General features: G+C 32.6%; 1 protein-coding gene across 2 annotated transcripts; it reads right to left on the bottom strand.

The window, feature by feature from the left end:
* Nucleotides 1–20,586: 20,586 nt before the first annotated feature.
* On the bottom strand, nt 20,587–56,616 carry LOC725393 (protein TIS11). 2 transcript variants are annotated; one of them, XM_001121248.5, is made up of 3 exons: nt 55,947–56,616; nt 23,641–24,830; nt 20,587–22,695 (listed from the first exon to the last, which is right to left on the bottom strand). In XM_001121248.5, exons 1-2 carry the CDS (start codon nt 56,004–56,006, stop codon nt 23,685–23,687), a joined length of 1,206 nt encoding a protein of 401 aa, XP_001121248.1. In that variant the 5' UTR covers nt 56,007–56,616; the 3' UTR covers nt 20,587–22,695; nt 23,641–23,684. The 2 variants fall into 2 exon arrangements, with proteins under 2 accessions (XP_001121248.1, XP_016771349.1); XM_016915860.2 differs by having other exon boundaries at nt 20,587–24,830.
* Between the last annotated feature and the right edge of the window lie 10,987 nt (nt 56,617–67,603).

The raw sequence follows: 67,603 nt of genomic DNA on the forward strand, positions 1-67,603 counted from the left end.
ACTTGGACCTCATCTCATCGGTGGAAACATGTTTCCCCTATGAATAGGCTATGCCATGCGTCCAAGTTTCAGCCACTTGTCCCAACGTCTCGGCCAGTTCATAAATTTATCCCTCGACTTTCCTCCATTACGATCGAACCTTCGCAACATCATTCGATTTAATGTTAAAAACCGCGTCCACGCACAACTCTCAATTGCAACTCATTGCAATCGAGATGCTCTTCATCTGCGCTCACACACACACACACATATTCTTCCACTTTTCATTCTTGAACTCTCAACTCACTCGTCACTCGTTGAACCCCAGAGAAGAGGCGATAATTATCCATCGTTGAGGAACGATGTCATAGCCTGTCGAATGATTTTTCTTTTCCTTTTCTTTTTGTCAATATTATCGGATTGATTATTTGAAATATTGAATGAGATCATGCAAACAAAAGAAAGATCGTCTTCATATGAAATTTATCAACACGCAAGATATCTCACTTGATTCATTTTTGTCGTCAAATTATAATTATTTATTCTTTGAAAATTCTAATAATTTCTTTAAATAATTAAATAACTTTGCAGGGCATTGCAATTCCCTTTTTTTCGAAAAACACGTAAAATTCGACTCTCCTATGAGAAACAAACCTTATGAATTTTTCCAATAATGAATACAGCACGATCGACTCGTGTAAAAAACTCGAGTCGCCACTTTTTCACGGCCAAATTATCGATCGATTTGAAAAGTTATCACGAGTGGTATTTCTAAAAAAAAAAAAAAAAAAAAAAGAAACATACGCTGTTCGAAATAATGAAACGTTCTGAACGGCTCTGAAGACACGTTTCGATACTTTATTTTTCGTGTGGCATGACGAGCATATTGACACGGAGATACTCGAGCGTAATTCGAATCAAGCGTTGGGAAAAGATTGTTGCGAATACAATTTGTTTCATTTTAAATAACGCGTATTACGTTATTCTATTCCTTTTTCGTGGATAACTTCAAAGTGTTATCTCCTAAATGATAAGGAAATTGAAAATTAATAAATATAAAAACGAATAGAATAATATAAAATCCTAAAAAGTGTTTAAAATATGGATGAAGTGAAATTTTATATTTATTAAAATTTGATCCTACAGGGTTTGATGATCCTGTTAAATGTAGAGCAAATAAATGAAGAATTACTATAAATAGAATTATTAATGGTAAAATAAAATGTAATGAAAAGAATCGATTTAAGGTAGCATTATTAATTGAAAATCTTCCTCAAATTCACAAGACAATTGTATCACCAATATAAAGAATTGCTAATAAAAGATTAATAATAACTCCTCAATATGATATTTGTTCTCAAGATAATAAAACATAACCTATAAATGCAGCTGCTATAGATATTAAAAGAATAATAATTCCAATACCTTTGTGTTTTTTACAAAAAGTATTCGTTTGAAAAAGCATTTAAATTCCTCATAGAGGAATATTTCATCAAGAATTCAAATAATTACTCTAATATTATATTTCTCTAATGAAACGAGACGATACAGAATGATTCTTCGAGATAAATTTAAGATCACGAGATGATCGAAACGACGAACCTTTCTTCGAACCTTTCAAACTTCTCAGGCAAGCTCGAAGAGAAAGGGAAAGAATTTTGAAAGGGATATCATTTATAAACAATATGTAAAACGCAAAGTCAAAGTGGAGGCATCTCTAGGCAACTAAATACGAGCTCCAAGCCCCGAAGTATTAACGAGCGAGCGTTTTCGTTTGATGGTGGCTGGTCGAAACAGAGGGGAGTGAACAAAAGCGCAGAGAGCAAAGGGAAAAAGAGAGGGGGGGGAGGGAGAGGAAAGGGAGGTGGGCGAAAAGGTGACGTTAGCCGTTTAGTTTCGCAGAAATCCGCGCACAGAGGGGACCGGGGTCCTTTTTCCTTCGCCACCTTGGTAACCGAGTAACCAAGTAACCAAGCGACCAAGTAACCACGGCGGCAGGCCAGGAATCGCGAGATGCACGAGGGGAGAAACGCGAGATAAGCGCCATAGTAGCGATCTCTCGATCGGAGAGAAGGAAAGAGAGTAACAAAGCCTAGGCGGGACGAGGATGGTTGGAGAAGGGGGGGCGAGAGAGGCGGCGGAGGCAGCGCGAGAAGAAGAAGAAGAAACCGAGTGGAAGAGGTTAATGGCCTCTGACACAGTGGTGATAAAGAGGCAAAGCGGCGGAGGCGAAACCGCAGAGAATTCAAACCGACTCGACGTAGACGAACACGAGATGAGTAGAGAAACTCTCTTCCTCTCTTTTGGCAACGCGAACACAAGCGGATGCTTATTTTTTTTCTTTCACGGCCCGTTTTCTAACCAAAATATTAGCCAACCGACAAGATTCCAAGTTGAATCTCTGGAAAACAAGAGGAAAAAAAAACGGTAAATCAATACCGATTTTCAATCTTTTCGAACGAATTGAACGATCGATTTGTATCGAAATTGAAAGATTCGCAAAAAAAATGGAGTCGATTTCAACTTATCTATATTTATTATACCGTATCGATTATTGCGCGGTATATTATCGGTTATGAACGATCGAATATTCTCGTCAAAACGTAGAAATTAATGGCCAGGATTTGCACTCGTTATCTTCGTATTACGAGTTATAAATTTATATCTGAATTATCTATCGGTTAGATTTTGCTGCAATGTTTGTACATCATGATCGCTGTAACGCGTGCTTCACATGCAAATGATGTTGTATTAAATTATAATATAGAAAATATCTGTCTTTTAGATTCATCGTTTATATTCATTATAAGAAGTATGTACTCGCTGTATCGTTTATTCGCCAATTCGAATCGAGCTATCTTTCTAGAAGAAATTTCTTTACTTAATTTTATTTATATATATATGTGTATAATTTGGAAATAATTTGGAAGAATAGAGAGAAAAAATTTTACATAAATTTTATTTATTATTCTCCAAAGGAATATTTTATTAAACATAGATAAACACATAATTTTAATAGATTTGAAAGAGAAGAGAGAAAGAATTTCGATACGATAATTTACGTTAAAATTATTCTCACGGTGAAGTACTAAAGTAATAAGTAAATTGTAATAAATCCACGGCAAAACTACTCGAGATTATTTGATTGCGCGTTACTTAATAGGAAGGAAATATTCAGATATAAAAAAATGCAGGAAGCAATCAATATTGAAAGACGTAACGAGTGAGCGGCGCGATATTTTTCAACGGTAACGCGGTTATTCCAAAGATGGCTTACGATATATTCCAGCCTATGCAAAATTTAATAACTATCCGCGTCGTTCCATAATTCCTTTGTTTGAAATTGCTTCGTTTCGCTCGAAAGTTCCATTGGATTATGTAAAAATTTCGATCGAATCCACGATCTTAAGAGAAAAGATGAATCAAAATTTGGTATCAAAATTTTTGAACGATTTTTCTCTCTCTCTCTTTTCTTTCAAATCATCGTACGAATTGAAATTAACCAAAATTATTAATGATCACAACTCGCGATAAATTTTTAACACCTTCGCTTCAAATCTATTATTAAGATAATAAAAACAACTAAACGATAAAATTTCATCGATCATCAAATCCTCTTGGTTCAAATTTTAATAATTATAAAATTTCATTTCATCCATATTTTTCAATCAAAGATCTTTTAGGATTTTATATTATTTTATTCATTTTTATATTTATTAATTTCCAATTGCCTTGGAGAATCTTGGAGACCCAGATAATTTAAAAATTGCAAATCCAATAAATACTCCAACACATATTAAACCTGAATGATACTTCTTATTTGCATATTCTATTCTACGAGCAATTTCCTAATAAACTAGGAGATGTAATATCGGACTAGTAATATCAATTCTAATTCTTTATAATAACAAATTACTAAATAATAAATTTAATATTTTAAATAAAACTTACTATTGAATTTTTATTAATAACTTTATTTTATTAACATGATTAGGAAAACAACTAATTGAATAAATCCATTCACTGATGTTAATGTATTATTTACAACAACATATTTCTTAAACTTATATTTAAGAAAATTATAAAAGAAAAATCGAAACGGTTTCTCACAACAAGGCGATCCGAAAGATCCGTTCGATCACCGTTGCCAAATTTCTTTACGCCGCTGTATGTTACTCCCTCGCTAATTTTAGTTGCCTCCCTGAATGATGTTTCAAGGTATATACACGACGTACGCGGTGAACACGCACGCGCGCGCGCGGCGAGAGGGGCGCGGGGAGGATGGAAGGAGCGGAGCGTGCAAGGTTGGACGAGGAGGGGAGAGAACGGTGGAGGAGCGACAAAGAGGTCTCTGTTCCACCGTTGGCTCTCGCCTTCGCCAATCTCGCTCTCGCTGCCTTTTCGAATGTCCACAATCGGCCTCCGGCTGAGCCGGGTCGACGACCCCGAGTCGATGCACGCACGAGAGAAGGACACACGGGAAATGATAGGAAAACGTGAGGCCACCGGAAAACTGGCTCCTCTCCGCTGCTCCAACTTTCGATCGTTGGCCCGCCCTGGGATCGCCCAGTCTCTCCAACTTCGACGAGACCTTTCCAAACCCGGGACCTTTGCCCCGGACACGCGTTCCGGATAGACGAGAAAGAAGAATCGATGTGAAACGATAAGAAGAGAATTTTAGAATTATTCGCTAGAAAGTACGTAAAAAAAAATATATATATATATATATACACGCACTCGTATCCATCTTTTCAATTCCATATTTATTATTATTTATTATTATTCGAAATGAAAGTTAACGGAGTTAAATGAAATAGTGTTAATTGAATCTAAAACTATATATATATATATATACGATATTCATTATCTTCGAGAATTTTTTTATTTGGTATACGAAGTATAAAATTTATTTTCGAATTTTCCCCCTCCTTTCTTCGTTAAAATTTAAAAAAAAAAAAAAGAAAAAGCGCAAGTTATCTTTCTCGCTCCGAAAAGAAAAAAAGGAGAGAGAAAAAAAAAATCTCTTTATTTCTGCCCTACTTTCCTCCGCATACTTTTTCTGCCGGAAGTCGCGTGCACACCGCCTGTGGGAGCATCAATAAAGATTCGCTCAATTTATTACGTACATGGAAGACGAGCGAAAAACTTTTACGAAACAGTGAACAGCGTATAAAAACGTTTGGAAACGTATCACGCGACGCGACATCGTAAATACGTCGATTAATTACATTGTAACAATGCGAGGCGATATTTTTTTTTTTTTGCGTTATTAACCCACGCCGCGTTTATAAATTATCGTCACTTTTTTTTTTTAAATCCTGCAGGTAGCAGGTGTAGCCGAACAAAACTCGATTCCAGCAATTGTGTAAACATTGGATAAAAGAGGGAGGTTAAAAGAGTGAACAAAAAGATTTTAGAAATTATAATTATATTAGAAAATTTTGTACCATTTTTTTTCCCCCTCTTTTCGAGATATATCGTTAAATTTAAACTGTTATTTCTATTTAAACTATAATAATAGTAAAATATAATAAAATATAAATTGTTATTTATATTTGAAATGAAATTAAAAAAAAAGATGTTGCTATTTGAGTTGGAGAGAGCTTTTTTTGTCTTGATTTCGATTTGTCTCCTACCATTCTGTCGTCGAATAATATATAGTACGTTTCATCGGGGAGCGATACATTCTCACCGCGAAGTGGAGACTTCTCTGCGAGGCACGCACATTACATTTTACGTGGCCGAACTTCTGTATAGCTGCTATAGAGTGGGAATAACCGTACACCACAAATCTTACGTGAATGAAATTGTAGCTACTGTAACCGTTACGCTCGCTCTACATTGTGAGATTTATGTATTTTATCACCGCATAAAAACCGCTTACTACGACTAACTTTCACAATCTTGCGACAAGCGACTCCTGTTGAAATGATCAGGAAAGGCGAGGTACGAAGGCAAAACGATAAAAAAAAAAAGAAAACGTTCTCGTACCGTTTGCTCTTCTCCTACCGTTAAAACAAAAACTTTGAAACTTTGCGCGTTGCAGCATTCAACTTAGACGACCGAAGTGGAATAATTCGAGTATGTACGTATCATCGATCAACAATTTTTTTTTTCATGCGTTCCAAAATTTTTGTATTTTTTAAACATACTCGTAGGAAAAAATTTCCAAAATAATACATCGAAATCTTCAATATAGATAATAAAAATAAGTATCGTATAATAAGTATCATATATAATTATCCTCGTTCTACTTGAATAATTCTTACGTACGTATAATTAATCAAAAATTTGTTTTCTATGCTAAATAATAATAATAATATAACAATAAACCAATTCTATCCCAAAATATTATATAATTTCTCTAAATTTCTAAATTTTTGTATTTTTTAAACAATTCGTAGTAAAAAATTTCCAAACAACTAATACATCGAAAACTTTGGAATAATAAAAATAAGTATCCATATAATAAATAATATAGTATAATGTTATAATAAGTAATACAATAACTAAAATAAGTATAATGTTATCCTTATTCTATTCGAATAATTCTTACGTACGTATAATTAATCAAAAATTTGTTTTCTATGCATCCCAAAATATTGTATAATTTTTTAAACAATTCGTAATAAAAAATTTCCAAACAGCTAACGAAAGCTTTGGAATAATAAATATATTATTTATTATATGGATACTTATAATAATATATAATACTTATAATAAATAATACAATAAGTAAAATAAATATAATGTTATCCTTGTTTTACTCGAATAATTCTTACGTACATATAATCGATCAAAAATTTTTTTTCTATGCGTTCCAAAATATTGTATAATTTTTTTAAATTTCTAAATTTTTGTATTTTTTAAACAACTCGTAATAAAAAAATTTTTAAAAATTAATACATCGAAAGCTTCGGAATAATAAAAATAAATATCCATATAATAAATATAATATAATGATACAATAAGTAATACAATAAATAAAATAAGTATAATGTTATCTTTGTTCTACTCGAATAATTCTTACGTACGTATCATCGATCAAAAATTTCTTTTCCATCTGTTTCTAAATTTTTGTATTTTTTAAACATCGAAAATAATAATAAAAATAAGTATAAGTATAATTTTTCTTAACTTCTAAATTTTTGTATTTTTTAAACAACTCGTAGTAAAAAAATTTCCAAACAACTAATACATCGAAATCTTTGGAATAATAAAAATAAATATAATAAGATTATCCTTGTTCTACTCGAATAATTCTTACTTTCTTATCATGGATCAAAAATTTCTTTTCCATCATAATTTTTTTTAATTTCTAAATTTTTGTATTTTTTAAATATCGAAAATAATAATAAAAGTAAGTATAATTTTTCTTAATTTCTAAATTTTTATATTTTTTAAACATTGAAAAGAATAATAAAAATAAGTATAAGTATAATTTTTCTTAACTTCTAAATTTTTGTATTTTTTAAACAACTCGTAGTAAAAAAATTTCAAACAACTAATGCATCGAAAGCTTCAGAATAATAAAAATAAGTATAATAAGATTATCCTCGTTCTACTCGAATAATTCTTACTTTCTTATTATGGATCAAAAATTTCTTTTCCATCATAATTTTTCTTAATTTCTAAATTTTTGTATTTTTTAAACATCGAAAATAATAATAAAAATAAATATAAGTATAATTTTTCTTAATTTCTAAATTTTTGTATTTTTTAAACATCGAAAAGAATAATAAAAATAAGTATATAAATATAATTTTTCTTAACTTCTAAATTTTTGTATTTTTTAAACAACTCGTAGTAAAAAAATTTCAAACAACTAATATATTGAAAGCTTCGGAATGATAAAAATAGATATAATAAGGTTGCAGATCAATCTCGATTGGGTAATCGTGAGCAATAAATCACTCTCGAAAGAGAGTTTACAATGGTTTAGTAATAGTAGCTCTTTATAAATCAAAGAGCTTAACTATTTGGCAAATGTTGAAATATTGCCAATAGAAGAAAGCGACGAGATACATAGTTAGTAGTTGTACTTTCTAAAATTAAATTCCTTTCGAAAATTTAATATTCAATTAAAGGATTTAGTTTCGAAAGAAGTTTTCAAAATTTGTCGAAATATTTTGCGACGCTTCCATACAAATCACCTTACTTACGTCTTACGTAAGTAATCGTTGTAGACGAATCAAAAAGCAAAATTTAGAGCTCGTCAAGCCTCTCGAGAGTTTTAAGCAGGGAATCATCTTTCGCGCGACCACAAGTATTCCAATACTCATCACTGAATATAGCTCGTCCCAGTTACCAGAATTATCCCATACATCAAATTTCCAATAGTGACTGACCAAATAATAAGTACAATTTGTGAAATATATACTTTTTAGAGTCAACCTATAAATAACGAGGTTGAAGTGTGTAAAAGTGTGAAATAGAAGGCAGAGCGAATAAAACTCGAGGACGAATAAAATACGAACTATTTGATCGCAACAACTACAATATAAACCGATACTGCGTGCAAACTTTCGACGTGCAACAACGTATAAAATATCGAAACGTCGGCTGCTACATGATATTTTCGAGCTCTGAAACGATGTTACATCGTTGACCAAAATGTTATTTTTGTTATAGCGGAAAATTAGAAACATTTTCCGTTCGAAATAATCGTAAAACGAAGCACGAAAGCGACGATTGTGTAAAACGTTGCTTCGATAAAATATGGGAACTCTTAACGTGCAACGCCTCCATCCTTAAAATTATCAAGCGTATTATAAATATCCTTCCTGTCGTAAATACGAAAGGAAAACATCCAGGCGTTAAATGTGTATTAAATACGTAGTAATAATTTCAGCAAATTTTAAATGCTATTGCAAACTTTGGTGGAACGTTGATCCTTGAACGCGGCAATTGTTTAAAGTGACATGCCACATGGAAATGGCTAATAAAGAGAAGGATTCGTTCAAATTAAATTCATTAAATATTTAATAAACTTTTGTAACGTTTAAAATTAACTATTCGATTATAAATAAAAGATTTCTGTAATTTCAACGATATTCCACGAATTCGTTTTATACGATTGATTTTTACGACTTTAAACCTCCCATCCAATGCATTCTCGCGATAAATGTTCTGCTCTTCGACTCAAATACAATCGCCTTAACTTTTAATTCCTTCGATCTCTTGCCAATTATAAAATTTTTACCATTAAGAAATTTTACCATTAAGAAAATATTTCGTATCAATCTCCTGCTCAGTTTTATATTCCAGCAATCGAATCGATGAATATTCGCTTTTGCATCGAGCTGTAGTTGAAGAAGCTACATGAAGAAGAAGAAGAAGAAGAAGAAAAAGAAAATAAGATTGGAAGACGAATTCGTAATTACGCGGGGCTAGTTTCCACCAAGTGAGCTTATACGACGAGTTGGAGAACGCGAAGGAAAAGGTAGTTTAGATCGGCGCTCACGAAGTTTGTGACATGTCGCGGACAAGTCACGTTCCGCGAGTTGCCGCGCTTTACACATCCGGTTGCAGCAGAACGTGGGCGCAGTGGCGGACAGGACGGGCCGCGCGCCACTGTACAACGAATTAAAGCGTGGTAGATTCGTGCTTGATTTCTATTAACTGACCACCTCTAAACGCCGTCTCATTAGCGATCCGAGAATCGATCGTGTCCATTTAACCAACTCTCGATCCATTCCCTTCCGTCCGCTCTCAGATTTCTGATTCTTCTTCGATAATCGTTATTTTATTATTATGATTATTAATCGTTCAATCGTAACAGCTACTTTTAAGTTCTTCTTCCTAAAATATTAAATTGATCCCTCTTTTTTCGTTGGAATATAATATTAATATATACTCTAATTATTATATTATATTATTTCCCTTCCGTCTATTTATCGCTCTCAGATTTCTGATTCTTCTTCGATAATCGTTATTTTATTATTATCATTATTAATCGTTCAATCGTAACAGCTATTTTTAAGTTCTTCTTCCTAAAATATTAAATTGATCCCTCTTTTTTCGTTGGAGTATAATATTAATATATTATATTAATATAATATTATATTATAATAATATTATACTCTAATTATTATATTATATTATTTCCCTTCCGTCCATTTATCGCTTTCAGATTTTTGATTCTTCTTCGATAATTGTTATTTTATTATTATCATTATTAATCGGTCAATCGTATCAGCTACTTTTAAGCTTAAGTTCTTCTTCGTAAAAAATCAAATCGATTCTTTTCTTTTCGTTGGAGTATAATACTAATATATACTCTAATTATTATATTATATTATTTCCCTTCCGTCCATTTATCGCTCTCAGATTTCTGATTCTTCTTCGATAATTGTTATTTTATTATCATTATTAATCGTTCAATCGTAACAGCTACTTTTAAGTTCTTCTTCCTAAAATATTAAATTGATCCCTCTTTTTTCGTTAGAGTATAATATTAATATATACTCTAATTATTATATTATATTATTTCCCTTTCGTCTGATTTCTGATTCTTCTTCGATAATTGTTATTTTATTATCATTATTAATCGTTCAATCGTAACAGCTACTTTTAAGCTTAAGTTCTTCTTCCTAAAATATTAAATTGATCCCTCTTTTTTCGTTGGAGTATAATATTAATATATACTCTAATTATTATATTATATTATTTCCCTTCCGTCCATTTATCGCTCTCAGATTTCTCATTCTTCTTTCATCTTCGATAATCGTTATTTTATTATTATGATTATTAATCGTTCAATCATAACAGCTACTTTTAAGTTCTTCTTCGTAAAAAATCAAATTGATCCCTTTTTTTTTCGTTGGAGTATAATATTAATATATACTCTAATTATTATATTATATTATTTCCCTTCCGTCTATTTATCGCTCTCAAATTTCTGATTCTTCTTCGATAATTGTTATTTTATTATCATTATTAATCGTTCAATCGTAACAGCTACTTTTAAGCTTAAGTTCTTCTTCGTAAAAAATCAAATTGATCTCTTTTTTTTTTTTTCGTTGGAGTAAATGCAATATATAATATTTTAATATTTTTTTTGATCAGTTTGATCCATCGTGTTACTCTTAAAATTTCATCCTCGATGAAAAACGAACGAGCACTTGAAAATTTACTTTGAAATCTACTTTTTATTATTATTCTATATTCTTCGACCACTCTTTGAGTCAAGTTTTTAAGACAAAAAAAAACTTGATTCTATATTTTCTCCTTATTTTATATTTATTATTAGTAATTGCAACAATGCAATCTATTCGAAGAAATAACGTGGCAATAATATTCGTGGAATGAATTGCGATCGTCCGTTTATCATCTTATCCATCTCGTATACCAAGAAAAGAAGGAAAAAGGATATGTAAATATTCGTAATGTGTTAATGCAACTAAAATGAGAACTTATTATTTTTATTTATATTTCGTATAAATAATATATTTTATATAAAAACAAATACAAATACTATTACACGAAGAATTTCTATAAAAATTTGTTGCACGGATTATTTCTCAGAAATCATAAGGTGAATGAAAGGAAATTATATTTCCGGTTTTAACCTATGAAACCGTAAGTGCGCGTTAATTTTTATAAATCCGAAAAAAATAATAATACATCGTTTTATTTTTCCTTTTAACTGTTGGCACATTTTTTCCCCCTGAATATTTATGAGCCACCGATTATCGACGTGGAAGGAGAAAAATTACGCGATCATACGCGATAAGACCACGAATTAAATTGTACCCTGCACATAATCGTCACCAAGAGAGAAACAACGAGACCGGAACGGTCAGGGACGGTGAACAAGGACTTGATACGATCGAGGATAACCCGTTGAATTGCTACGAATCATTGACATAATAACTCGTTAAGAATGCATCAAAGCGCTTGCAACTATGATATAAATAAAATTGATATGATATTTTATCGTCCATTTCTTATTTATCTCAATCTGTAAAAGTTATTGTTTATTATCAATTTAGGATTTAACATTTAACCACGTATGTCACGTTCAATATTCAATAATTAATTCTCTCATCTACGTTGTCCTTTCATCATCCGTTCAAAACTTTTATTCGATTAATAATAATGAGAATAAATGTAAATCAGATTGTAAATTTATATCGTAAATATAAACTTCGATCCTAGATAGGAAGATGAATAATGTTTCTGTTTTATTTAATCACCGAAATATATATAATATAACGTGGTAAAAAAAATAATTTTGAAATATTCATAACTTTATTATCGATAAATTGTAAAGAGCGGAAATAATTTTTTAAAACGTTAAATCAGATTGCGCAATAGAAGAAGAAAAGAAGATGTTTTAAACGAGACAAATAATATATTTATTTCAGATTCTTGTCTCGATCGTTTAATGTTCCTCGATTTGCAATTCAATCAAAAAGATATCGTTGATAAAAATATTTTGCATCAAATAAGAATGTTAAAAATATATATAATAGTTCGCCAATGGCGTGATCAAGTGTAGAAAAATAAGCGGATTATCCATATCGTTGCATTTTTATAAAAATGCATCGAGAACGATAGAACAAACGTTTCAATGTAAAATTAAATATACTATTATATTATATCATGATCCGTTTATAATTATAGACAAGTTTCTATAAGATGTATATTTTAATGATTTTGTTCATTTCATTCAAGAATTCAAGCAAGTTTAATGGACACGAAATTAAAAAAAAAAATATTATTAATAAGTTAAATATTATTATTAAAATATTAATTATTAATCATTAAAATATTATTGTTAATAAGACAATTAAGAGTGAAGAACTTCGGTAAGTAGGCATCGATGGCTGTGTTCATCGACCGATTGGGCCAGCCTTGTGCGAGAACCGATAAGATTGGCAGCGAAACGGAACTCGAACGAGAGCAATGGTTTCGTTTCGCCGCGATATCATACCTTTGTAATAAACTCTGTCGAGGACTGCATTCCTCCGTTTTCCCCCCTTTCTCCCCTTTCGTTTTCGTTCAGCGATGACGACGACGACGACGACGACGACGAGGTGGTTCGTGATTTTTACCGCGACAGAAAGTTGCGAAACGAGATAAGACCAGATTCCGGCAGATATTTGAGGAGCCGTGTCATTTGCTACAGGAGATTAAGAGATTTACGTGAACGATCGATAAATCGATACAAGGTTTGCATGACATTTGATTTATAAATCAAATATTCTATGATTATTATACTAATTTCAGTTAATCAATGTCGAATTTTTATATTTATATTTTCCTGGATGAATTTTCAACAAACACTTTGTTGAAAATTTTCCATCTTTAAAAGCAAAAATTACGAATCGAATACTTTGAGATAATCTATTTTGGTGAAATAACGTTTAAGGATTAAGATCTTCTTTTACACGGCAATACAAGTATCCTCGTATTTGCATAATGGATACCTATCGTGTACAGAATATTACACCTTATTATTATCTTTATTTTTTTTCTTTCTCTAAGCTCTTGTACAAATATTTTTTTTCTCTTTGTTGTTACGAGCTAAGCGTATTACGGTTTATTTCTAATGCGTATTAAAAACATTTTTTTCGCTTCTTCTTCTTGTTTCATCTTCCAATAAAAAAATCACCGGCTTCGAAGGTCACGAAACTCACACGTACGCATAAGGTTCAATACTATCCTAACATTTACGTAACCTTCCTCTAAATGATAATTGTGCGATTCCAATTATTTCTATAATATTTTTCCCAGAAAATCGTAATGTACGATAGAAATATCGTGACAATATTTTTTAATAAGAAATTTTAATATTATAAGCAAATTGTTTTTTTATATTTAACAAAGTAATATCCGATCTTTTCGAGCAAACGAAGCAAAGAAAAAAACTAGGAAAAATAATCTTAACGTGTTAACACTTAACACGTCTTTTACGCGTTAACTCGTTAAAATGCAAACATTTTTCTTACGAATATAACAATACCGTGTATAAATATTTATTTCGTATCGTGAGAAAATTGTATTCTTCGATCGAAAAGATTGAAGCGGTATTCCGAGTTAGTTAAATGAAAATAAGAATTGAAAATGAAATATAAAATAGAGATTTCTAATGTGGTGATCACGCGTATAATGACATTGTTTATTTCAAATCGTCCTTCTTCTCTGTCCTTTTCGCGCGTGTATCAAAATGGCCGCCGATCAAATTAAATATTATTCCATTAAATTAAATTATACGAACAGAGGAGGTAACCGATAAAAGAAAACAATAACAACCAGTTTTGCTAAATGTTCGAATCGTGTCGTGGATCGACAGATATACGTGCTTTTTAATTATGCGTATAACAGGATGTCATTATGCTAAGAAAAAAAAAAAAAAATTTCCTAATGGAGGAAGTGCAAATTTCCTGCATTTTTTAAGCCTCGACCAACCGATTGTGAGGTAATACTTTGGCTATAACTCAATTGCATTCTATGCAATTTTATTGCGCATTATAATACAACTTATTTTTAAAGACTTAATTAGGAATATTGAAAATCGGAGAGACAGTAATAAAGAAATTGCTTCACTTTATGGTAGTTATATAATATATATGTAGTAATAAAATTTTAAATATGAAACTTATATTTCTTCTTTTTTAAATATATATATAAAAAAAAAGAAAAAAAAAATTCTATTCTATGTTTCATTCTCTGCTATAACGTTGTTTATTTTAGTCATATATATATATATCCAGTCATCATTTCCAGCTTTCCAATCTTCCACTCTATGATCTGCGAAGACTGTGACTGACATTTTGGCTTAATGTTTTTTTTTCTTTTTTAAACGTCGGAGTAATCTTTTATTCCTTTTTTTTGTTTTCCATCTTATATTATATAAATCAAGAGAGGAGAATTTAGGAATACAGGAATAGGTTACGGTACAAGAGAATAAATCATTACACAAACTCCATTATTTTGTAATAATAAAATGTATTAAATAGATAGTGTATTGTTGGCAATACTTATCAAACTATTAATTTTTCTTCATTCGTGTGTTTCTTTTTCTTTCGGTAAATGAAACAAAAAAAAAAAAGGGGTCGTCTCGCGCGGATCGACGTTCACGTTTCCGTTCACGGAGGGGCGAATAATAGAGCGGGAAGGAAGGATGGAGAAAACAAAAATCATCATAGAAATACGAAAAAAAATCAATCGTGCATTCATCAACCGAACAAAATCGTTTTTTCTTTCTTTCTTTTTTTTTTTTTCTTATCCGGATAAAAGATAAAAAATTCCCTCCGTTTCCCTCCGATCGAAAGATGAACATCGCTCCTCGTAACCGATGACCCATATTTTCCTTTTTCTTTATTATTTTTTTTTTCTTTCAAGGCTCGCTTTTCATTCCTCTAATCAACGAAACTCTATGTGCATTTATCACCTTTGTGGTCCCATTGTGGATTAGACCGAAGTCGTTCGAGCTGTGTACCACGTTTTTTCTTTTTGTGTCGCGACCAACGCTCTCTCGTCGAAACGAAAAAAAGGGGGGGAAGGGGGGAAGGGAAGGGAAGGAGGGAAGGAAAAAAGAAAAAAAAGAAAAACAAAAACAACGTTGGATCATCCCCGTGAAATCTGGTTCGAAATCGGATTGGAAAAAATCATCGAAATCATCGTGTTAAAAAAAAATAAATTTACACCGTTTGCTCGAGTTGTCGACCAACAGCAGGAAAGAGACGAACATGGCCGACGAAAGGAAGATTTCACGGCGAATCTCTCTGATGGAGCGTATACGCGATAACGTATGTCCGGTCCGAACGACTTCCGCCAGCCTATCAATTGGCTCCCAAAAATCGCATTTCGTTCTCTCTTAGTACGTATCGCTAATTCTCTCTCTCTCTCGCGCGCGCGCATGTTTACACTTTCTCTCTCTCTCTCTCTCTCTCTCTCTCTCGCTCGCTCGCTCGCTCGCTCTCGCTCTCTCTCGCTTTCGTCGAACATGATACATAACAATATATCTCCCGCGCAAAATATTTTTCTCGAACGACCATCGATGCTCGAGAATCGATGCTCGTATGTATCACAAGGAGAAATTAAGTATACACACTTTCGTCGTTAATTAATTCTTTTTTTCTTTTTTTCCATGTTTTCTTTTCTCTCTCTCTCGTATCGTATATTTGACGGGATCTGCAACACCCTGTTGGTTCGGCACCACCTAATCCCGGCAAATAAGGAATTAGATAAGACGTCCCCACGGGGCAAGAAAAAACAAAAAGAGGAAAGGTGGGGGAAGGGGCGGGGGGGGGGGCGGAAGAGGGGAGAAATACGTTTCTTAGGCTGGTCTCTGGAGAAATGGAAGAAGATATATGATAAAAAAAAAAAAAAAAAAAAAATAATAATATAATAATAATATTAATATTAATAATAATAGTTATAAGAGATAAAGGATCTTAAAGGGTTTTGCTAGAGTGATCGTATCGGTTTTCCTCTGAGAGCCAAGAGATCGACCTGTCACATTACAATATTCGCCGTAACTCGTCTTGTTACGTACATACATATTTATATTATAATATATATATATTTATATATATAGCGTGTATCTGTGAAGAACGTTGTATAAAATATTGTATAAATATATAAATACTTGATTGAAAAAAAATAAATATATTAAATTAAAAAAAAGACGTAACGTAAAGTATATTATTTTATTATTAATATTATATTTTAATATATATATATGTATATATATATATATATAAGTTGTCAAGTCTATAACAGGAGGGTACGAAAAATTAATAGCGTCGTTTCGCTACCGCGACCGAGTCTCGTTAATGCCGCTTCATCATTTGTATCTCGATCGAACAGGAGATTGCTTTTTTTTTTTTTTTTTAATATTTTGCTTGCACATACAGTGAGTGACAAAATAAAGGAGAAATAGATAAATATTTGTGTACGAAGGAAGGAATAGAGAAAAAAAAAACCGTGAAGAATTCTTGGAAGAATTGTACAACACGCTTCTTTGATGATAAAAAAGAAAAAAAAAAAAAGGGAAACGAAAAAATATGAGAAAACTTAACGCGCGTTTGTGTCTACGTGTAAGAATCTGTCTGTAAAATGATTCGAATAAATAGGTATAATAATATTAATTGCACTAATCAACTAAAAAAACTCCCTTTCTTTCTTGCGCCCATTCGTGCTCGTTTAAACTCGATATTTACAGCTTAAGTTTGTAAGTGTACAATGTAAATAAAAGAAGAAACGTGCGAATACACGGTAAAGATGAATTCAAAGAAGCGTGTTTTGGATGAAGAAATGATGGTGTTCGAATTGAAGAGTGTTCCTTCCTACGTACGGGTTAGTAGGAAACTTGTTTCGTTCCATGGGAAAAAGGAAAGAAGGAAAGAAAAATAAAAAATGATTTGGAACGAAAAATGAAGGGAAAAATGATTGATAAATAGCACGTATGCAATGTATACAATTACGTTGCCTCCATGCAAGTGAAATCGATCTATTTCTATAAGTTTATAAATAAATTAAATATCCTAACATATATATATATATATATTCAATTCTGTGAATTTCTTCCTAGATCATTGTCTTCTCGAGAATTATTGAATACATATTTTTTAAGTTGTGAAACATGAAAATAAAAAATAAATATAGAAATTAACGTGCAAATTGAGTACGTTCTCATCCTTAACATAAAAATATATTTCTTGTTGATATTAAGATTCTGTGGGAAAAAAAAAAATGTAAAATTTAAGAAATGTTTAAACAAAAAAGTTTCGTGTCTTTAACTTTTTCTAAAAAATTAAAGATCAACTTTTCTCTTTAAAATTCCACATTTCATAAATTTTTCAGCAATTTTTAAAAAATCATTTAAAATGATTTTATAAAACAATCTTTAAATTATAGAAAGAAATAAAAATTGTTTATATATATTAAAAAAAAAAACGTTCAATCAAGAAATATTTATATGCTGTCAATTTGCGCGATCAAGTTCTCTTCTGTAAACTACAATAAAAAAAATCACGTTGCACAAGTATCTCTTCGTACTCAAAATTCACGATCGGCTATAAAGTGATTATGCAAAACTAAAAACAAGAAAAAAAAATAAATAAATAAATTTATCTCTCGGAAGAGGTGAAACGAAATCACAACGATTTATAACTTATGAAAAAAGAGGGGAAAGAAATCTTGAATGAGAAATTGGCCCATTTTTCTGCGCAAAACAAAAATAGGCGGGGGGGAAAAATGGTAATAATATATAAATAACGATATAACAACAAAGATGGCAGAACACGACAGAAGGAGACTCGGTGGTCGGCATCGCGAGACGCTTTTGAAAAGGTGTGCCGTCGCTACTTCTTTCATCGTCGTGCGAGTATAATCGCGGATCTCTCGCGACACGAGGAGGGAACTCGAAAGTTCGTCTCTTCCCGTTCGATCGCGAGAGGCAAACGTGAACTTGTACGTGTGTTACACGGTGGTGTATATATAACGCTTGGTTTCGTTTTGGAGAACGCGCGTGGAGCATAGGCCTCCATAGCCCCCCCACCACCACCACCAGCGCCACCATGTGTGCCTACGCATCTTTTTATCTCTCGTTCCGAGCGACGAAGAAACTCGGGGGAACTTTCACTCTCCGCGTCTGGTAAACGCGTTCTTTTCTCTCTATACTCTCGCCCCCTCTATAGATGGCTCTCCCTGCTACGTTATCCCTTTCCTGGTTACCGTAACGCAGAACCAGCGTTAAAACGTCCACTCGCTTCGAGATTGATCGAATCTCATTTCGTACGTTTGAGTTTGAACGTTTGCCCGAACGAGTACAAGTGAATGATGATGCGCTTGAACGAGAATATTTCCAATTTATGGAAAAATTATCCTCTTCTTTTACAATTTTTCAAACTTTTAAATTTTTGTCCATTGTAATCTATTATAATCTATTATAATTTTTGAATTTTTACGATCTAAATAGTAAATAGATAGTAAAAGAGAAACGAGAGTGTGTGGCTGGTCACTGGCAGCGAGGGGACTATGAGAGCGCGCGTGTCGTTTCGCAGGGGCACGAGAGAAACGGAAGAGTGCGTGTTTGTTATGGCAAGGAATTAAATAATGCGTTCGTTAAATAATAGATGTACAAAAGTTGAACCCGTAGCTTGAGTTCGAAAATGTAAGGGAATCAAGGGATAGAACCCTTCGCGTTTCTCCACGCGGAATCATGATAACAAACGGGGATATGATCGTGATGACAATAAATGGTAAATATTTATGACGGTAATGCTGGATTAACACTAGTGCGGTAATAGATAGTGGTAGCAGCAATGGTAATAATAATAATAATAATGATATAAAGTAAATAGCAAAAGTAATAGCAATAGTAATAATGTTAATATTAATAATAGCATAATATAATGTATATATAAGGGTCACGATAATTTGCGACGATATATATATATATATATATTAGATAAGACACGGCATTAATTGACTTTAGTTCGGAGTTTTGAACGACGATCATCGAAGCAACCGACTGCACTAGCAATTGATTGCATCGTTTTACAAAAAGGCAAAAGAAACAAAAAAAAATAATAATATTAATAATAATAATATAATAATAATATAATAATATAATATTATAATAATAATAATAATAATAATAATAATAATAATAAAAAGAAAAAAGAAACGATCAGCCAGATAAATAATATAATGAAGATAATATTAAATGGATGTGCCGTACTGTTCGTCGAAGTAAATGATCACCTACTTCGTATGCGATACAGGCGTACAATGCTATGAATACAATAATAATAATAATAATAATAATATAATATATAATATAATATAATATAATATAATATAATATAATATAATATAATATAATATAATATAATATAATATAAAATAATGATAGTTAATAATTAATTATTAATAAAAATAATTATATTAATATAATAATAATAATAATAATAATAATAATAAACTAAATCTATAATAATATTTGTTTCAAGTATAAATTAAATGAAAACATATTTTGTTTTAGCATAAGAGTGTATGATGTGCATATATACAAGATGTATTCGATTTTCAAAAACTACGTCATTTAGGCACTTTCTTTTTTGTCTCGTTTTGTTTTTCTCTTTCTTTCTTTCTCTCTCTCTCTCACACACACACACTCTCTCTCTCTCACTCTCTCTTACTCTCTCGACACTCTCGGTTTGAAGCGACGCGCGGTGGAAATAAATATTTTTTTCGAAGAAGATCGATCCGATATATTAAAATCTCAAAGATTGCATCCAATTCATATTTTTTAAAAAAAAAAGGAGAGAAAAATAATAATTAATAAATATATATATGTATATATATATATTCAATATACACTAAAAATTAAGAATCGATTGGTGCAATGGTTTCATTTCCTTCGAATGAATTCTTCGGGATACGAAAAATAATTTTTTCCCCCGCTAGATGGAAGCACTCTCGAAATTACGTCGCCTCATTCCTCCAACCATACTCTCACTTTCGCTCGATATATCTGTCTCTCCCTGACTCGCGCTCTCTCTATCTTTCTCTCTCTCTCTCTCTCTATAATAGATTTCTTTTCTTTAATAATAGTTAATATTTCTATTGCAATAGTTACATATCACATTTTTTTTTATGGGAAAGAACAATGTAAATATATATGTGTGTATATATATATATATATATACCACGAAATTGATGATATCTCTTTCATTCTCTCCCGCTCACTCTCTCTTCCTATCACACTCCATTATTTTTTTTTTTTTTTTTTTTTTTTTTAAATCAAATACTCGTTCATCGTTCATTTATTTATCGACGAGGCACTCATTTAAGGCACCATTAAAGAAGCTAACCATCGATATTCTCTAACGTAAAATTAATTCGATTACTATTGAAGTCGTTAAAACTACGATAAATAATTTTCAAATTTTTTTTTCTTACAGAGATTTGCTTCCTTTTGGACAGATAAAGATAATTCGTGAGGGAAAAGTTGGCTCTCTCTCTCTGGACGTTATCGTTAGAATTTCTTATCAATTAATTCGACCGTCCTATCTTTCCGGTAAAAAAATGAATAGAAGAAACACACCACTTTTCTCCATTTTCTCTACTCTCACTACTCTTTCGACCGAATCGATTAAACGAAAACGTAGAAGAGAACGGATAAAAGCGTTAATGGTAAAAAAAAAAAAAAAACCTCAAATGCTATAATATCAAACTACGACAAAATCCGATAGATAAAGATTCTCTTCAGTCCGATAAATCAGAAAATGAAAAGTAAATCGAGAATAAAAGTCTCGAAGTAAAAAATAAACGAACGAATTCTGAAGGCAAATCTCTCTCTCTCTCTCTCTCTCTCTCTCTCTCTCTCTCTTTCTTTCTCTTTTTTTCTCATCGTCTTTACAACAAAAAGTTCGTCTCGTGACGATCGAAAGCCCTGACGAATTCCTCCTCCTTTACAAAAATATCCAAATATATATCGCGTAACTTATTTTTTTTTTTTTTAAACGCACTTTCGTTCATCCCATGGACACAAGTTCGTCTCCCGGACACGTAATTTCCACATACACACGTAACACATACAAACGCATCACTTTCTCTCATTATCTTTCCTTTTTGCTCGTCCACCGTTGCTCTCACCACCTCCCCTCTCCCTTCCTCATTCGCTCCGTGTCCAAGTAACTCGTACGCACAAACCCATACACCCATGCAAACGAATCCCTTACTCGTTCTAACATTGGAAGACAATCGGAGTTCTTAAGCCACTTTAAATCTGCATAGCATGATCTTTGATCCGTTTTTCGCGCGTTTCGTCACTTCGATCACTTCAATACCAACGCGAACGACGAAAACTCGTTTCTGTATAAATATACATATACGTTATATATATGCCTGCGACTCTTTCTACTTCTCTTTCTCTCTTCCTCTCGATCCGTTCTTTCTCTCTGTCTCTCTCTCTCTCTCTCTCTCGCATGCGTCTTGCTCTCGTCTCCCTTTCACTCTCGAAATACAACTTTCCCCTCCCTCGTCCTTTCGCAACATGAAGGAGAGGGGGAGGGGAGGAATAATCCCGGAGGGGAAAAAACGCGAACATTATTATATATAAAGGATAAAACGAAAGAGTTAAGACAAAAAAAAAAAAAAAAAAAAGAAAAGAAAAAAAATATCATTTTGGAATATTGCAACGTTTCACCTGCCCCGGATCGAAATTGAAAAAAAAAAAAATATATATATATATATTAACGCTTCGTTCCCGTGAGTATCCTTGCGCGCGTGCGTGTGCGTGTGCGTGTGCACGATGGAGACAGAAAATGGAAGAGCGAACGGACAAAGCGGATGGACGACGATGGAAACGAGACGAGATCACGGGGTTATGGGTCCAAGAGAGATCAAAGAACAACTTTCTCGAAGGAAGTCACACAATTCGGTAGAGGCTTGGACGACTCCGTCCCTCTCGTTCCGACCTGTTTCCATTCGCCTTGTTCTTCGTTTCTCGATACGTTTCTACTACGCATACTACACGATTTATATCATTTTACATTACGATTCTATTTTTCTATCTCTCGGATCTTAAAATCTTAAAATTTCTTTTTTTTTTTTTCCTTTTTACGTTTTTTTTTTCCCCCGTATTTTTCCCTTTCTCCATGGTTGAATCGCGTATATATCAAGGATTCCCACGAGCAGGTCGAGACATCCGGGCTGATATCATCTCGTCCTTTCCGTTAAACGAGCGTAAAACTTAAAAGTAGAAGAGAAATAAAAAAAGGATGATGACGATGACGATAATGATAATGATGAAACGATGAAACGATGAGACGATGACGATAATGATAATGGAAGGGAGGGAGGGAGGGAGGGGGTGGAGGGAAGAAAAAGGAGATGAAAACGGCTCCGTTGGTCAGAAAATGATCTGACGCTATTAATTAAGATTAATATAACGATATTCAATATCGATAGTGATATTAATGATAACGTTAATAATTAATATTAAATTGTAGCGATAATAATAATAATAATAATATATATATATATAATAATATAATAATATAATAATCGTGACGATTATGAATAAAAAAAGGAAGAGATGATCGTTTTTTTTTTTTAAAGAACGAGAGTAAGATGCCTAACGATTTCCTACGAAAAGAAAAGAAACGCTTAAATAAGAAGCTGACGGAGAGGAAAAGAATCCGTCTACAACGCGAGAAATGCAGTTTAAATGTTAAAAAAATATATATATATATATATATTTATGTGTGTGTATGTATGTGTGTGTATATGAGCGCGCGCGCGCGCGCGCGCGTGTAAAAAGAATAAAAAGAAGAAGAAGAAGAAGAAGAAGAAGACGAAAAAAGAAAAAAAAAACCTCTTCAAGTCGGTGGAAGAGTCCGTGTCCCTCTCCCTTAAACACATTTTCTCCTGTCTTTTTCATCCATATCATTAAATTAGAGTAATATATATTTTTTTTCGGGTCCAACGCTCTTTGTTTGTCCTCTCTCTTGTTCTTCCTTCGCACGTGTTGCTCGAAATCACATCCGCGTATACATCTCTTAAAAAGATTGCGAGGAAAGAAAGAAAAGAAGAAAGAAATAAAGAAAGAAGAAGAAAAAGAAGAAGCAGTGGTAAAAGTAATAGTAATAAAAGAAGAAGAAGAAGAAGAAGAAGAAAACAAAAAGAATAAAATACCAAAGAGTGGAAGGACCCAGGAGTCGGAAAGAAGAGCGCCCCCTTTAGATCTTAAGATTGTCGAAGTCGGCGAGAGTGCTGCTGATCCTGTTGAACACGGGGAGCCTGGACTCGGCGTTGGGCGACAACGGGGACGGTGTCCTTGGCGCGAGCTCGTCCGAGCCCAACGGGCTGCAAACGCTGTTGGTTCGCGGACTGGGGCTCTGCCTGGTCGCGAGAAGGCCGAAATCCTGGCCGAAGCTGAACGGCGTGGTGGGCAGGCTGGTCACGGACGGTTGTTGGTTACAGTCGTCGCTGAAGAAACTCGCCATCGAGTTGGTGGGCGACTGGCTGAGGCTGGACGAAGGTGAAATCGAGTCCCCGGTGCTGCCGAGCGAGAAGGTCGGGCTGAGATTCAACGGCTTGGGCCTGGTGGCGCCGATCACCGAGCTCGCGCTCGTGGAACCGGTCTGGTGATGGTGGTGATGGTGGTGGTGGTGGTGATGGTGTTGGCTGGTCGTCAAGCTCAACGAGTTGGTTCTGAGCAATGGCGGTGGGTTGTACACGTTGCCCGAGTTGCACAGGCTCAACGAGTTGGTTCTCATCAGGTTGGGGGTGGTGGCCGCGGCGGCGATCGCCGTCACCTGGGGGGAGGCGACGATCTGCTCGAGCAACGAGACGTTGCTGCTCGAGTTCACGTTGGATCCGTTGCACCCGTTTCCACCGGCGGCCACGGCCGCGGCCGCCGCTGCGCTCAACAACGGGTTCAGGCTTATTATGTTGGGCTGGGTGGAACCCAGTTGGGCGCTCACTTTCTGATTGTGGATCCGTGCCTCCTCGAAGTTGTGGATGAAATGGCAACGGGGCCCGTACGGGCAGAAACCGATCGTGTGAAACGTGCGGCACAGCTCGGTCTTGTATTTGGGGTGGCGGGCGAGGTTGCGCAACTCGCTGTACCCGTGAGCGAACTGACACTTGTCGCCGTATTTGCAGGTGCCGCTCTCCTCGAACGGCCTGCACAACTCGGTCTTGTACCGGGAGGTCGGCTCGCTCGCGCTGCGATCCAGTTTACGGTGCTGCTCGATCAGGGTTGTTACCAGGGATGTGTAGCGGCGAAGTGGCGCGTGTCCCCCATTGTTCCCGCTCGAACCGTTGCTCGAGGTGTTTGTCGCGGATCCCGATGTCGCTTCCTTCGCCTTCGCAGATGCGTTCTGTAACACACCGATCCAAACTATATTTTCTTCGCCTCCTCCTTTCTCCCTATATTCATTTCCCTCCACAATTCTCCCTTTCGTCGTCCCTAACTCGTACAATTTCTTTCCACTTTTCATGGAAATTAATATAACACGACCTCCAAAAGATATTAAATTTTTTGATCCAATAGAAATTCCTTTACTAAATTCATTTATTCTTGTGTCATCAGGATTTACATTAAGTCATTATTATTTAATTATTAACAATTTAAAACTTAGAAAATCATATTTATCATTAACAATTCTATTAGGAATTTATTTTACAATTCTTCAAACAATTGAATACTCAAATTCATTTTTTTGTTTTAATGATAGAATTTATGGTTCAATTTTTTTTATCATTTTCATCTACTCTATTTCGCGTAATTTTTCCATTATTATCATCCCTCTGATATCGTAATAAAAATCATCAGAGATGATTAAGAATTGAATTATGCGATTAAAAGAAATATCTATCACAAAAGAAAAATTTGCACGATAAAATTTTCCTCGAAATTGCGAAATTTCGTTCCTCCCAATTAAATTATTAAATAAGAGAGGCCATTAGCCCGATTTTAGCCTGGAGCTATATATTTGCAAAGCAACATTTCTCCGTTCTTTCGAGAGAAAGAGAAAGAGAGAAAGAGAAAGAGAATAAGCTGGTCTTATTTATCCTTTGAGCAGAGAATGAAACGTTTCGAGGAATCGAGATGGAAGAGATGGCAGCAACAGCAATTGATATTTTTAATACGTGTGACGTAACGAAATAATACCAAGCGTGTGTAACAGATTTAAACGGTTTGTCGTGCCGTTCCTCGAGATAATTATAAAAACGAAGGCGGATTACCGATAGCGATAGCGGTAATAATTCCGCGGAATGGAGGAACAATACGCGTCATTTACCCGAAACTTCATCTAAGATATTACGATATTGATGATGGCTTACGCAACGCGATATAACCGCTCGGACCGCGAACCCTTGACCAACAACGATCATTTATTTCTAATAGATTGTCCAATCAAGGAATACAGGAAATGGCGTGCACAATTGCTTTATTCGAAACGTTGGAGAGATTTCGAACGTCCCGATGAAACGCTTCGTTATCTATCGGCTGACAATTTTACGCTTTTGCGACGAGATGTTGGCGATTTTGCGCGCAAACAGAGGAGAAAAAAAAAAAACGGAATTGAGTAATTCCGTGTTGTGAAACGGAATTACAAAAATAAATCTCCTTCTCGATATTTCAATTGCTCGCTTATCACAGGCTAAATGTGAAAGTTCGATTCTAAGTAATATATACATATGTGTGTGTGTGTGTGTGTATGTGTATTCTTACAGATTGATTTACCAACGATTTAAAAATTTGAAATCTGTTACGTAAGCACGAATTTCTATTCGAACAATGAAATTATCAACACGTATCGATACGCTCGATTCCAAACAATTAATTTCTGTCTTCGATACGAAAAAAAACATCGTTATCGTTAATTGCTTTTAAATCGAGAGAGAGAGAGAGAGAGAGAGAGAGAGAGAGAGAGAGAGAGAGAGAGAGAGAGAGAGAGAGAGAGGTAGAATTCGATCGATGACAAGTTTTAAAAATTATAGAAAGAGGATCCAGGTATGCGAGGACGAAAGGCAACGGTTCGAAAGGGACCTTTTTTCCAAGAGGGAAGAAACCAAAATTTGTTGTTGAGAGAATCTACCTGAGAAAAATCTGAGAATAAACTCCTGCGAAGAGAGAGAGAAACTGCCCCTTTGGAAACAATCGGATTTTACGAGGCCCTCACCGAACGAGAAGACCCAAGAAATCTTAGATAGAGAAAATTTCAACTCAACCTTTCTTCAAACCATAAAAACGAACCCTCCATCTTCGGTATTTACTACAATTCCTGTCAATCTTTATCTAGCTCTCCATTAAGCGCTACTTTAACCGGGGTTCGGTTAAATATATTATCGTTGCCAGATAGTATCGTCGATTTCGTGAGCTTTCACAAAAAATATTTTCAAGGAAACGTATTTATTGTAAAAAAAAAAAAACATCATTCGGGTGATTCTTCTGTTTTTTAAAAAAATATCCTCATAATTTTTTTTTTTTCTTTAGAAGAGGCAAACCGTTTATCACGGAATCAATTATCATACTTCAATTTATATTAGAATTGACATTTGCCAAGGTGAACCGACATCTTATATGACTAAGACCAATCGTCATACCGATAGTTTTTATGCTAATGGAGCAAATTCTTTTTCTTTTTTTTCCATCTCCGTCGAAATTTTTGTATATATATATTAAATGAAAGAGGGAGAGAGGAATAGGATCGGGACCGGATATCAATCGAAATCGTTGATATGTAAGAATAAATTACAAGAGGACGATTAAATTAACGCGCATACGAAAGTGTATTATCGTATCGAGGACGACGAGTTTTCAATCAATGTAATCGATCGAAATGTTCTCGGTTTACATTAAAGAGAATAAAAACCGTAAACCAGCTAGAGTTAAATGGCTTATTATGGTAATTTACAGCCTTTAATCACGTGCACGCTCGTACTTTGCGGGTAAACATTTATTGTAAGCCGCGCATACGATGTAATAAACAATAACCCTGAAATCAATTTAAATTATCCGTCTCGTTAATATGTTTATTTTTATCTACGATATAACGAGTTCGAAATTGTGCAATAGAATTATTCGACAAAAGCAGGAACAACGCGATCGTGTGTCGAAACACCGTTACTTGTTGAATCACCGAGTGTGCAGCAATCCTATAATAATTAATTTCGAAATCGTACGTACATACGCGTGTACGGAAAAATCGAGTTCGCCGATACTCGTCGATGACGCTTTAAAAGAAAATTTTAAATTATATTATATTATAAAATAAATTAAAAAGGAATTCGAATCGTTTGCTTCGTTAATCTTTGCCCAAAGATCGATTCTTATGCTCCTCCATCAGTAGTTTCCACAGATCCTTTCGCATCGTCTGGAAATTTCCACTAGCACGTGCGTTCGCACAGTGTATAATGCACGAGTCCCGTGATACGTGTTTCCAGTATGTTAATGTTAATACTTTTGTCGAGTTTAAACCGGCGTAAGAAAAACATTCGAATTTCGTCCCCGTTTATCGTCCACGAATTTCGACGATAAATACATCTGCTATTATTAGCATCGTTGGTAAAATAATTTCCCACAATTTAGAAATCGTTATCGATTCTTCACACCGTCTACTGAACGATATCTCGTTCAAACAATGGAAGAATTCGCTACCATACAACACAGTTTGAACAATGAGAATTCTTTCGACGAAGAACGAGTAAAAAATTTTCTTCTTTCTTTAATTTCTGATTCACGATTTCATCATCTGACCTTTCGAATCCCTTTTTTTAAAATTAAAATTCTTCGACGCGGAAATCGCATTCGTCGGTTTCATCATCGATCGATCTTCCACAAATTTTGCGAGAGAAAGATTCTCCGGGATGAGTTGGCAGATCCATCCGAAAGAAGGAGGGAAGAAAAAAACGATCGATCTCTTGCGTCAGTCGAAAACTGCAAGGCAGCAGGCCTCCTTCCGAGGAAAGAGTTACGTGTCGAGGATGGAAAAACGATGGAAAAAGGTCGCGGTGGCAAAAAAAAAGTACATTCTTCTCGAGAAATTTCTCTCGAATGGCCGCTGGTCGAGGTCGACGACGCCATACTCGATGAAAGAAAACGGATTTCGTCGTCTCACCGTGGATGATTCACGCCAAACCTCTCGCCGTACTACTCTCGGGAAACAAGTGCATAGAAGTGTGCAGCACGGAGTCTGCTAATCGCTGCTCTCTGGTGTGTAACAGTCGTCGAGAGAGTTTCCACGAAACAGGCTGAAAATAGGCATACCACTTTTCATTCACTCGATTCGACCACGACGACAGTCGGGGAGTCTGGCGTGGCACAGCAGCGCGTTCATCTGGTCGATTCGTTTCCTAAGCAGAACACCGAGCTTTGTGTGTACTCGATACTCGATAACCCATCGAAAGATGCTCTCACTTTTCCCCCTCCTCTCCCAAAAAAAAAAAGTTAAAAGTTAAAACTTTGTGTATGAAAAATTGAAACGTTTCTTAAAAGTTTTAATTCTATTTCTAATTAAATTGATTTCTTCTATTAGGAAATTATGAAACTCGATAACCCATCGAAAGATGCTCTCACTTTTCCCAAAAGAAAAAGTTAAAAGTTAAAACTTTGTGTATGAAAAATTGAAACGTTCCTTAAAAGTTTTAATTCTATTTCTAATTAAATTGATTTCTTCTATTAAGAAATTATGAAATTTATTTCATGAATCTTCACGTTTGCGCAAAGAAATAGATAAGAACAGGGAATAAATTGAAACGAATCTCTTGTTTATACATTTGATTAACACGTTAATGATTGGATATCGCTAATACGAATCTAAACATTTTTTTTTCAATTTATTTCAAGGAATAAAACAATACTTTTTATATAATATATAATTAATTAATCAAATTAGAAGCAATTCTGCGTTTCTAATAATCATTTATATTTATATCAGAATGATCAATTTACTATTTACTAGAATTAATTGAAGATTATAAATTAATTTTTATATCTTCTATATCAATCAAAGTGTATATAGTCAAGTGTATTAATCACGCTCAAATTTTATAAATGTTACGATTCTTCTTATATTTAAATTTTCCAAAAAACGTATAAATTTCCCCGATCCAATCCAATTGGTTTTCTTCATTTCATATGTTTTTTAAAAATTAGAATATTAATCACGCTCAAAATACGATTCTTTACGATTCTTCTTAAATTTAAATTTTTCAAAAAACGTATAAATTTTTCCGATCTAATCCAATAGGTTTTCTTCATTTCATATGTTTTTTTAAAAATTAGAACATTAATCAAATTGTATAAATTTTACGATTCTTCTTAAATTTAAATTTTTCAAAAAACAAATTTCCCCGATCCAATTGGTTTTCTTCATTTCATATGTTTTTTTTAAAATTAGAACATTAATCAAATTGTATAAATTTTACGATTCTTCTTAAATTTAAATTTTCCAAAAAACGTATAAATTTCCCCGATCCAATTGGTTTTCTTCATTTCATATGGGAAAACGAGCCAATTGTCGCGTCCTTGTTCCTTTGAATTAGCGATCAAAGTTCTAAGTGGAACGAAATTTTTAAGATTTCAATGTTATAGGAAAAAGAAGAAAAGGGGGGCATAAGTGGGTCAGTTATCGAAGAAACGCATATATATATTATGTATAAACGTTTATCCGTACGGTTTTATCGAATGCATGAATCGTATATAGCTTTTAAAGTTATCGGATATACCTTTGTTAACAATGAGTCATCGAGTGAGTGTCATTTGAGTGAGTGATCCTTCCATAATTTTTTAATCGTCTCGTGTCACAATTTATACACACGAAAAATATCGATTCCTCTGTTCAATATTTCTTTATCACGCTACGAAAAAAACAATGAAAAGATATTAATCACGCGTAAAATAATAACGAAACAATACTAATTTGATAACGTATCAAATTATTAATGATATCAGATCTGGAAGAAGGAAAAGTAATTAAAAAAAATAAACGAAAACCTCATTTCTCCGATACCATCAATTAATTAACGTTTTTATTATTATATTTACAACATCGATTTTTTGCATAATGATAAATTTTCCTTTTTATCTTTTTAATATTTATCCCTTTCGATATTGAAAACGCAATCACTCGACAAATCGAATCGCTTCGTCATTTGTTATTAGATTGCTAATAGATTTTTTAAGAATGTAACAATAAATGACTCGACTGTTATATCAATTTAAACACTATGGTTTATTGTTTGCGCAATTTTCTATTCCACGCATATGGAAAAGTTTCACCAGATGTGGTAGATGATAAGGTAATGAGATTGATAAAACCACGACTATATAGCAGTATTATCGTATTTTGAACGAAACAACGCAATATATGACGATTGCTTGTCATGTTCTAAGATAAAAACTTTTAAGTTTTGTACGAATTCGTCTACTTTTCTCCTTTTTTATTTTTTTTATTCAAATTTTGGACCGTTCAAAACTTCCTTACAAAATTTCTTTCTCCATATAATATATAAAAAAAAAAACTTCTGTTTCAATGGAATGTTTGAATGGAAGAAAAATTTAGAAAAAAAAAATTTAGAAATTTTCTCTAAGAAGATTAAAAATAAATAAACGCGATCCGTTTTCGAGACATGGAAGAAAATTATCGCTCGAGGAGAAATAATGAAACTTTTTTTCTTTTTATCTTAATTTTAAGGAAAACTTGTATTGCTATTTTGACCGCAAAATAAATAAACATATGACAGACGTAGAAATATCGTCGTGCGGAATGAAAGAATAACACAACGTCATAAATATTGCATACACGACGAGTGATAAATTGCATACAACAGTTTATTCAGATATTTAAATATTCCACGTTCCCATGACATCAGAAACCTGCATTGCACCAATATACAACGCAATATATATATATATATTGTTCGTTACGATTAATCAATGCGTTCAATCTCAACGATGTTTCACCATTCCCAATTGGACGAAGGAACAAACTAAAATAGCACACGGTGTATAAGTGTATTATAAGTTGTGATGAAAGAAGAACTTGATTGTTTTCTAATGCTACGAAATTTTAATTACACACACTACGAATTAATTCAAAATATTAAATCTCTGATGTGTTTCAAAGCTTATGTTTTAATTGCAACGTACATTGTATATATATATATATTGTATTTGAAGTAATAATGATATATCGATCGAATGTTTGAACAACGTTTTGGCTGTATAAAAATGGCAGAGATTAAATTAAATTCAAAAGATTCGTATAAAAAAATTCGGATTCGATAAGGTTGGATAAGTTACGATATGGCGTAAGTATTTAACATACTTGTTGTCACAAAAAAAAGAAAATTATAATTCGTTGCAATTAATTATATATAATATTTTTAACATTTTTTTTTTAATTTTAGACCGATATTATAAGAAAATTATACGAAATTCCGAAAATATCCCATTCAGTATTGTTGTTATTGTAACCGATAATATTTTATTTTTTAATTTCGACGATAACTAATCGTAAATTACGTAGTTTATCTTAATCCTTATAATCTAATGAGCCATTTTAACAGCTTTTTACGATTTGTTATTCAAACGATTGTCGATTAGCGATTATACATTTTATACTTTTAGGAAAATTAGAAATCTACCTGATGGAAAGAAACTATATATTTTACGAACGAAAACTAACTTTATCTTTCAAGAAATAATTTAAAAAAAATTATTAATTTAAAAAAAAACTATCGTCGAATTTTATCTTCTTCGATTCTTGAATCGAATGAAAAATCTTTCGATCTCTCAATAAAATAAATTGTTGCGAATTCAAAGTTGAGTTTACACGCGTAATATATGATATTCAAAAGTGTCACTTATATCTAATGTAATATACATCATATTTTAAATTCTATCGCTGCTTAAATCGTCGATACTCGATGATTAATCAAAATATCATTTCGAAGAAAATGATTCATCAATTTCTAGAATTATAATAATAAATGACAACTCGGTCGATAGAATAATTTCAAAAATCACTCCACTCCACTCTCCACATATATATATATATATATCTTTCTCGTGCGAAATTATTTTTTTTAACCTCGACTCGTCGAAAAATATAAAAACCATTTTGAGAAGAAGAAAGAAGTAAAGCGAAGGAATAAAAGAAGGATAGAGACAGCCTATTATATCGATACAAGTTTCACGGCTTCTATTGCACGTTCAAACCTCGAAGACCATGGATTCATTCCGAAGGTCAAAGGTGAAAGTAAGCGGAGCGAGAGGAAAAAGGCAATGGCGGGCAACGAAGGAGTCAAGAGCGAAGAAGCAGCAACGTGGCGCCAGTTGAATGGAAATCGGCGCTTCACGCACGTTCTTACGTAACCGAGCCATCGTCGGGATTCACTTTAATTATCCTAATTATCCGGTTTGTCCGCCGCTATTGAAACGGTATTCGCAAAATACCATCCCATTATATTTTCCTCGCCCGAGGCGGAATCCGTGGATCGACAGAAGTAAAAAATCTCGATTATTAACAATGTTCGATTATTAATTGTCGCTGAATTAACCAACGGAATTATCCCGTATCGCGCATATTTTTCCCGCCGTTTCGACAATTTTTATGGGCTGTTTCAGTCGGTAATAACGTTTTCTGCGATTTTGTCGAACATAAAAATATTATACGGTGTGTGTGTGTGTGTGTGTGTGTGTGTGTGTGTGTGTGTGTGTGTGTGTGTGTGTGTGTGTGTGTGTGTGTGTGTGTGTGTGTAAAGACGAGCGTATCTCTGTAAAAGGGAAGATTGAGAAACACTGATTCGGAGGATGATAGTTTCTGTATAACTGGAAAAGCATGGATATTAATAAAAGATGAATATAGTGTCTCTCATTGAAATTTTGAATATTGTTTGTAAATAACGTTTATATACGGAATTATAGGAATTATAAATAGAGTTAACCTTTTCGTCCTTATTAACAATCGGATGTATATACACACACACACACACACAGAGAAAGAGAAATTTCCCATGAGAGGCTAATTACGAAGTATTAGAGATAAGTAATATTTAATTTGAAATAAATAGATATGTACACGTCACGTTATCATTGTATTGTATCACTTATGCTAATCATCATTGTATCATCAATAATTTATTTATATATTAATTTCTCATTCTCAGTAATGCAAATGGGGAGGAAGAGGAAAGGATGGATTATTTTTTTTTTTCCTCGTTCAAAATAACGAGGTACGTAAAAAAACAAGATAGAAGAATCTTTGCACGGAGAAACAAATCGTAAGGTTGATATTAAGACGAAGGCAAAAAATAAATAGCACGTGATCCCTTGTTAACCTTATTGTTTGAATTTGCAATACGCTACTTTTCCTAACGATAAATTGACCTCAGCAACAGACGTTTAACACGTAACGTCCTGATGTTCTACAATTGGCCCGCACTACACACAGGCGTGCTGCGATATCGTGACATCGCGAATGTCACGTGAACGCGATAAAAAAATAAGATAGCATTGTGAGTAGCACAGTGGTATATGTAGCGAAATATTCAGCTGAATTGCAAACGCGTATCGTATGCATACCCGTTTATGAAATTATATACTTTATTCCTTCTCGGCCAAAGATAACTCGTGAAAACAGGCTTCAGTGTGAAAATACCTTTAACGTGATACCTTTGTCCTTTTACATATCAATTCATCGTTAACAATATTGGGGAGAGAAAAAGTTTCTAATTTATCATTACGATAAGTTTAATTATTTCTTCGATGAGCATTTAGATAAAAGTAACTATCTATCTCGTTAATTCTTATGAGAAATTGCGTTTACCAAATAGGTTAATCTGTTATCTATTTAATTGTATTTCACATTAAAGCTTAATAGCACAAAGAAGAAAAAAGGATATCGTTATCTCTTGTTTCATCATTTCTATTCGAACGAGTCGCAGATGATCGGACTAAGGTAATCGGAAATAGCTGGCAGAGACTGCGCACGCGCGAAGGATCGAGGGAGAAAGACACGGTCGAGGAGAGTTTTCGAGCCGCAACAAGGATCGGGGGAAAAGAAGCGAGAGCGTAGGAACGTTTCGTTTTCCGGCGCAGAAGAGCGTGTCGCCCCTTTCGAGAGCGCTGTGCGCAGCTTTTTCCCTTCGTCTCGACGTGACCACCGTGCGTGCCTGCCTGCCTGCCTTGCTCGCCAGTATAGTGATTGTAAAACGCGATGACTAACGTATGATTCAGTCGTGATACCGAGCGAAAAAGATGGCGACGCCCGTGTAAAAACCGGATCTCAACTTTTCAACAGTCGATTCGCCGCTGCACTTGTTTCTCTTTTCCGTGATTCCTCGATCCAGCAACGTTCAATGACACTTTTTATTACGTGGCACGCCATTTTATCCATTTTATTCTCAGATATATTGTTCCCTCGCTCAAGGATCTCCCTTTCCAGTCCAACTTTTAGCAAATCCCTATACTTTTTCTTCTTATCTATCTGCCAGAGAAGTTAAATACGGATTTCTTTTTTCTTTTTCTTTTTTGAATATAGAGAACTCAAGCGTTAAAAAGTAACGAAACGCGGCATTATAATAAACTGAATAAATATTTCGAATTTCCTGGGCTTAAAAAAAGTGTTTGTTTTCTCAGCTGATCCCCCTCAGCTTGTTTCGCGCGTCTACTCTTTTAATCGACTCCACGTAGCAACCAATGCGCTCTCTTCGAAGAGAATTTTATTTTCTTTATTCTTCATCGAATAAAATATATTTAAAAAATTTGTAATATATTTTACTAATGAATTTCTTTTATGTCCCCCAGTACTGAAAGCAAGGTACTTATTTACGATCGATAATTTCATGTATCTGTGCTTAAATTTTATTGATATCTAAAAGTAATTGTATTCTAAGAGATTATAGTCCGGCACAAAACGCAAAACAATACCTATTTATGATTACGTATTTTTCTTTTTTTCTCTCTCTCTCTCTCTCTCTCTCTCACGCGTTACATGCATCGAGCAAAGTGAAATTACATTCTTCAAAAAAATACACCGCATAATAATTTGTCTGAGTTTGTCCTTTTTAATATAACTGCTGAGTGTTTTTTCGTTTTGAATTATCGCCAACAACTGATGATTTTGAATTGAATATATTGTAGCGTAAACTCGCAATTAAAACAATATCCGTCCCATTTATAGAATCAAAAAAAAAAAAAAAGAAAAAAAAAAAATGCGTCGGATAAATGGGCAGATATTTGTGCACGACACTGTACATCGATAAATCGAAGCACAATACCCTTTGTGCCTTCGATAACCGGTGAAATTGCCGCAACGATTCCACGCAATTATTCCTTCGATGTGATGTGATCTAATAAACAATTCAATACCTACATACCGCGCGTCCACTATTTTCTTTGCGCCTGTGTATAACCGCCATTGTGTTTGCTTTATCAGAATCAACCTTTTGTAACGTTTCACCGCCGGTAGAAAGTTAAACAGTTTTCACAACCCACGTGGTTGCCTACTCACACTTCTACCAACCTCTATTATTCCCAACTTTTCCTTCTCGTTTTTCCTCCCCGCTTTTCCACGCCGATAGAATCCGAAAACATTGGGCGGACGAACAAATCGAACGGAGAAATCGAACGTTGATAAAAAAAAAAAAAAAAAAAGAGAGATTAATTTATTCGATCATAAAATCTAACAGATTGTACGTACTGATTTAACAGAGGTAAAAACGACGATATAAAATTCAAATTTTTCGGAATAAAGTAGATATATGTATGTATGTGTGTGTGGTTTACAATCATTAGATTAGTATCTAGTATCAAGAGGAATAAAATTTATTGCTAAAAACCTCTTCGTATTTTTATCTCTTCCTTTCTCCACGAGGAAGAAACGTTTTAAAATACAATATAATTATATATTAAAATCTTAACCGCCTTGTTTCTTGGTCGATTAATATAAAAATTATAAAATCAATTTACACGTGTATATATATATATATCCTTTCCTCGTAATTTTCAATTATAATTAACGCTAAAGAATTAACAATAAATCCCCCCCCGAGTTATTTCTTCAATTATCCCCTTCCATCTTTCCTTTTATCATCGATCTACCTCGCCACAATGGGAACACCGAAGGGAAAAGAAATTAAAACGATCAAGAATCTCACGCCTATTTTATTGCGCCAAAAAAGGAGAGGGGAGGAGGAGGAGGAGGAAGAGAGAACAACAGAGTACGATGAAGACACAACGACGTATTATTCGTTGTTTATTATTCACCTGCGCGGGCAACGAGTATGGTCTCACGGATGCGTCATTAAAAACAGCTAAAGAGATCACCGTTGCATCATCGCTCACGATCGTAAGTAAACCGCAGAGAAAACAGCGAATGAAAAGGAGAGGAGGGGGGGAAAAAAAGAAAAAGAAAAAGAAAAAGGAAAAGAACCCAGTCAGTTGGTTGAAAAACGATATTTTTCCGATTGGCGAGAAAACTGTTCTGCCGACATTATTCATCGTGTATCGAGGGCAAGTCACGGTTCAGTCGTTCGTTCGTTCGTTGCGTACGAGCCACGATTTACGAAGGTTATATCCGAGTCAGGCTCAGGAAACGCGTTCGATGTACCATTCAAACTCGTGACGATAATTCATCAGGGGATAATAACGAGACGAAAAAAGAAAGAAAATTATTGTATTACAAAATTGCTGATTTGTTGTTTCAGAATTGAAAAAAAAACTTTTGAAAATTAATTAAAATTGTTGATATAAGTAAAAAATTGTGAGAATGGCTGCAGTCTAATTTGCATACGATCGAGATAATTATAATCATCGTTTAAATACGTCGTTGATTGTATTTGTCGAGTGTCCTTTTTAAGAAATTGTTCTTAAGATTTATCGCCTTTTTTTAACGGTATTTTTTTTATGCAGATAAACCGAGCGAAAGATCAAAGATCGTTGGATCGTTCAATTTGCAAATTGCAAAATTGCCCTTTTAAACGGAAAACTAAAAATAAAGTTAAAGAGAGTCTCGCAGCAAGATTGCCGAGATCTATAAGATCTATCCTGCTAATTACGGTTCAAGGCTTAAGCTTATCTGATTTCTGATACAGCAACGCGTACAAATTCCTAGCTTAAGCCTACACGCTTACCGTTCCGAATCGAGCAATTTAACGGATTGTTGGCATTTTTTCTCGGGTCTAATATATTTTAAATCCGTAAATGCTGCCCGTACCGTGATTAAGTATCTCGCAATACCGTTTGCTTTTAAGATTTGGAACAGTTTTAGAAGATTTAAAAACGGTCGAGGAGAAAATTTTCACGTATCAAGGCAAAAGAAAATTGTAATGGAAGGAAGGTATTACATAAGGTATTACAACGATGTAGTTACATTATTCATTACACGACAGTGTATCTTATCTTTTTTTGAGAGAAATTTAATTACGAGGTAGAAGAAACCGATTACGATTTATCGTTAATTTATCGAAAATTAAATGATGATGAAAAAGTTTGGAAAATCATTATTGATAAGTGAACAAGATATAACAAACTATTTCACCGATTTCCGTAATTAGAAAACAAATCGTACGATATTTTCGATAAAACCATTCAACTCTGTTTTTTCTTTTTTTTTTTTGGAGGCGACTCCAACTTTATCTTTGCAATTAAATCCAATAAAATCCATCAGCGATGATTTTTGCCACGATTAATCACCGGTTAATAATCTCAAAGGATCAAAGGCTAATTACACGTTGCATTCCTTTGTGTATATACCTGCAGAAGAGGAAGAGGAGTAATAAAATCGACGCACGATTGAAAATATACAGTTTCTGAAAAATTAAATTAATAATTTAATTTAAATTTTTATTTTCGTTTCGAAAAATGCGTGGATGGACTTGTCGATTAAATTCACGGAGGAAGGAAATGCGTTTTACGCGTGGAGAAAATCTAACAGGACGATAGATGATGTAAAAATAAAACTAGTTAATTTTAAACTCTGCGATAACTCTACGATAATCTTTTATCGTCTCATTAGAGAAGGACTACTTGTTTCTATTATTATAATTGTTGAAAATATAATAAATAACTTGTATAACTTTCTCTTCTCAACTATATAATTATATAAAAATACGATACGATTATATTAAGTCAAATTTCCATTGGATCGAAAATTAAAAATTTCAGAAATTCAGAAGAAGGAAAGAATTATAAGAAATGATTTATAGATGATGAGACACGATAGATACTTTTGAGAAATGAAATTCTGAGAATTCTTCTTCTGATATTGTTGCAGAGATTAAACTGACAATTATTTCGAAAATAGAAAATATAACATTCATCTAATTTTTGAGAGTTTTCAACTGTAAAGCGACGATAAAATAAAACCATGGACTCGAATAATCGAAATTCATAAATAAGAAGATTCAAAGTTTTAATTTATTATATTTAAGAAGGAAAAATTTCAATAATATTTGCATACATTATTCATGCATTATTTATTATAATGAAATGTCGCGTATGCAGAATATGGCAGTAATGGAATTTGTCAATAACAAACATACTTCTATAATACGAACAATGGTTATTAGAATTTATAATGAGAAAAGTCGAAACAGTGAATCACGTATCCTTTTTTTTTCTAATGAAAAATAAATAAAATATAAGCAACTGTTATTACGTTCGATGATTGAAATTAAAAACGAACGATGATAAAAATGGCCAGATATAAACGGAGCAACTGAAAAAAAATCGAATAACATTTAACCCAATAAAGGATAAGCAACTGTTATTACGTTCGACGATTGAAATTAAAAACGAACGATGATAAAAATGGCCAGATATAAACGGAGCAACTCAAAAAATCAACTAACATTTAATAAAGGATTAAAACTGTCCAAATTTTCGATGTATACTCAACAGCAATCGTTTAACAATAATAAAAACAAAGAATTGTTTATCGTTTGCCAATTTTTCTCGGTAAAAAGATACGTTTCTAGAAACCAACTCTATAGAAATGCTATTTGCGCGGAAGATTTACGAAGTAAAAATCGTGGACAGCAACGACAAACTATCCATACCATAAACATAACTGTAAAACGAGGTAAAGCTCGGACGAAACGAGAGAGAGAGAGAGACGCGTATATACACGGTGGATCACGAATGAAATCACGAATGAAATCACGATGTCCACGGGACGGAGAACAAAGGGCCACGCCAAATGCATCCGTGGTGGAACACGAAAATACAGAGTTATGCTCGTAAAACGGAGGAGGGAGAGGAAGAGGGAGGGAGGAAGGGAGAGAGAGAGAGAGAGAGAGAGAGAGAGAGAGAGAGAGAGAGAGAGAGCGTGGCGGTGCAACGCCGCGTGATTCAGGCATTGCTGCACGAGCAGCACGAAGACTTTCCTCCGCATAAAGAAACTTGGATATGCACGTGTGGATCGAGAGAGCAAGTGTGCAGCCAGCCGCGTATACGCGCCGAGCGTATACAGGGTAGCCGTTTTTTAGTTTTTACTTTTCTCCCGTTCCACCACCATCCCAGCCCGCCCCACCGTTTTAAATTTACCCGCTTAACGAGAATGGAAGGTGGCCGCTGGGTCGTTGGGAAAATCACACGTTGAAGTTAGTTATTTTCACGAGATGTACTTGCTTCATCTCGCCTCTTAATTAACTCGGTTCGTGACCGTTTCATTCTTCTTTCCAATATTTTAATTACGCTTTCGAAATATTTGTTTTCGAATTTGATAGAGTTCAAGGTCGAATAATCAATCTAACAAGTTCAATAATTATTATGAAATTTATTAAAAATATTAATATATTAAATAAATAATAATATATTAATAAATAATATATTAAATAAAATATTAAATAAATTTATTTATTAAAAATACAGGGGAATTTGATAAAACTAAATGTCTTAGAAATGCAATATAATTATTATAAATTAAATAGATTAAGAATCTGAATCATAAAGTTAGGGATAAAATTATATTTAGTAACAAATGTCTACTTTGGAGCAGTAAAGATGGAAGGATGGATTTTTAACTTTAAGTTTCGAGTAAAAGTTTATTTATTTATTTACAGATAAAAAGTTATGGAAAATTACTTTTGTCCCCTATCTCGAAATTTCTGGAAATAAAATAAAACGCACAAGTGACACGGCCCTAATTTTCACTTCGTGGAAGGACTCGAAGGAAGGAACGGTTTAAAAAGATAAGCGCACAGACGCGGCGCAGCAAGAGTGGAAGAAAACCCATCTAGGCTAAGAAAGCACATGTGCTCCCCACGATGCATACGGTAAAAAGCGCGCGTGTTCCGTGGCACACACATGGCCGAGCAAAAAGGCTACGATTTTCTCGCCTCTCCTTTTGTTTTCTCGTCCGCTTTTTCCCCGTACATCCTTCTGCATATTTTTCACGAAAGGAAAGAAAAAGAGCAACGAACAGATCCAACCATATGTTTCAATTTCATCACTGTTTTATTTTTTTTTCTTTCGAATTATTTATTCAATTTATTCAATCATCAATTTATTTTTCGAAATATTCAAAAATATAAGTTTGAAGGAAAAAGAGACGCGCATCGATGAAAACGATTTCAACTCTTTCCCAAGCTTCTTCTTCCAGTAATTATATATTATTATTCGAGCGTGCGTATTATGCTTGCAAAAAATTTCAATTGCCAATGGATAGTTACCATTATTAAAAGAATTGAACGTGACGGAAAAATAGATACGTTGAATTTCCAAGTTTAATTCGAAAAAACTTTCCACGCACGTTTCAATAATTTTTAACAAAAATCTGAATTCGAACGAGTACTCGAAATTTCTTAAATATTAATCTCGATTCGAAGAAACGCACCAATATTCGTCAAAAAAAAAAGAAATCAATCCAAATTTTTCATAAATTAATTCCACATCAATTATATATATAAAATATAAAAGAGAGAAAAATCGAACGAAAAAAATTTCGTAACAGAGAGAATAGTTAAAAAGCAGAGTCGAGTAAAGAATGTCGGCAACTTTCACGCGACGTGCAACATATGAAATACTAAAAAAAAAAAAAAAAAAAAAAAAAAAACGTATTTGTAATTCGCAGCGATTTATATGCGCGTCGGCGTTTCTAGAAGCGGCGATTAGCGAAAATAGAGGAATCGTGGCCAAAAGGAGACGGAGAAGTGCGGTTCGCGTGCGGAATATCTTATCGATTTGCTCGTTAACAACGTTGCACATCCTTCGAGTCCATTTTCGTCCACCAACCTACCCCGTCGCTTAATGAATTCCATAATGGGGATGCGCGCGTATCTCTCTATTGTATCATAAACGCCATAATTGAGGATTTACGGGAACGAGGATGGCAAATTCTTCCCTCACCGAGTACGTGTATGCAAATATCGTTTCCTGTTTACACGGCCTGTAAGCGTTAAAAATTATCCCAACGCGTACGATATCGAACGCGTTTTATCTGATCATTCGAAACAACGATTTTTTCTTTTCGAATTAAATTTCGAAGAGAGAGAGATTTATCATTTCGATCGAACGATAAAAATTGTATATAAATTATTAAAAAGAGATTTCGCTTTACAGAGATCAATCACGTTGTGTTATACGACGAAAAGAAACTACTATCCATCGCTGCATGCCATCCGAAAAACCAATCAACCGTAACGATTATCATTTCCATTGTTAGGCACAAATGGCAAGAATAAGCAAGTCGTAAATAACTCTCGGTACGATTTTTCCAAAGGAAACGAATTACGCGGAGAAGACGTTTTACAAAAGGTTGAAAATAAGCGACAAGCTAGTAATGAAAAGAAACACCGATCATACTTTCAGCGTGATTTAGTTAACAACGGCGAGACAAAAGGCGCGCAGCGACTGATTCATTACGAAAGTAAAAACTTGGAACGTGGTTAGCGACCTGAATAACCATAATAAGGTAAAGTTACTCAAGCAACAATCAGGGTTATACGCCGGGGATAAATTACACCGGAAGCCTATAACATTGTTGAAAAGATAAAAGAAAGAAGATTTACTTAATGCAACTAACGAGTTCACCCGTGCAGAAAGTACCACTGCGCGAGCCTATCGCGCGCTTTACAACCACGTGGTCTTCGACTTCTATTTCTTTTTTTCTTTTTTTTTTCTAAGTCAAATCGATCAACGGGGAAGAACTCGTACGAAACGTGGAAACGAATCCGGCTTTACAGCTAATCTCTATAGCTTCTGCTATTGAATTCGCTCGTTCCATCCTTGATATCTTAGGTATAAGAGCCTTATGATTAATATTTTGTTAAGTTATCGAATAATTATAATGATGAAACGAAAGAAAATGATCGAAATCGGATTTTCGTTCGATTTTTATTCCTTGCAGCGAATGAAATTATCCCTACTTTATCCTTTATCCTTACTTCAATTCTAATGTAATTGTTGGATAATTTTTGATACACTTTTGACAAATATAAAAAACGGAGGAAGAACTCGAAACGTGGAAACGAACGAATCTTTACAGCTAATCTCCAGCTTCTGCTATTGAATTCGCTCGTTCCAATCTTGATATCTTAGGTATAAGAGCTTTATTGAATGATATTTTGTTAAGTTATCGAATAATTATAATGATGAAACGAAAGAAAATGATCGAAATCGAATTTTCGTTCGATTTTTATTCCTTGCAGCGAATGAAATTATCCCTACTTTATCCTTTATCCTTACTTCAATTCTAATGTAATTGTTGGATAATTTTTGATACACTTTTGACAAATATAACAAAAATTCGATCGCGATTTTTCTTTCGACGGCCTATTTCACGCGTCACGGTTACCAGCCAACTTTCACGTTTGTTTTCGTTTTTTAAATCGCAGTCGTTCCACCGACTGCCACGTTTTCCATTTCATCGTTAACGATTAATTGATCGTTCAGAGTGGAAAGAAAGAAAGAAAGAAAGGGGGGGAAAAAAAGGAAGCGGTGGAAAAAAAAAAGAAGAGAGGAGAGAGAAAAAAGAGAGAAGAAAATAACAAGTCATTAACGATGAATTCATTATTCCGGTCACGCAGCGGAACACAACACAATATCTCATTCGAAATAGCTGTCCGATGCACGCAGAATACTTATACAGCCCCGCTGCTAATCACTATTCCTACCTTTCTCAACAAGGTTCGTGTTCCGAGTATAATGTTTTAGTAATGCAACGCCTGCACGCTCGACCGACACGCCTTTCTTCCACAGTCTCTCTCGCCCCGATCACAGTTACAGAACAACATTTTTCCTCTTTCTCTCTCTTTATCCCTCTCCTCCCCCGCGCCAGCCGTGTCGATACCGTGTTATTAAAAGATAGGCTGTGCAAAACGCCTCGATCGTAATGCAACGTTAATCTTCCGCGATTTCGATCGTGTCTTATTCGAAAACCCCGAAGAATTTAGTAGAAAATAGCGAATAGCTTTTCTCGATCGACTGAACTTTTCCACGCGAAACCAAAGGAAGAAACCAAAGGATTTGGAGAAGATTTGGGATAAGACAGTCAAGGATTAAATATTTCGATCTAAAAGTTTGGATCTGGTTTAACGATCGGTATTATTGCAACAAGAGAGCGTCGAGGAGCTCGTCGTCGTCTGCTTTCATCGGATCCGCGCCACTTTCTAAAACAATAAAATTTTCAACCAATGGATATCTCTTTTTTTCAATCTACGAACACGAAATTCTCTCGTCCTCTCGTGGATTGTTGAGCATTGAGAAACGAGAAAGAAAAACAGAAATTCGTTGGCACGAATAATTCTTTTTTTTTTTTTCGTAATGATAGATCGACGTGGAAAGTCGAATGTTTTTAATTGTGGAAAGGCGGAGGGGGAGGGGGAAGTCGAGTAAATCAAGCGTGAAAGTGAAATCGAGAGGGGGCAGGGAGACCCAGGAATCCCATAGAAAATATCGCCTGCCTTAACTCTCGCTTTTTTTTTTCCTTCCACGTGTGAGACAACCTTTAGGTTTGGAAACGCAAAAGCGTTTGCGAAAGAAGAAAAGCAAGGTGCACACCGGTGTGCACCCTCGTTCTACCTCGCCTTCCTTCCACGCTTTTGTGTATCCAGTTTCTTTTCAGGAATATGGGAACATTTTTCGAACCGTCTCGTCTCGTCCAACACACTTTTTGCGAGGAGAACCGCAAAAGGCAGACACGGTTCAATCTCCGTCTGATAAAAGAATAAAAAGAGGATATACGCCATCTGTTGTGGAGGAGAAATCATTCGTTTCCAGCTTGTAATTCCAATTTTTTTCTTTTTTTACCATTATGCAGTAACTAATTTTTTTCTTTAATACAATATTAGACGAAAATTATGAAAATTATGAAAATTCGTAATGAAATAAATTGTGCAAAGCAAGCATAGAATTTTTCTGAAAAAATTATCGTAATCTCGATTTTTTCGCTGCAGGTATATGAGATCATTTTTCGAGAAATATAGGGGAGCAAGGAAATAACGCGAACAAGGAAGGACACAACCGAAGACCTCGAAGTGTAATCGGTGAATCCGTTCTGATAACGAGCAAAAAAGGGTAGGCGCATCTGGTAAATAGATGACTAAGAAGCCAATCAGTGTAAGTCAGTTACGCGTAAAAGATTGGCAGCGTGAAATTTCAAATGTTCGTGTGAAAAAGAAACATCGTTCACGTTTCACGACCGATATCGTAATCCCCCCTCCTTTGATAATAAAGAGATCAAACAGTTTGGTTTCTTTAATATAAGTCGAAAAATATCGTACGCGGGAGGGATAAATAAGGATGGGAAGAGATCAAGTTCGAAAGAAAAGAAAAAAAAAATATATGACATCGCTTTAAATTCTTCTATAATGAGTTGCAATTCCACGATGCATTTGCATACACGCTCGATAGACGGCCGAGCACAAGCGATAGTTCAATGAGATAACCTTTTAATAAAATTGATTTTCATGCTCAAGGCATTTCTTGGCGCAAACAACACATGACACATGATGAAATATTTCCTATCTGCAACCTCGGTCATCTGGTTTCGACGCAACGAGAGAGAGAGAGAGAAAGAGAAAAAGAGAGAGAGAGAGAGAGAGAGCAAGGTGCACGAACAACCAGAAGCCCCTTCCTGTTCACCCACCTCGGCCACCCTTTTGTTCACCGAGTTTCTTTTCAAGAATATGAGAAATAATTCTCAATGGCGTTTCCACCACCGTAAAAACCACTCGACCGATCTCACCGGTTCCTCGCGGTTAAATCGTACACGTTTCATTTAAACACCAACCGGTTCGTTTTTTTTGGCTCGTCTAATTATCGATTCCGTTTTTTAAAAAAAATCGTATTTCCGTTAATAAAGCGTATTCTTCTCTAACGTTCTTTTTTTTTTCAAATTTTTTTTACGATCGTCTCTCTTTTTTATACAATTAAGTAGAATGACCAATTGAATTTCGCGCGGAATCGTCTGCTTTGTAGTAAATAAGAAAATTGCGAAATAACGAGAATCTGAAACATGATATTGATAGATAATTAAAACAAATTAAAAAATTATAACTCAAAGAGGAAAAATTGAATTCGTTTACATCATCGATTAATATTATTAGTATATTATTTATCTATCGATGATGAAATGTTTCTAATTTTTCTTATCAAAAATATAAATATAATGAGAATAAAAATAATCTTTCCGCTTATAAAAATAAAAATACGAACACAAGAAACGATCATTTCTGTATCGAGTATAATTATTTAAATTTCTATAAAAGTATAAATAAATAATAATTATTATGAAAATTAAAATTATATATTTCTAAAAAAATGAAATTAATCAGTTATAGTTTGATAATTCCAGTGTTAACGTCGATATGTGTTTTACTATAAATTAGAGAGGTGTTTGAAAAGTAGTTAGTTTTTAGACGGAACAATTGCAACAGTTTTGATACCACAGTCTCGAGAAAGAATTGCATACTAGTTTTTGCTCCTATTTTAATATAAGATTACACGGGCTTTAAACCGAATAACAAGATACACGTGGACTCCATAAAATGAACAGGCAATGGACTGTTATAAGTGATATGCAACATTACGAAGCAAAAAGTAACAATGTTTTTGTGCTATCACAAAATTGCTCCGCGAACAATCGAATATCTACAAAACAATTCCTTTTACGATTAAACTGTATAACACCGCTTAATATAGTTTTCCTCGATTAATCGAAGAATTTGCAACATATATATATAAATTCTAAAGTAAAAGTCTGATAAAAGCAAAATAGAATTTCACTTTCTAATTATTAGAAGAATTTGTAACTAAATTTCAAATTCTAAATTCGATTAATTTCAAAATCGCGTTTACAACGTGTTCCTCCTCAGAATATAATAATCCTTAATTAACGATAGATCTTTTGCAAAAAGAGAAAATGTTAATTTTTCTCTCAAAAAAGTAGAAAAACGTGGAAATATATAAATATTAATTTATACGTATAATATATCTATAATAATTAATTTAAAATTACGCATTTATAAATATTAATTTATGTTCAATTTTTTCTAATTCTCGCGTGTCTATATTCCATAAATTCCAATGTTTATTCGAACGCATAACCAATGTACTATATCCAACTATCACTGTCTCGTACAATTTGAAAGAACGATTTGATAACATAACCATTGTAAGTTGAACGAAAAGTAATATTTCACTCGCGAATTCAAGAAACGAATAAACGAATATCTTCCTATCCACACAGATGGGAAAATTCCTTTTGAAAAATGTAGGGGAAATTCGGAATAAAAGGAGACAACTGCGCGATAAATATGATCGCGATAACCATGTGTGTACGGCACTGGCTCGGCGCGCTATACTCGAGCCTCTACATAGAAACCGGGCACAAAGAATCGTTTCTCCCTTTCTTCCCTTCTCTCGTTCACTCGTCCATTCTCCATCTCCCTTTCGTTTCACCTTTCTTATTCGCCCATTTCCATTTCTATGCACGCCACTATTTCCCCCTCACTCCCATCCCAAGTTTTCTACTCTTTATCTCATTCCCATTTTTCCACTTTTTCTCCATTTGTTTCGTTCGAGCATCGCTGCTCCCCCCTCCTCATCCTTCATCCTCGTCTCTACCGTCTCTTCACGCTTTCCGTCCCTTGTCCAGCCTTCCCCTTCCACTTGCTCGCTCGCTCGCTCGCTCCCCCTCCCGCGGCCAACCACGTTCGCTCTCGCTCGCTCCCACACTTTTCCTCTGTTCGATCTCGTTCGCTGGTAAATCCGAAGCAACAGGTTCCTACGTTGCTTGCGGCTTTACGAACCGTGCGCGTTTGCTGAACCGCTTTTTGTCGCTGGTGTTGCTCGCTGGCGGGACGCAGCAACGTCGGGCACGTTGCTCGCTTCGGGCGAGGTTTCCACTTTCAGAAAAATCCAGACCGAACGATTCCGCTGGGGAGTCGAGTTAAGCATCGTAGCACTCGATCGCATCTTTCGACGTGATCCCCGATCATCGATTCGAATCAGCCTTTTCGACCAATCACTCGCGTATAAATAAATAATTTAGATGCAAATCAAATTTCCCTGTCGATCTATTTTCTTCGACGCGTGGAATGAAACATTTTACCTTGTCTAAAATAATTCTTATTGGTTGAAAAATATTATGTAATATCATTTGAAAATATATAAACGGGATCTTTTCTATCCTTGTTGATCGAAAGATATTAAATAACTGTTTAGTAAATTTTTTAATAGAATTAATGCTCGTTATACGAGTTCTAGTAAATAAATATCAAAAAAAATAAATAAATAAATAAATTAAAAATAGATGTACGAACGTGAAGTACCTCTTGTGAGATTCGATGCACGTATAAACTCATCTTGTCATAGATTATCGAACTCGTTGAAGGATATCGGGATGAAGGCAAATATTTGCACAAGCATCCATAATGAAGTACTTTGTTTCTATTAGATTTGTATACATAATGGTTTTTGCATGACTTCGTAAGTAAAATTTCAATAGATTCAAAAGATAAGTATAGAGGATACACAGAAAAAAAAAACCTACACTGTTCTATTTATCTCGATAGACGTTGAAAAAAATATAATAAATCGCGTCCACATTATAAATATCGTATTATAGGAAGATACAAACATATGATAAATTTTATTATTATTTATCATAATAATTCAAATGAATTTTAAATAATAAATTATTCTTCTGATTATTCAAAGATATTAAGAATCATTCGCAAAAAAAGAGTATCGAAAAGAAAATACAAAAAAAAAATAAGTTATAAATATCTAATAATAAGATTAAATATTTTTGCAACGGTTGATCATATCAAATTTCTTTTAATACATAAAGAACTTATACCTAACTTTCTGCCTGACCTCTGTGACACACCCTGCATACATATATTTTATACTTCCGTCTATTTAACGTCTCGTTGCTCGGAACCTGGCTCGACGATATTCGAATAAATTTCGTCCTAACGGCCAAGAGGAAATAAGAAACAAAGTTACACGTCCGGAATAAGATGAGACCATTGTAGTTCTTGGTATTCTATGGCAAACAACTTCTTTGAAGTTTCTAACGTTACACGCATGTTTATTAGATTTGTACGGACTGGCCGACGGTTTATGCTTGAATATCGTATCCGTGTTTATGCGAGACGTTGACTCACGTGTGAATAATATAGGAATATCGAAACGATCTTTTTTCCTCTCCAAAATTCTCACTTCCTCGTTTTCAAATAGAAAGTGTTTTTTTCTTTGTTTTTACTTCGACTTCGAAGTAAGTGAGCGTAACGAAAAAAAAAAAAAAAGCACAACTTGTATCGATCTACAAAATTATTTTTTATATCTACTTTTTATGCAAACTAACTTGGAAAAAAATATATTAAAAATTTAAAATTCAATCCAATATCGTATATAATACGATGTCATGAGATAACCATGTATTGTATAAATTATAAATCATTAAAGAAATGATTTTATCAGTTGATTTCGTTACATTTATATTCATTTCTTTTCAAATTCTTATTGTAATTATAAATTTTCCAAAAAATAAACGTTATTTCTGATTTCCAAATGATTTCCAAAATAAACTTCGTTACTTCACTTTTTGAATGATTTTTTTACGATTTGAGTTATAATATATGTTCATATTAATTATTGAATTATCCTGGAAGTTTCTCTTTCCATTATTTACGTTATATTTATACTCATTTCTTTTCAAATTCTTATTGTAATTATAAATTTTCCAAAAAATAAACGTTATTTCTGATTTCCAAATGATTTCCAAAATAAACTTCGTTGCTTCACTTTTTGAATGATTTTTTTACGACTTGAGTTATAATATATGTTCATATTAATTATTGAATTATCCTGGAAGTTTCTTTTTCCATTATTTACGTTATATTTATACTCATTTCTTTTCAAATTCTTATTGTAATTATAAATTTTCCAAAAGATAAACGTTATTTCTGATTTCCAAATGATTTCCAAAATAAACTTCGTTGCTTCACTTTTTGAATGATTTTTTTACGACTTGAGTTATAATATATATTCACATTAATTATTGAATTATTCTGGAAGTTTCTTTTTCCATTATTTACGGTTTCGACGATCATTTTTTGAAAAATCCATAATCTACTTCGCTTTTTATTTATCAGAGACATTCGAAATTTTCTCCAAAGGCGTTGTCGATTTTATAATACGTACGATTCATCATGATCGCAATTCTGAGAAAATATACATGTATATAATGAAATGAAAACTCTAAAAAAGAATCTGTATATATAAAAAACGGAAAGAATTTTTAGAACTGCTAGTAATTTATGCGCCTCGGAGAAGAGTGAAGTACAAAAATTTACGGCCATCCAGGCGGAATATATGTGCGACAGAAGATTATTTCCTGGTATATATTTTCGGATAATTTTCTTCTTTCCTGCTGATCATACACAGCGATAGTCGGAGGAAAGGAAAAAAAAAACAATCGGACGAAACGATTATCTAAATAGTTCAAAGTCGAAATTTCAGTATGGCGCCTTGGATGGTCATCGACCACGAAAGTCGAAAGGCTGGGACCAGATCGAACGAGTTTCGAAATCGGTGAGGAGAAATTGCCGAGGAAAGTTACGAGTTGTGGCATAGTTGAAAAAAAAAAAAAAAAAAGAAGAAGAGGAAGAAGAAGAAAAAAAAAGAAGTAACGATAAAACGTACACAATTACAGCGGACGTAGCGCGTAAACAATATGATGCCTCGCAATTCCTTTCTCTCTCTCTCTCTCTCTCTATCAAAAATAATGCGATGATAATAAGAAAAATGTGAAGGACATGTTTTCGGTTTCAAATTCTTTGATAGCTTGCAGGCATAATGTTTCCAACAACTCCGATACGTCAAGAGATTTATTTTAAAATTATTTTTACTATTACATAAAAATATTTGAATGAAAATTTCTTCTGAAGGAAAGATATATATCTTCGAATTGTTTAGAATTCTAAATAATTCTAAATTTAAAAAATGACACTTCCAATTTTTGAATAAAATAATATTATCGTAGCTTCGTGAAAGCATTTGAAAGAACGATTCAAATAAAAAATAGTTTAACATTATATCTTTTTAAAATAAATGGAACGATCTAATTCTTTTTACTATTATTATTATTTCTCAATAAAAAACACAATTTTTTATATAAAAAAATTGAATATTTTTCGTATTGCTATAAAGAATTTGAATTTCATAACAAAGGTATAAAATTTTATCTTCACAGATAATAAGAAGAAAGAAAGAACGATTCAAATAAAAAAGTTTGACGATCATTATATCTTTTTCAAATAAATGGAACAAACTAATTCTTCTTACTATTATTATTATTTCTCAATAAAGCAAAAAAACACAATTTTTTACATAAAAAAATTGAATATTTTTCGTATTATTATAAAGAATTTGAATTTCATAACAAAGGAATAAAATTTTGTTATCTTTATCACAGATAATAAACATTATCATCTTTAAAAATAAAGATAAAAAAAATAACACGAGTATCAAAATATTTATTCTTAATAAAAGAAAATATGATAACGATAATGATAAAAAAATTCAACTATTTCGATTCAACGCGAATATTAATTTTTACGTTCAATTTCAAATACATTTCAATTTCAAAGTTCTTCATACGTAATAATAACATACATTCGAGGCGAATTTGAACCGAAGTATCGTCGATTTTTGTTACAACTTTGAATAAAAACTTCGACGACCAGTGTTTACATAACACACTGGTTTTTTCCTCTTCGCCCGTGTAACGTTAAAAAAATTCAATGGGAAAAACTAGAACACCCTGTATACATGTACGCCGGTAATTCGAAGCTAGGAAGCTAGGCAGTCCGTGGTCTCTGGACTGTTGGTCGGTTTATCCGGGCCAATCGTGACCGAAGTAAGCTAGTTAAAGTCGGGACTTGGCTACGAATAAATGAATGGAGGCTTGATTCACCAAGGAAACAATTTATAGAACGATCGCGGTATTTTTACCCGCGAATACGCTCGCCCACGTGTTCCTTTGCTTTTCGTTCGATCAATTGTCCACGGTTTATGTTCATTCTCCAACGCTTAAATGAATTCTCGATGCTATGCTCGATAGGATCTAGTATATACACGCGTTTCAATCCTGATCAAGTGGAACAGATTGTGGTGCCATTCGAATTGCTATATAGTTAATGGAAGAGAAGAAAAATGGAGCTTGGTACGTAATGGAATGAAATAAAATGGCGAATACGTGAATTGTGTTCGAAACGAAGACATAATTAATTACAATAATGGCTTATGATACTTTCGTAACGGAATATATTTTTTTTTTCGTTGAAATGTAAAATAAATATCAATGATTTTGACATATTATGCGTGATTAAGTAACTAATTATTTTTTTCAATTTACTCTTTTTTATTCCGTTTTATTCTACTTATATTATGCCATTTTTCTTAACAATCTGTCAATGATGTAATAACGTAAAATTATAGATATAGAAATAGAATTTGAAATATACAAATCGTATCATAAAATAATCAAAAATCGTATAAATGATCCAAATTATTTACTTGTAGATTTTTTTTCTATCAGCTGACGAGGAATAATTTTGATTAAATGATATTACAATTAAATTATAATTTCATCTATCCAAAAAATCTTTTAATTATTATAATTATTTTAAATTTGCAATATTTTATTCTAATTATAATTCATAATTTGATTAAAATATCAAAATCTCTTCGAGTGCGATCCTTTTTTTTTAAATCGAACTTTAAAATACTTTTTATAAATTATTTCGTGTAGGATAGAATACATGGAAAATGACGTATAAAATGAAACGAATGGAACGGAGTTAAATCCAGTTGAACATGCTAACGAAATCCTAACGAAACAAATAAATGAACGTTAAAACGATTTCGAATTCAAATAAATCTGACGGATTATAAATTTCGAATTCAAGTTTGATAGGAAGAAAATTATACAGCGGAATCTTCCTTCTCGTCACTCGAAGAAATTACATCACGCGTAGGAACGCAACTATGAAATAAATCGTTAAATCGAGAAGAAAAACCGCAACATGTCCGCCATGTTTCTTATCATCGAATTAGATTGCATACGAAAGGAATGAATAAACATAAGTGAACTTATTTTCCGGCTTTTTCTCTTAACAATAAACAAAAGGCATTTGTATTCAAATTAGAGAATATTACTAGATATGATACGATTTTATTGAAATATTCAGTGAAAATTGCGAAATAAAGGAAACACAATTCCAACACATCTTTATAGAACATGTATTTATGTGTCGTTACGAGCATTGCGTTAAAAAAATATATGCGAAATACGATTTGTGAAAACTGGAACATAAAGTGAAATATACAGTAATGATACATTTGGATAAAATTTAATCAAAATTTTCAAATCTAAATTGCTAATTATATTTAGATTTGAATATTTATTTAATTCCACTTTATGAACTTATTTTTCTTAAAACTTGATTATTATTATATACATACATAAATTGTAAATATGAATATTTTATATATTGTTTTTTGTCAATTCAATTTTATTAGACTAGAAAAATTAAAATTTATAAAATAAATGTTAAAAATAATTTTTTGATGTAAACAATTTTTGTTATTTAAATTTATTTAGATAATTAGATTTATATAATATTACAAAATTTATGTTTTCAAAGATGAACTTGATTATATCATATTATGCGTATACAAAAAATATGCAAAGTTTTGTAACAACTTGTCATTTGCATTCGATAATATTATAAGACTAAATGTTTTTAAAATCATCTAACGCTATTTTTTTATTTAGATCTGATCTCTGGACTGCAATTAGCAAAAGATAAATATCATTTGCATGATGAAAAACACAAAAATGAAAAATAAAAAATAAAATGAATTCTATTTTTTATTTTTAAAATTATTAAAAGATGATAATATAAAGATAAATTTATTATATTTTTAAAAAAATTCGTTTATTTCAAATTAATTAATTAATTAATTAATTAATTCGAATTAATCAAAAATTACATATTCACAGCTCAAATTTCACAATAATATCGTTAATATATATCAACGTATTTAATCAAATGTGTGTTGGATTGTTTTTATTTTTGAGCCCTGATTGATAATTTTATTTTTCTGCATACTTTGAATAGTCACGGAGCATATATCTTATGTGTATTTGTCTTGAAAAACAAGTATATATCACGAAGAAAAAATTTACTTAAGTTAAAGTGTATCATAAGTAAATGGCATAAAAAATTTTAAATATTCTCGTAAATATTATTTAAATAATATATGATTTGTAAAATATTCAATATTAATATAAAAAAAATAATTTAGATTATTAAGAGAGAGAGAGAAAGAGAAAAAAAAATCAATTCACATATTTGTATCAAAAATAAAATAAAAATAAAAACGACGCTTGTTATTTCACAACAAAATATATGAAAAATAAGAAATTATTTTTATTATTATTAAACTCGAATCAACTTCAATTATACAACTAGTAAAAAAAACAAAGATCATCCATCGAACAGACGATACATTAAATAACGTATCTTCATCCATAAATCTATTCATTAAAAGAAAGCGTAAAGTTCAACAGCGATAAAAGTGAAACGCAAATTTCTAAATGAGTGAGAATCGCTGAAAACGGAAAAACATGAAAACACGATGGCACGAGGTTCGATTTGAAACAATCAGGTCGTCACAAGTTCGAACGAACTATACCAGCTGCAAAAAACAGACAATCGATCAATCACACGCGAAACCGAGTATACACACACACACACACGCACACACACGCACTTACGATAGGAGTTTATATGTTCGTATATCGAGCTTCAAAAGTCGAACATAAAAGGAAACAGATACTAAGTTTGTCAAACGAAGGATATTTACAATGACAACAATGAGGACGATTCCTAATTTGTGTACAAAGTAAAGTTCGAATTTGTTTTCGTACAAACTTGACGTCTAATCAATAGCGTATTATATATGTTATACATAATATTTGATAAAAATTATATTAGAAGAAATACAGAATTTTAAAATATTTATTTATAAAATGCTCAAGTTTTTTATTTTTCATAAAAAAAAAAGTCAAGATTAAAAATTTTGAATATTTTGCTCAATTTTTAAAAAAAAATTAATTTGAAAAACGGGATTAAATGTCGAACAAACGGAGAAATGAAGATAATTTAAAGGAGAAAATTCATTAAAATCGAATAATCTTCGAAGAAAGCAATGCGATCGAAAATAATATATCGCTTATTTCGTTGCGCGCCAAAATAAATACTTTTCCATAATAATCTATACTATCATGCCTATCATCCAATCAAATTGAGTTTTCATATAATTTATTTGCACAATTCCGTAATTCCCGACCGTGATTTGCTACACATCCTAACCACACAAATCCTCTGTACACCATTTCTATCCGTTCCATTCCATATTTGTCCGGCAGTGCAATAGACCGTAGCAGTCGGAACAGAATACGTAGTACCAACACCGTTGCACAAATGTTTGCGCCACGGTACCACCGAGTACCAGTGAATATTACAACGGCCACGAGAGAATAATTCAACGTGAGCGGAATTACACTATACATAGAGAATTTGTCGGTATTCGCGGTGCCACGTGCTAAGAAGCCATCTTTATATCTAGAATCTGCCGCTTATTATTTCTCGATTCTTCGAAACGATAGAAAACATGTGTAATCTTGATAGAAATTAGTAGAATAATGCGAAATATTGATGGAATAAACGCGTTAAACATAACCTAATTCGCTATCGAGTTTTAACTATCGAAAGAATTTTTTATAATATCCATAATAAATACAATGTAATCCTCTGCTAAATATAATATATTCTCGTATCGTATTGCTTTGCTCTATGCCTCTTTGACAACATTGAACGTTCGAAAAAAGGAAAGATAACGAAGACATGGAAAAAGACGGAACACGAAACGATCGTGGTGACAAATGAAAAAAAAATCTTACCTTAAATATGTGCTCGCTGCTACAGTCGAACATAGGGGTGCTCATGACGGCAGTCGACATGTTCTCTCGATTTCGCACAAAAACACACTGGAGCTAGTTTTAACGTAGTTGCGATCCGGCCGTAGCTAAGCCTTGTTTTTCTTCTTTACTCTCTTCTTTAGAGCAGAACAGCGTACGTGATAATCGTGAAAAAAAACCGCGGTAATACGAATACCAACTTCGATAACACAAAAACTGCCACTCCGACGATACGCTCTTGTAGATTTACATTGGAAGCACACCCGTTTCAATTCTCTCAAGCGTACGAGGAGATGAACAAGGACGCGAATCAAATTCGCGAAATCAACCAATTCAAACGATCGAATAAACGAAATATATCTCCTCTCGCGTCGAACAAGCACGCCGCTCTCTTGCCTTCGAGCCTCTTCGATGCTCAGCTTGTCACGTGTAGAGATCACCGTGAAAACGAAAGACGATTACGTATATGTGTATATGTATATACCGATGACAGAGAGAGTACGTGCGAGAGAAACTTGGCACTTTTTCGGATCGAAGAATCTTTGCCGCGGATCCCGTGGAGGGGGAAACTTGAAAGCTCCCGTCGACTCTTTCTTTTCCTTCTCAAAGAGATGTAGCTCGCAGGGCCTCCGAATGCGAACTGAGGATCCGTGTGACCGCGCGACAGTCCGTGAGACTCGAAAGGCGGCACCGCGAGTTCCGCCAATCAGATTGCGCGTCGAACCCATCCCCACTGCGCGTGGAGATTTGGCAACTGCGCCGACTTCTCAAGCCAATCGTATAAAACATCTCTCCCTCGTTCTGCCGGTACCAGCAACCCTTGGTCCACACATTTTCGAATCGCTTTCATCCCTTTTCACCCTCTTCTTTTTTATTGGTGGAAATTTGGGGTAGTTTCGAAATAGCCAATAACCGAATGCCTATTTCTAAAATGATTTCTACTTCATAATATTTATTACCGATAAGCATCTGTCAAGTATCTCTCAAAGTTTTTTTTCAATCAAACCAACGATAAAACAATTGCAACAAGTAACTGATATGATAACAATGATGAATAATCCTTGGAATAATCCTGGAAATATGGGTTTTAAATTCTGTTTTATTTTCGGATGATTTTTCATTAAATTACTTTATTACGCAGGTATAAGATTTGTTGTTTAAAAAAAAAAAACATATTTTTAAGAACATATTATTATGCTATTATCAGCACATGTACTTATCTCGTAATTAAAATATTAAAGATATTGGCGTCTAATTTTACATATTTCAAGATTGAAAATTACTAAAAAATATATAATTATTTGTGAATATTAATTAAATTGTATATTATATAATGAAAATTATAATACGATACAATATTTCTACTCTTAATAAAAGTAACAAATTAAACTAAAATAAAAATATTTCTCGTAAAATTATTTATTTCTTCATAATTGTAATATAAAATGTAAGTCCAATTTCAATATAAATAGTGTTTACAATTTAAATTTTTTTTTCACATGACGTATTAAATGAATTTTTCTTTAATTCATATTAATACAATTTAATAATTGAAATTGTTTGAATTCGATAAAAAAAATTTTGTATCGTTGAAAATTTAGATTATAATTTATAGAAGATACTTTGATAAAAATGTTCAACGTGCATTAAATATAGCAAAAAAATAACCGAACATTACGTGGACGTTCTAAAAAGACGATGTAACTACTTCACTTGCGGTATTCAATGCAGTGTGATCGGATAGCTCGAATGTAGTCGCGCGATAGAATACTGAGAAGAGTCGCATGAATGAAATTGAGCTTCTATTCATGCACGATGTAAGTCGTAGATTGTAAATAACCACTGTCCACGTATTGTTAGCATTCGATAATATACCGATCTTGATGTGTCGTAACAATGCTATATGCCGATTCATGCTAATAAAAAATTCGTAAAATTCAGACAAACAGGTCGTGCAAACAATTTTTTTTTTTTATATAGATAATAAATATATTTATATTATAAATTTTCAAAAGAGAATCTCATTGGAAAAAAATAAAATATTATTACATCAATTATAATTATAAAAGATGATGAGTTCATATTTATTAATGTAATTCATCTTTATTAATTATAAGCATTATAAATTAGAATAACGACTCAATGTTTTTTTAAATTTTAATAGATAATCATTGCATTGAATAATATAACATATAAAATAGAATTTATATCATCTAATAATGAGAATTCACAAGGAATATTTAAAATAACTCTTTTTCTTTTTAATAATAGATTATAAGTTTCTAGAAATAAAAATATATATAATTATAAACATAATGATTCCATCGTTTCAAATGTTTTTTCAATTTTTTTAAAATTCTAAGATTACTTATTAAAAAATTTGAGATTACTTATTTATTGCTATTTATTATCATATGATGACTTTGTTTCTTTTATTTACTGTTCACGTCGTTGCGTTACATAAATAGTTCTAATAAAAATTTCACTATCAGCTAAGATGAATGTTAATTACTTATTGCATGATCAACAAACAAGTTTGAAAAGTATGAAAAATAAAACAAAAATGATAATACATTAATCTTATAATTTAAATATTTCTTTTTAAATAGATTTTACTTAATATTCTAGTAACAAAAAGAAAAAAAACGAAATATTTACAAATTAAAAAAAAAAAAAATTAATATACATTTTTTATTTATTTCACGAATCAAAGAAAAAGAAATACCGTGCTTATAAAATGGAAAAATTAATCTCGTAATATTTCTTTCATTTCCAATCAGCGATATATAATGCAACGATTTACAATCGAAATAGAGATTTTAATTCGTTCATATGACGTGTATGTATTTGTTGGTATATCTCACAAAGAGCCCGCATGTCCAGACTGATATCTATATGTTAGTTAGACCACCATAACGAAAACTGACTCCCATTAGTTGTTATATATATAGCTTCATGAGAATCTGTTTGGGGTTGAAAACATTAACCCTCCTATTACAATTCTATCGCGAAGAGACCCTCATCTGCCCGTATGTCACGAGGAAAACTGTGACACCCTCTAATTAAACAAGGCCTGACTTCCAACTTACTCTCAAACTATGATTATTGCACGACGATCATAATCGGATGAGAAGATATTTATTACAGTGATGAAACCAATCGTATCAATTTTTCAATGAATGTTACGATTTTATAAAATGGTATGGGTTAGATATAAAACTGTCAATATAGATGATTATCAGATTTGATATTGTATCATATTTATTTAAGAATTTATTTTTGAATAGTTTGAAACTATTATATAATATTGTATATCGAAACGAATAATGTATCGATTCTAACGTTTTATTTATTAATATGATTTTTTTCTTTTAATTTTATTAAATATATATTTTTTGATTTATATTTATTGTAATAATGAGCAATAAAAATAAAACTTTTTAAATAGTTTTTCATTTAAAAATAAATCCTTTATCCTTATTTAAATCCAATCTTTTCGTGGTTTGATATTGAATCTTCTTAAAATTAGCTTGCTTAGCTTTCCTTACTTTGAACGACCTCACTTCCGGCTTTTCCTTTATAAAATGTCATTTCCTTCTACGATTCATACATTGACGTTATAATTGCGAATAATTTTGCAAAAATTGGTTCCCGTTTATTTTGTTCCTGAATAATATTCCTGAATGTCAACTCAAAGATAATCTATTATTATAAGCATTGTTGTTTTATACAAATATTTATAACATAAGTTATTTAACAAATAATTATTTAAAATAAAAATCAATTATAGTCTATTGTATTGATTTTATTTTAATTTTAAAATAATTATCTTTTTTGCCACAATGATTTTCTATCTCTGTATTTTATTATTGCATTAATAATGTTACATAATTTTATAAAATATTTAATTTTGAAAAATTAAAAGTATTAATAATTATATACATATTCAGCAATCTGTGGCACGAATAAAATTAATGAGATACGAACGAGAAAATTATACAGAAGGTTAAGGAGTTTACAATTAAAATATAAATATCAGAAAGAATAAATATTATTATTGTTCGATACTGTTCTATTTTTCTAATATCCTTTTATTCCGATCGTGTGATACTTTCACTATGTGTAAATATATGATTTTATAGAAATCTCGTGTTTTAACATAACAAAGATTATACTCATATTATATATATTACGTAACATATCATAAATACGGTGTATTAAAAGATTTTAATTTATCATTATTACTATAATATTCAAATTTCTGCTAAAATTTAAAATAATTTTTTTCTATTTCTTACAAAGGATGCGACCTTACTAAAACTTCCAAGTCGCTTTGAAAGACTAAAAAAAAAAAAAAAAAAAAAAATAGATACTAATTTTAATATATCTATATATACTGATCGTTTAATTTTAAAGTATATATCATGCAAATAAATTGTACAAAATATTTCGAGAAATGTGTGGCAAATGATTTACGTTTACATTGTTGATAAACAGTTCTGGATTCGCCTTTTGGATTTTCGTTTCTCAGTCGATGTTTTGACGACACAGCAGAAGCATAAAAACGAGTAGAAACGAGTTGTAGCGTGACGTCACGCTGCTCAGCGTGTGACATTTTCAGCATGGCATTTTCTTATTAGCCGGCACACTCTCATCTCAACCATCCTTCTCCTCTCTTCTCAGTCAGTAGCTCTTTTCTAAAAGGGAGAAGCAAATCTTTCAATGCGTTGAACTACTCGCTCTTAAGACCACATTTTCAATATATATATATATATACTTTTAAATAATAAAATTATGAAATATTTCGTTTCTGTTATATTGTTTATATAGATTAAAAAGGTGTGAAATTATTTCTCGAACGAGGCTAGAAACAAAAGTTTTTTTTTTTCACGTCATCGTTGATGGAAAAAATGCATAGCTTTTTTAAGCTGTGTAACGGTATTCGTATCCTCGACGTACGCGATTTGTCCCCGAGTTGTTCACCGTTCACTGAAGAGACGAAGGACTCGGGCCTGATGAAAGAAAGGGCAACCGACCCCGTGTGCACCAGGCTTCTGTTTACCACGTGTACACCCGTGTGTCTTTCCTCGTGCACTCCAATAATAATGCCTATATACACGAGCGTATGAACGTATGTACATCTGCTGGACACTTGGCTAACTTTTCCTTTTCTTTCCTGCCTCTCTTTTGTTACCGTATCCTGTCTTTAATCGCGGTAACGAGACGTTCCTTCTCTTCCTCTCCGCCTCTTTCTCGCTCTTTCACCATCGGCCGTCGGACACGTCTTCACGAACACTTTCGAAACTTTCCACCGTGGATTTTTGTTCCAGTTGCCCGTTCCTTGCTTCCGCGCGCCAAACACGCTTTTATCCACGCTGGTTCAACCACTCGAGGAAACTGTCCGTCTCTTTTCATGCAAATTTCACGTCTATTCGTACAGATATCCTCGAGTTTGCGAGCAAAGTTTGCATCCATTTAAATGATGTATCATTCCTCCAGTTAAATCGAAATTTGATCAGATCTTCAATCGATATATTTTATCGTTTATTTATAACATCTTGTTTTTAATTAAAATATAAAAAAAAAGGAAAAAATGTAAAGAAAATCCACGCTGGTTCAACCACTCGAGGAAATTGTCCGTCTCTTTTCATGCAAATTTCACGTCTATTCGTACAGATATCCTCGAGTTTGCGAGCAAAGTTTGCATCCATTTAAATGATGTATCATTCCTCCAGTTAAATCGAAATTTGATCAGATCTTCAATCGATATATTTTATTTATAACATTTTGTTTTTAATTAAAATATAAAAAAAGGAAAGGAAAGAAAAAAATGTAAAGAAAATCTAATGTGTTCAAAACAATCTGTAATCTCACAACTCAGCTGATATTTCTTTTTTTTTCAATTCATCTAATCTATTAGATAACGAATCTCCAGATATCTCGATCGTCATCGTTTCTAATTTATCTATGGGGTACGCCCTTTTCCACAATGTAACATAATAAATTCTATCTGGGCCGAAGATCCAGCGAGATTTCATTTATTATTATCCAGTTGTCATCCCGCCTCCGGCATTGTTTACAAAAGAAGGAAAGAAGGAAGGAACGAGTTATTCGAGAAGATAGGATATGAAAGGTTGTTGAAATTCGCGATAGAAAAGAGAGAAGAAGAAAATGCGAGGGGAAGAAGAGATGAAGAAGGCAGCGCAGATATCGCGAAGATCGGAATCGATAGAAATCGTTGGTGGAGATCGTTCCAGGAATCGTTAAAGGCCAAGGCAGCGTGTATACAGTCAACCAGGTAGCCGTGCAACGATACGGGTAAATGCATGGTTGGCAAACCGGACGAAGCGGAGAGGCAGCTCGCGTAACGCAACCGCACGGTAGCCCTCTCGTGCGAAAAACTTGTTGTCCGCTCGCCTTCTTTACCACCGATGCGAAAACTGACCCCTCGAAATCACGACTGCCTACAATACCATAAAATTCCATTTGAACGAAATTTTCGTCGATGCTCGATTGTGTGTGAATTCCATTTATTATTTAAACAAACATTACTTTCATTATACGAAAATTATTATATTTACGCTACGAATAAAAAAATTAATTAATCCGTAAGATCAATTATATCGTTTGATTCGATCTCTAGTTTATAGTTTTGAACAATTTTTTGATAAAATTTAGGTTATGAAAATTTAAATGTTAAGAAATAAGGAGTATCAAAAAAAGAATCTTATCTCTATGATTTGTTCTATTTCGATGGATAATTTTTCTAAATTTCTAAAAATTCTGAATTACTAGAAAATTATAATGGGCCACGAATATACGTATAATGAGTCAAGCTTCACGGTACTATCGCATGATGCACGATTTCGTTGAAACGTTTCGACGCGAGGCAAAGACGTGGTTCTGTTACCGAGTTATAGCACTTAGATACATGCTGTAGTAGATGTACCGATTGCTTCTGATCCTTATCGGCAACGAGGTTTGAAAGATGAAAGGAGAAGTAGGTTTACGATACTGTGTCGAAGAATTGTATGCATTGAAATCTATGGATGGATCCTTGAGCTAATTGCATCTTGTTTTTTTTCATTGTTATCTCATTACATCGTTAATCACAAGGGATGGATATACGGATGGTATTAATATATTATCTAGATACAAATAAAGATAAAGTTTTATTTCTGTTACACAGTCGCGCCACGCCGCGGCGCTCCGTGTCATTCTATCCTTGTCTCTTTTCGTCTAACGCAAGCTTCGATCGCTCATTTATGTATATCAATCTTTGTCTTCGTATTAAATCTCTAGAAACGATCCTTCTAGAAGATATTCCAAGAATAAATTAATGTTTCTTTTGTATAAAAATTCGACAAGACATATATTTTCTAGACATATATATATATATATATATATATATATATATATATATATATATATATATATAAATCTTATAGGTTATTTTATTAATATAAAGAATTAAAAAAAATATTAAATTTTGTTTTAAAAATTTTTAAAAATTCTATACATCGATTTTTCTAGAAATTCATTACACGTTTTATAATGAAATCTTTTCTATTCACTTTACAGAAAATTTATGTATGATATTCTCTATAAATTATACATTAAACGATTCAAATCTCTTTCCTGTCATTGGATCGTAAATTATGCTGTGTCAAATAAAATTTTTTTTTACACATCATCAACTTAATTACTCTATAAGCAATTTTGTAGTCCAATTAATGGCAAACGTGTGTGTGTTCACTTATTATAAAGAATCACTTTCTCATTCTGTCGCATTTTTAACTTCTGGCGCCACGTCGATTTCAACTTTCACGTGTCACGTTAATTTCAAGTATAAGTGATAAATTTCTGTTACGTAAGATTTTATAACTTTCTTTTAATCAAAAAAACATTGTACTATATTAATCAATTATTTTGTGTAAAAAGAAAATGACAAAAATCTATCGTCTCGTAATTTGTATATGGGTACATAAATCATCCTTTTTATACATTTAATATTAAACGATAATAGTAGAAATAATAATATATTATTATAATAGTTATATTTAGTTTACAGTTATTAAGTAATCAAATCTGTAATTAATTCTATCATATAATTCTTTATTTTTCACGATTCTTTATGTTTCGTAAGTCTATAAATATGGTGAATGAAAAATTTTATTTCGTGATATTCGCAACGAAAAAAATCTTCTACCAAAATCTTTTAATTAAATTGATCATTAATTAAATCTTGTCAATCGTTCGACTCCATACTTATTTTATAATTTAATATTGAATAAATATCCAATACCTGTTTTCCAATAATCTTGCTTCTGTTGAATCTGCTTCTGCATGATGCTTAATTAATAAATTTGAACGATATTTATTTTTTAATCAACCAATATATATATATATATATGAAATCTATACGAACAATAGAATAAATTATTGCACGTTGTTATTTATTTTTATTTTTCGAATATGTTTTGCTTTGTGACGCAATTATACGAATAGATAAAATTTCACTTTGATTATATAAATGTATAAAATGGGAATAAATATAAAAAGAGTATTAAATAATTTTTTAATGTTAATAATTAAAATATACATTAATATGTCTGAAAAATAAAATATAATACGTATAAATTATTATGTATTTTTAAAATTGACATTCATTATTAATATTTAACATCTGAAAAATAAAAGATAACATATAATAACATTTGAAAAATGTTTTATTTTTTATATTTTATAATGCTTTCATAGATAAAGTTATATATATTTAGATAGATGGTTCACTATAAAATATACATGTGTAATGAAAATTATGATAGTTTTCTGACCCTATTGATAATGGTTAACGATGTTTGTTAACTTATTTTGTCATCACAATTTTGTCTGATACCACTAATTGGATTACTTACGATAATTGTGCCCTTTTGAGAAAGCATTTCTATATTAATAAATAATTTATTTTATCAAAGGAATACGGGAATAAATTCATAATTTTTCTCAGCACAATTCCATCACACTCATAAAATAAAGATTACCAAGAAGATTTTTAAACAATTTTAAAAATTATAAAAGATTTTTCAAATAGTTTACTTCTTATGTAAATTCCATCACACTCATAAAATAAATTATTAAAGATTACCAAGAAGATTCTTAAACAATTTTAAAAATTATAAAAGATTTTTCAAACACGAACTTACTTCTTATGTAAAAGTATAAAAAAATAAGAATTGATAAATAAAATATTAAACGAAAAATAAATCGTAATTGTAGGTATATTTTGTTGTAGAAATATGACAGATTCTGATGCTCACCCTCATTTTCCGAACGTTTATCACAGAAAACTGGAATTTAAAAATAGCCATCTTATCATGCTCTATCATCGTTGGTTCAGTTTACTTTAAAATTTCTTAATGCTCTGGAAAAAAAAAATGTATATTTGTTAGCTATATCCGTAAAGTTACTCAAATATCCAAGCTGCAAGATATATGAATTTATCGTTCTATAAAGATAAAATAAGATATAAAATATTCTGGAATAAAAGAAATTTATATTTTCTTTTTATGATTATAGATTAAATTAAACAAGATCGCAATAAAAATCAATGAGAAGTTTTAAGCAGGGATTGGGCGGTATCTAAATTGATGGGTTAAAGCGAGAAATAAAATGGAGAAGGAGCAAGAGCAACATAATAGAGGTCTTAAGATCGTGCTCTCACCGTGTATAGAACCGTGTGTACACATATATATATATATACATGGTGGATAAATGGAGGCAAAACTATCCAGACGAGTGACTTTCACCCGATTGACTTTCCCTTTCTCGACTCGATATACTCGCCTCTGTAATTCGACGTATCAGTCTGCCGCCTCCGAGATCGGAATCGTTTAGCGTCCACATCCGTTCCCGATCGATTCCACCTTCGTTCATTTTGTTCTACAAAGATAACGCGACATGCGAGAAATCGTATGCAAGTATTGTGAGTAAGTATCTACTTACTCGTGAAATCGATGTTCAGACATGTTTTGTGTGCCTTTCGATAAATAACGTTGGATCGAAAGGAGGACGTGAGAAACGAGTTGAGAAGATGAGTTTTCGTTCGGTTCGTTGTCACGTGAAAATCCGTTTCTATACCAAGTGAGAAAAATTTGATCGTTGGATAACGTTTATTAAGAAATATGAAATGTCGTCGATCCTTTTTCACCTGTAATTTCTTCTTGTCAACAATATAATTTCGTATATCTTCGTATACCGTTAGAAAATGAGAGAGAGAAAAAAAAAGAAAAATGTGAAAAAAGTTCGTTTCTTTTAAATTTTTCTTTTAAATCGATTATTAAAGAGCGACGAGGAAATAAAATATTCCTTCGAACGTGTTAAATTGTTTAACGATCGATACCTTGTTTCACGTGAAATACGCCAGTGGTAGTTTTGCCCTTGGTAGCAAAATCGATTTCACCTAGATCGAATCGACCACTGACGTCAATCCACGTTGATGCTCAAGACTCATGCATGCATTATGCTTTTGCATCATCCGAATACGTGATCATAAGCTCGTACCAATTCTTCTTATCTAATTCATGCTTTTGCGTCAAATCGCATTTTTTTTTCCTTTTCTCATTTCTATAAACATGCCTGTTAAATGCTCCGGTTAAATGGAATGAGATATATAGATCATTCGAACGTGGAGTGAAAAAATTCAGATATGAAGATTACACATTTGTGACCGAAATAGCAATGAGCAAAATAATCTGATCATTGTCCGGAATAATAAATTGATATTAATAATTTTATTTAGACAGACATGTATTATCATTATAGATAGAAGTTGTGTGAAAAATTTCATAGATCACATTCTATAAGTAAATATCGTATTTTTCCAAAAACATAGTTCCAAAGAATCATTACTATGTGTAAACTTGGATACCTATTGAATTTTCAATATTTGAAAGATTATTATTATTAAAAAATAAAAATCATTTTTTTAAAAAGATTAAAAAATAGAATTTTATTCCTGACATAAACTATATGTTGTAGATTATTCATGCAGATTTAATAAAGTAATAATAAATTTATAATTTTATATAATATACGAATATTAAAATTTTTAAAATAAATTAATTTTCTGAAAAAAAAATTATAAATCCCGATTTCAACAATTTTAATGAACAATTATGTCGTTCGATATAATTGCAAACAATAAAAATTTCATAATCAATCTTAATACGAAATTTTGTAAAAAGATTAAAATAATCATTTTCACAGAAAATTGTTCTTCGATACAAATATCAATTTTTGCAAAGTTTGTTGTTATGTTTTGATATTGAATCGTTTTTATTATCGGCCATTATTACAATGGTAATACTTAGCAAGTAGAGATTAAAAATAAACTTCGAGGAATAGGAACGGAAGGAAAGAAACGAGTTGGCTAAATATTTATGTTTATAGCTTGCCGATAGTCGTTACAATACAAAAATAGAAAGGAACTATAGACGGAAACGATCGTATCTGTTTTTTAAACGTTATCGTTTTCTGTACAGAAATTTTTCGAATTATTTCGAGCAAAATTGATTATGATTTCAATTTGTAAATCGTTCCTCGACGATAAGAAAAATGCAAAAGAGAATCGATTCAAT

This window comes from Apis mellifera, linkage group LG13, assembly GCF_003254395.2.
Source record: "Apis mellifera strain DH4 linkage group LG13, Amel_HAv3.1, whole genome shotgun sequence".
Classification (NCBI taxonomy): Eukaryota; Metazoa; Arthropoda; class Insecta; order Hymenoptera; family Apidae; genus Apis; species Apis mellifera.

What these genes read in the sequence shown, in the direction of transcription:
- LOC725393 (XM_001121248.5), bottom strand. Translation starts at nt 56,006, where the DNA reads ATGTCGACTGCCGTCATGAGCACCCCTATGTTCGACTGTAGCAGCGAG. An exon ending in GCAGCGAGCACATATTTAAG is followed by an intron (nt 24,831 to 55,946) that starts GTAAGATTTTTT and finishes GGTGTGTTACAG; the next exon opens with AACGCATCTGCGAAGGCGAA.